The sequence below is a fragment of the Bidens hawaiensis genome, unplaced genomic scaffold (assembly GCF_021521415.1).
Source record: "Bidens hawaiensis isolate Kalapana, Puna unplaced genomic scaffold, B.hawaiensis_p1.1 tig00027697_1, whole genome shotgun sequence".
Lineage (NCBI taxonomy): Eukaryota > Viridiplantae > Streptophyta > Magnoliopsida > Asterales > Asteraceae > Bidens > Bidens hawaiensis.
In genome coordinates, this window is record NW_027494488.1 from 5,517 (window position 1) to 77,605 (window position 72,089).

At 38.1% G+C, this 72,089-nt stretch overlaps 5 protein-coding genes across 5 annotated transcripts; 2 read left to right on the forward strand and 3 right to left on the reverse strand.

Annotated features, from left to right (window-relative positions):
- Positions 1-763: 763 nt before the first annotated feature.
- LOC143575769 (uncharacterized protein At4g37920-like) lies at positions 764-3,146 on the forward strand. The gene is made up of 6 exons (XM_077060058.1): positions 764-907; positions 1,655-1,989; positions 2,070-2,238; positions 2,315-2,559; positions 2,664-2,851; positions 2,953-3,146. The coding sequence occupies exons 1-6, from the start codon at positions 778-780 to the stop codon at positions 3,110-3,112; spliced, it is 1,227 nt and encodes a 408-aa protein (XP_076916173.1). The 5' UTR covers positions 764-777; the 3' UTR covers positions 3,113-3,146.
- A 19,980-nt stretch (positions 3,147-23,126) lies between these two features.
- LOC143575770 (peroxidase 12-like) lies at positions 23,127-25,163 on the reverse strand. Its single transcript, XM_077060059.1, has 3 exons — positions 24,903-25,163; positions 24,535-24,732; positions 23,127-23,995 (listed from the first exon to the last, which is right to left on the reverse strand). Exons 1-3 carry the CDS (start codon positions 25,161-25,163, stop codon positions 23,381-23,383), a joined length of 1,074 nt encoding a protein of 357 aa, XP_076916174.1. The 3' UTR covers positions 23,127-23,380.
- Positions 25,164-30,453: 5,290 nt separating this feature from the next.
- LOC143575764 (uncharacterized) lies at positions 30,454-33,833 on the reverse strand. The gene is made up of 3 exons (XM_077060053.1): positions 32,715-33,833; positions 32,110-32,266; positions 30,454-31,289 (listed from the first exon to the last, which is right to left on the reverse strand). The coding sequence occupies exons 1-3, from the start codon at positions 33,831-33,833 to the stop codon at positions 30,454-30,456; spliced, it is 2,112 nt and encodes a 703-aa protein (XP_076916168.1).
- Positions 33,834-42,789: 8,956 nt separating this feature from the next.
- LOC143575765 (putative F-box protein At1g67623) lies at positions 42,790-43,937 on the forward strand. Its single transcript, XM_077060054.1, has 4 exons — positions 42,790-42,986; positions 43,099-43,192; positions 43,268-43,426; positions 43,524-43,937. Exons 1-4 carry the CDS (start codon positions 42,790-42,792, stop codon positions 43,935-43,937), a joined length of 864 nt encoding a protein of 287 aa, XP_076916169.1.
- A 1,573-nt stretch (positions 43,938-45,510) lies between these two features.
- On the reverse strand, positions 45,511-49,305 carry LOC143575762 (peroxidase 12-like). The gene is made up of 3 exons (XM_077060052.1): positions 49,017-49,305; positions 46,415-46,609; positions 45,511-46,306 (listed from the first exon to the last, which is right to left on the reverse strand). Exons 1-3 carry the CDS (start codon positions 49,266-49,268, stop codon positions 45,686-45,688), a joined length of 1,068 nt encoding a protein of 355 aa, XP_076916167.1. The 5' UTR covers positions 49,269-49,305; the 3' UTR covers positions 45,511-45,685.
- Between the last annotated feature and the right edge of the window lie 22,784 nt (positions 49,306-72,089).

Consider the following 72,089-nt stretch of genomic DNA (forward strand, 5'->3'; position numbering starts at 1 on the left):
AGTCCATATTAGATTACTTTAGGCTTTATTTTTTATCAGCTTTTAAATTCAGAGTCATTTAAGGGTATGAATCATGTTAGGTAAATAAATTAAACTACTCAACTTAAACACGATCCATATTTTAATCATGTCAAAAACATTAGGCGTAACTCACAAACACTTTAAAATCATATAACCTGAACATGACCCGTCTAACATGTTTATGTATACTTGTCAAAACTGGGCCACCGTCAGTGATAGAGAGGTCTTCCCTCTTTTGGTGGAACCCTAGGTTCGATAACCATGGGAGGTGATATTGGGTTGGGGCTAGAAAAAAGGTTTGCTGCTGAAAAGAAGAGTAACAATCAAGTTGTAAACGTGTCAATCAGGTTGATAACTGTAATAAAATATGTTACGCAGCTCATAAAACGAGATGGTGGGTCAACATATATAATCAAACGCAAATCCAAACATGATCCATCTAATTAAGCCTTTTCCTTTTGCTTTTAGAGGGGTAAAATGTCCAAAATACCCCTCCAAAAGCTCCAAATTAAAGTTTTTTTGCTTTTTGGAAGGACATTTTGAACATTTTACCCCTCCAAAAGCAAAAAAACAAAAAATAAAAGCTTAGCCAAACAATCCCATGTTAACACGAACATGACCCGTCTTCTAAATGGGTTATATTCCACTCTCCAAACCGATTGTTATCGGATCATGTAGGTGTTTCGGGTCGATTTTGAAAACCTAGAAAAATCTCATATTCATCCAAAGCTTCACGACTCTAATCAGACGTCATCAATGGAGCTGTTATCATCACCATCTCTCAGTTCATACTGCTCATTCACATATACACAATCTTCCAAACAATATTATTATTCTTCCTCTTTCATTAAAATCTCAACCCCAAAAACTACTCATTTCTCCGCCGGTAAGTTCACCTCGCCTTCAATTGTCAGTTATATTTCACTTAATAATACTTGTTGCTCACCTAATTAATATTAGGGTTTATTAGTTTACTACCCTGTAGTGTAGGCTAGGGGAGTGCACGGTTCGGTTTGGGTCGGTTTTGGGCTATAACCAAACCAAATACCAAAACTTTATTTTGAAAACTCTTCGGTTTTGCTATTTAAGCTTGAAAATTTTGGGGAAAATAAATTGGCCCAAAGTAATGATAATAGGCTTATATCGTTTTGTTGATTAATAACTAATTGATAATGGTATGTTTGTGCTAAAATATTTGAGTTACATATTTATTATATTTTTATAAATTACTTAAATAAAAATAAAAAAATGAAAACATAGAAATTCAGTTCGGTTTTTACAAAAACCTAAACCTAAACCGTTGGTTTTAGTTTTTTTGGTTTCGCGTCGTTTTTTTGGTTTCATGCATACCGGTGTAGGTCTAAATTAGGTTTCTTTTGTTGAATCAAGTTAAGTATACATATGTTGTATTTCGTGTTATTTTATGTTTGAATATGTGTACGCTACGTCTACTACAGTTTCCCAAAGATATAAAGAGAGTATCTTTATTAGTTTTATTATTATTATATTTTAATAATATTGTGACTCACTTCCTACATCTTTAGCTTATCTATTTCCTATATATGCATTCCTAAACACCTCCTTGATAATTAATTTTGCTTAAAAGTGATTATGCTTTTGAAAATATATACAGGTCTTAAGTTGAATTCAGAAAGATGTCAACCATCAAAATTTACAGTTAAAGCAGTTGTTGGTGACACAACAGCTGTTCCGAACGATTCTACTGCAAATTCTGAGAACAGTGATGATTTGGTTGATCCTAAAATGGATAAAATATGCGACAAATTGATTGATGTTTTCATGGTTGATAAACCGAATCCTATTGATTGGAGAAGATTAATAGCTTTTAGCAGAGAATGGGATACCCTTCGACCTCATTTCTTTAAACGATGCCAAAACCGAGCCGATAATGAAAATGACCCTGGAATGAAACACCAGCTACTAAGACTCGGAAGAAAGTTGAAAGAGGTAGTTAAAGTTAGTTAATTTTTATTGGTTGTCAATGGTTTTAAATCGATAATTACACTAGATAAACCTTTTTTGTGCAGGTAGATGAAGATGTTCAAAGACATAACGAACTTCTTCAAACTGTCAAAAATGCCCCTTCGGAAATTGGCGATATTGTTGCTAGACGGCGTAAAGATTTCACAAAAGAATTCTTTATGCATCTTCATGCGGTTGCAGAGTCTTATTATGATAATGAGGTTGAACAAAATGGTAAGACTCGATTTAAAATGATATTTAGTTAATCTAATTATGCTAATTCTTATATGTGTTTGTTTTATATGATTAGCGATTGCAAAAATTGGGAACGTGTGTTTAGCTGCTGTACAATCTTATGATACTGCAACCGAAAGCATTGAAGCGATTAACGCTGCAGAATTAAAATTTCAAGATATTATCAATTCTCCTTCGGTTGATGCTGCTTGCAAGAAAATTGATAACTTAGCTGAAAAGAATCAGTTAGATTCTGCTTTAGTTTTGATGATTACTAAAGCTTGGTCCGCAGCAAAGGAGACAAATATGATGAAAGACGAGGTAATATGATATTATGATGTTGACTGTTTGGTCAACACTTGAATGTTATGTTGATGAATTATAATGATGTTATTAATTGTTTGACTATATGTGGTTAATGATAGGTGAAAGATATATTATATCATTTGTACATGACAGCAAGAGGTAATCTTCAAAGGCTTATGCCGAAAGAGGTTCGGATTGTTAAGTATCTTCTAACTATAGAAGATCCTGAGCGGTTGTTATCTGCGTTAAATGACGCTTTTACCCCTGGTGACGAGCTTGAAGGAAAGGATTTCGATAATTTGTATACGTATGTGGTGCATCACATTTCTTTATCAAATATGACTATAAGTTTATATTGTTTAAATAGTATTAATACTTGTGATTTGAATATGTTATATGGTTTTGTAGGACACCGGAGAAGTTGCATACATGGATCAAAGCGGTGGTGAATGCTTACCATTTTAGCAGAGAAGGAACGCTGATAAAGGAAGCTCGGGATCTTATGAACCCTAAAATAATTCAAAAAATGGAAGAGATCGAGAAGCTGATCCAAGATAAGTTCATGTAAATGTTCATCGAAGTTGAAGTATCTTTTTTTTTTTATTATTTATTACCAAAAAGTATAATTGTAGAAGTATTCGTTGTTAGTAGTTTAAATCATGAGACGAGATGAAAGTCGGGGGTGTTATATAAGCGAGTGTGGTGTAACCACGATTGAATCATAAAGATTTGACTCTCAGTATGTCGAGTCTAGGATGGACCATAGTTGATCATGCTCAGCATGATGTAAAATGGCTTTCAAAAGTTAATTTTAGGTAATGTGTATCCCTAAGCTTTAAGTGTGATCTATGTTGTGATTGTATTTTCATCATACTTCATAATATAAAGGGTTTTGTGGAAACAAGTTAAGGGGTTCTACACCTCTACTTTTTTATATCACATCAGTTATCCCATCTTTTCAAATTACTTATACTGTTACGTATGTATACACATGTTATGTGTCCATAAACATTTGCATAACATGTGTTATACGGCCTATACAGACAGTTGTATGCATGTTGAATATGTGATGCGTCCGTATGCATGTGCTGTAAGGTCGTATAATACGGGTACAATTGGCAATATTCTTTTTGGTGCGATTTGTATAATGTGAAATTAACTATTTGATCAACTTTTGTAATGGTTAAGATTGAGGCATCCTTAAGAACCTTGATTGGTTATTTCAAGAACACACGCAAATGCGTGGTGTATGTTGAAAGTGAAAAACGAATAATGAAAAATTCATGTTTGAAATTATTTTTATGGCTTTAATTTGAATTGATGTTCATTCATAACACAAGCTGTTTTGACCAGAATTTGATATCACCTGATAATCAAACATTACATGACCTGCCCGTTTTACCAAGCTTATTCCCATTGTAAGTAGAGGTGTACAAAACAACCGGTTAATCGAAAACCGAACCGAACCGGTACGTTCTCAAACCGCTGGTTCGTATAGCGTTTTGAGTTTTTTTTCAATAAACCGGTTTAAAACCGGCCCGAACTGGTCTTGATCAGGTTGGGTAGTTCTATGCTTAAATCGGTTTCTAAACCGAACCAGTTTGACCCAAACCGGTTTGGAATATGCAAAAACCAAACTGGTTCACTTTGTTAAAAAAACTGGTTTTGACACTTCTAATTGTAAGTATAGACTCCAAGAAATTGCACTTTTGTTAAAATTTGCTTAAAGCTGTTACTTTATAAATAAATAATAGATCTCTAAAACATTATGTAGACCATATGTTAACAGATACTATCAATATACCTGAATAACTTTTGTGTTCTAGTTATCGTCTCCTGCAACCTTAGGAAAAGAAAAAAAAGCGACGATTCGATGGCTATAACAACATGCAACCATCCCATTTGGCAAAAAGACACTGAAACAAACACAATAACGATGATTGTGTTGTTGCAATAAAAATCCAAACCGACACACCGTAAGAGCTTTGTCGCCTTCAACATACAACCAACAAAACATCATTTTAGATATTAGTCTTTACCTCGTACATGCATCAATACAACAATTGTAGAAAACAAAATGCACATGCATCAGATAAATAACAAACATAAATGAGGCCCGCCCATACAGGTACATATGCGACACATTGACAAAATGGAAGTCCCAGGCAATTTAAAATTTAACCCAGAGTTTGATATCCACCTTAGCCTACTTTTAACAATTTAACGATTGAATATGCATTTCGCGTTTTGTAAATAATCACATTGTCATGTTGTGTTGCAAGCCGTTTTTTTAATTCTGCCGCATCGCCATGGGTAAGCCCCCTAGCATTCCTCAATGGATGACTTTTATCGTTTTTTTTGGGATATTGGTTTTTAATACTCTCAATTTTCCCTCATTGGTAGATAACACTCCTAACTTTCGATTTGTCACCCACCACTCCCAACTTTCACTCTATTTTCCTGTACCACTCTCTGTCTAAATGAACACTAATCTCGTTAATGTTTTGGACTAAAAATGTCATTCGAATTAGTTGAGGGGGTAAAACAGAAATTTTATTTTTAACACACAACCTCCATTTCCGGTGACCTCGTTTTTCCGGCGAATTTGAGTTTTCCGACTATCTCGTCTTTTAGAAAATGGAGATGGTTCAGTGGTGTAAAAAGGTGATGGAGATCATGAAGATTGTGCACCGGTGGAGATATGATGAAGATGGTGCTCGCCGGAAACCCGCAACTCGATTTTCCGGCACGCAGGTGATCCCGGAAGGTGGCTGGGTGAGACACTAGTGGTGGCGGGGGGCGGGGATTGCGGTTTTGGGGCGGTGAAATGATGGATATGGTGTTCACCGAAAACCTGCAATTCGCTGGAAAACTCAAATTCATATGTGAAGCTCGGTGAAATGATGGATATGGTGTTCTGAAAGACGAGATAACCGGAAAACTCAAATTCTCCGAAAAAAATGAGGTCGCCGGAAAAACGAGGTCACCGGAATGGAGGTTGTGTTAAAAATAAAATTTCTGTTTTACCTCCTCAACTAATTTGAATGACATTTTTAGTCTAAAACATTAACGAGGTTAGTGTTCATTTAGACAGGGAGTGGTACAGGAAAATATGGTGAAAGTTGGGAGTGGTGGGTGACAAATCAAAAGTTAGGAGCGTTATCTACCAATTAGGGAAAGTTGAGAGTATTAAAAACCAATATCCTTTTTTTTTGATATTATTATTACTTTTGAATTTTCTATATTATGGTGCAAATTAAAACCAGCTTCATTTAAGAATTTTTCTAACTCTATAAAGTTGTTAAAAAGAAAACCAAGCTATTAAAAATAATGATTAATAAAGTTTATGTGTTACTATTTAGTTTTCTTAATATATGTTTGAATATATACATTGGGTTTTCTATTCCAAGCAGTTTTTAGTTATCTAACTGTTGAGAAAACACTCATTATCTATACCATCCATCAATTATCTATGCTTTAGACAAGGTAAGATTGGGATCATGTAAGAACCATTTAAAAATTTGAGAACTATTTTGAACTTTAAAAACCCTAGAAAAAATAATAACTATAAAACCTAAACAAATGTGAAAATAAAAAAAAGTAATAAAACCAAAACGTTTATCTAGAATCACGGTTTCATAAAAAAATACTCGGTTTTGCTAAATTATACATATATGTATAATGCTTATAAACACGTATATACATATATATATATACTTGTTATTTTTATACACATATGTACAATTAAGATATATGATAATACTGTATACATGGGTATACTGGAGATTAATTGATAAAATACATATATGTATAATTCAGCAAAACCAAGTTTTTATATATATTTTATTTTTTTATGAAACCGGGATACTAAATAAACGTTTTGGTTTTTTTACTTTTAAAAATTTTTGTTTTATATTGATTTATAATTTTTTAATATTCTTTTTTGAAAGGTTTTTTATGATCCAAAATGGTTCTCAAAGTTCTTAATTTCAAAAAGTTCTCTTAGAATACTCACCCATACAAAATAAATATGGAACCGACTATATATATAATAAATAACAAACGTGTAGCACTATCCGCATATATAGCCAGTGGCGGATCAAGAATTTTTCCACTAGGCTCACTGTTTGGGTTAGTTTGACGGAATTGAGTCGTTCTGACGGTTTGAATCGTTCCGACGGTTCGGATCGTTTCGATGATTCGGGCCAGTTCACTGTACCAAGTTCGAGATTTTACTAAAGATCATCTTTTCTTCCTCAAAATAATGACCAAAACTTTGTTTTAGAAAGGCTACTCTATCTCTTTGTTATCTTATAACATGTAATACATAGTAATCACACAGTTTATATAATTGCATGCTAGCTAAGTTGCTACATATAGCAATTGTTCAAGTTGTGTTGATTTTAAAGTCACATAAATTTGTGCAAAGTAAACATGCTTTAGCTAATCAAGTGAATATCACGACTTTTGAACTTGGGCCAAAGCAGAACATAGCAAGTAACTAATAATTAAAAAAATAAAAAAGAAAAGGCTCACTCTCGTATATTTTTATATAAGCGTTTTATATAACATCCGAAACTTAGTATGTTCTCGTAAACCCGCATCAACACCGCTCAATATTTTACATTACTAACAAGATTTAGTATGATGTTACATTGGTACTTTGATACCTAGGAAAACATTATTGATTAGTTATACCGTCTCATTCTTAACCTTTCTAAGAATTCTAGTGTGAGAAAACTTGCAAGGAAAAAACATACAATGTGGATAATGCTTCTCTCAATCTCTCATCTCCACCTCAACCTGTCTCTTCTCCCTCCCGTTTGCGTGTTGTGGACGCTCTAACTAGGACGACACATTCGGTCATGTCACATATTATGTATTTAAGGATGAATCCATGTATGATCGTCATTATTATGCGATTTTGATCCGCCTACCCACCCGAAGTAAATATCACACGTATGAACTCATACATTGTGTTTAAACCAATATTAAGTAAAGTTTATATCTTTACTTAAAATTGATTTCGTATCGAACGACACTACAACAAAACTAGTTTGAGCTAGATAACTGAAATATTACAACAATGAGCAAAACTAAAGTTACAATAACTCTAAAAAATATTATCAAATACCAAGAAACTAAAATATCTAGCTTAGTGACAAAAGTTACAATCTCAAAGATCCTATCCACAAAACTTAGTTCCAACAAATTGTTCTAATTAACACCTATATTAACTAATACAAGAAAATTCCCATCAAAGTCCAATTAATTGGCCAAGTTTGTATCCATGAATTTGAATGATCAGTTGGATGGAACATGATAGTATCTGCCTCTGCAAGTACATCTATACACCACTGGACATGACTCAGTCATGGAACACTTGAAACTTATCATCACCCTCCTACAAGGAAAACATGGACCACACGCGTGAGAACAATCGGGTATGCTTGATCCTGTCGGATATAGTTCCATCCCAAGCTCTACACGTTCTCCTTCCTACAAAATCAAGATTTCAACTTATCTTTAATCAATGGAAATTAAAGCCTGAAAACCTGAAAGCTGTTTTTTTGTTATCATAGTTTTACTGGTTACGTTTGTTTTTTATACATAAAAACAATGTGAAACTAATTTTGGAGGGAAACAAACAAACCTTAGGATGTTTTTGACTTGGGGATCCACTATGACCACCTTGATAACTAGTAACTAAAATACAAGTAGAAAAGTGTATTAATGAGTAATGCAATTCAAGTAAAACAACATAACATAAGTATAATAATAATATTTTTAATTATATATTATGTTAGTATTTTGCTCTTACAATGATGGGGATGGAGACTTTCACCCAGGTTAAGTACCAAGAAAACAATAGTCACAAGAAGCAAGATATGGGAATATATGTTCTTCATGTTGTAAAGTTTGTGGCTCTCTTTTAGGGTTTTACAAAACAATATATGTGTGTAAATTTGTGTGAGAGGGATGTGAAGGGTAATGTGGGAAACAATTTATGGTGAAATTAACTAAGAGATTGAGGAGTTAAAGATTCAGAGGGGTTGGAGAATAAGCAGGCATGCACATCAATATATATGCACTCATGCTACAAGTGAAATAGTGTGCTTATAATTAATGCAAGGGTTACATTTGATGCACTTCACATGATTCTTGGTCACACCCTCTTAAATTTGTTTTCAGTTAATTTCAAGCTTTCAAAAGTTGCCAAAAATTTGAACCAAAAAACATGACCAAGATTTTGAATTCTAGGAACGTACAGTCTCATTCTGGTAGATATTAATGCTAGTTTGGATGTCGTTCAATAAAAATTAATGCTAGTTTGCTCTTACAACCTCATTGGGTGTGCTCTTCCTTTTCTTTTACTTTCTTTCCCGCCTTTTTTTAACAGTCATCAATTCATCATTAACAAGAAACGCATTCCTGAAATTTATAATAGCTTAAGTTCGTCTCGTTTCAAGTCCTGCAATTATAACTCTAGCTCCGTTTGGGAGTAATTTTACAAACTTGTCCCCTCATTCAGTTTTGTTTACATGTATATAGTCCTAACAATAGCGCCTCAGTGGTAAGAAGGTGAAAATCTATTATGGAGGTCTGGGGATCAAACCCCGTCACCACGCAATTTACTTTGGGACTTGTGATCTACGTACATGAGTGCATCATCTTGGCTGTGGGACCGGTCCGTGGGAATGACCATTGGTGGCGTACACCATAACATATTTATATATGCATAACGTATGTATTATTTAGTTTATCGTTAATTAGTATATATAAAATTATGATTATTTTGTATTTTTATATTATAACTTATAGATTTTATTATATATCATATATATTTAAGTAAATCACTCGTTTAGACCGGTTAGCCTAATCATAAAACTTGAGCTGATCAAGCTTATTTATTAGGCTATACGGTATAGAAGACATTTACCATGAAGCACTTGATGTCAAAAGGGGTATCGGGGAACACCCCTCACCCCTAGAGGGTCGCTAAAACTGGATTTGAGCGTGATATTCTCCATGCAAATCACACCATCCCTTTTCTATATGATTTTTTTAGATCGATCCAACCAATTTCAATATGAAACCAATTATTATTTTATTTAAAAATGAAGGAAAGCAAGAAGTTTAGTACTTACTTATGAAGTGAAGTGGAATAGATTGTGATATGACATTGACGTGTCACAATGTGAAGAGACGCAAAAAGACGAGTATATCTGATAGCTTTAGTTGAGACCCAACTTAGATTTAAACTTGACTCAAGCTCAATCAAACAAGTGGATTTAGAGTAGCTCACAAACGAATCAGCATGTTTACACTAGACATGTTAAATGAGTTTCTAATGGTGTACCGATCACTCTTCTACAAGCATTAATTAGTCATGCTATAAGTAACTTTTTATGTATAATTAATATGTAAGGTTTATGTAATGTCTTACAATATAATAGTTTTACAAGGTTAAACAAAAAGTATATCTTTATATTCTTTATCGGCGAAACGTTGCAATACTCAAATAACAACTCAAGTGTTGCAATCAACGACACTAGCCACGAGGAAGAAATGACATATGTCATTCTGTTGTAACATCAATTAATAAATAAATAAAAAACAGCCGACAATATGGGACATGAGTATACAAAAGGAAAATTCCCAAAATAAACGATTATGAAAATGTTTTTCAGGATTTAGGTGTCATTTGCAAAAAATTCTCAAAATAGGTATTATAAACTAGTCGCGACGAGTCGTTTATGATTACACACGAGTAGTTTGTAGAACCGGTTAAAACTTGACACGTGCTCTTAAACTAACCGGAACGAGCATGTTCACTAATCATTTACTCGTCACGACTAAATAAGTTTCATGCCTCGTAATCAACGCCCACGAGTAATTCATAAGTCATTTACTCGCAACAACTAGTTTACCTGGTTTACATTCCATACACGAGTAGTTTATTAGTAGTTAACTCGCTGCGACTAGTTTAACCTTACAATCTACTCGTCTCGACTAAAGAACTTATGAATTACTCGTGGACGTTGATTACGAGGCATAAAACTAGTGTAGTTGTGACGAGTAAATGGTTAGTAAATCTATTCGTTACGGTTAGTTTAAAGACACGTGTCAAATTTTTATTGGTTATACAAACTACTCGTCACGACTAGATTATAGTACCTATTTTGGGAATTTTTTGCAAATGGTACCTAAAACCTGAAAAACGTTTTCATAAACGCTTATTTTGGGAATTTTCCCGTATACAAAACAATAGCAAATAATGGCACATACTTTTACACTCTGTGTATCTTTTCTTACTTATTTGGTACAGATGTACAACCCAATTTGTATATGGGAAAATTCCCAAAATAGGTATTTATGATTATGTTTTTCAGGTTTTAGGTGTCATTTCCAATATATTTCCAAAATAGGTATTATAAACTAGTCGTGACGAATAGTTTATGATTATACACGAGTAGTTTGTATAACCTATTAAAACTTGTCACGTGTCTATAAACTAACCGTAACGACCAGTTTCAATAATAATCTACTCGTAAAGATTAAATAAGTTTAAACCCTCGTAATCAGCGTCACACGAGTAAATAAGATATTCTTTAGTCGCGACGAGCAGATTATAAAACCTTAAAAGTCGCGAGTATTTTATCAAACTAATCACGACGATGAGTTTGATTACCAAATGCATTTAACTGGTTTGTTTTACAAAACACTAACCGGAATGGTTAGTTTGTTTGGTCAACTAGTCATTACGAGTAGATACAGGTCAACGACTACTCTATATCCATTATACGAGTATTTTGTTGGTAACTAACTCGTCTCGATAAGTTTATCTGGTAAACATTACGCTTACGAGTAGTTCATTTGTAGTTAACTCGTCGTGACTAGTTTACCTTGTTTATATTCCCAATACGAGTATTTTATTGTTAATTAACTCGTTATGATAAGTTACCAGATTTTCATTAACCATACGAGTAAATTATTGGTAGTTAACTCGTCTTGTCTATATCTTGCTATAAACTAGTCGTGACTAGAGGTGCACAAATCGGGTTTTTTAAATACTCGGGTTCGGGTATGGAACCGGGTTCGGGTATTGAGAAAACCATAGTAATGAGTTTTTTCGGGTTTTTTTCCGAAGTTTTTTCGGGTATAAATTGGATTTTTTAAAAGTTTGCACTTTTTAGGGGTATTTTTAAGGTATTTTCGGGTATACATCGGACATTTGAAATACTCGGTTTCGGGTTTTGGAAAAACCCGGCTCCGAGTATGGAACCGGTTCGGGTAATACCCGAAAACCCGAACCGGTTCCATACTCGGAAGTACTCATTTTGGAAAAACCCGGCCCATGACCAGTTATATGTTGCACTGTCTAGAGTTAAAACAAGAGGACTCAAAGTACTCATTTTTTATAAAGATGGTCAAGTTTTAAAAAAGACTACGAACGTTGTATATAAAGAGATTTTTAGAGAGTTTTGTCATGTAATTCTATTTGTCTTCATTGTAATTTATCAGATGTTTTAAGTGCATCTTTAGATTCATTGACTTTTTTATAATATAATTTATCCAACCCGTGTATCTCACGGGTACCTAACCTAGTATAAGCATAAGCCAAAATTAAAAAGCTAGGCCAAACACCCCCTAAGAAGTGGGAATTTTAAATTTTCAGATAAAATTGAAAAAACATAATTTATAAATAACTAGCTTTTATCCGTCGTACTACGGGGTTGTTTTACATTATTCGTTTTTAATATTTATATACTTTTTAGTATTTTAATTTTATTTATTGATAGAAAATTAATAATATACTTAGGATTTGATGATTAAAGAATTTTACAAATAAATGACATGTTATAACCCGATTTAAAAGTCATATGGGTTTGGTGAAACCTATAACTGCTTATTTTTTTACTATAAAATTGTATTTTAATAATAAATAATATCTTTTAAAATAATCGGATATTAACTTTTAGTATATTTCCTATTTTATAATATTTTCATATCAAATATTTGATAAGATTGATTTTTAATATAATGAGATGTTATAACGCGTTTAAAGGCTATCTTGTGGGCGATTTTGACATTTGACGCCTAATCAGCAAATGGGGATTTTTGTTTTAGAGGTGTAGTAGTGTTGTATATATATATATATATATATATATATATATATATATATATATATTACACACACGCACATAATATAATAATAATAATAAACATAAAACACACCTAGGCGACAACCCACCGTCCCCCTCTCTTGTCGCCCAACATATCGCCCGGGGGTGGGGAGGAGGTGTTCTCGCCTATCGCCCAAATTTGTAGCCCACTACACAGTACCTTAGACAACCTATTATGACTTCTTACAACCTAATTTAATACTTAGTATACAGACTTACAATGGCGAACCCATAATTTTTTCTTACAGGGTCGGAAATATAGCAATATAAAAAAAATGATAAAATAAAGTTTTGATTGGCCAAAAGGTATAACGATACGTGTTTAATATTGATCAAAATTAATAAAAACGAATAAATTGTTCCAATGGTACATCTATAATTAGAGAAAACTAGTGTTCTTTCTGGCGCGTTGCGTCGGGTAGGTCAGTAATATCTGGACGATAGTAAAACCATTACGTTGATGAGGTAAGTCGAAGCGAATTCAGCCGGTTTCGGTTACGTGTGTTATTGTACTAGAACTAAGACAAAAAATAAACAAAAAGAATATAAAAACTGGGGTGGACCAATGGCGTGACATCGGTCAGTAAAAACTCTATCATTAGTAAAACCCAAACGTTATCGATCTCGGTGTAGGTTCCCAGCCGGATCTACACGGAATATCTCGTTCTACGTAGGTGCGGAATCCCTACGTAAGACGTTACGAGCGTAGAAGACGATACGAGTTAACACGATCAAACACACGTTACAATAAACAAAGACACGTTGTATTGCAACCGAAAACACATGATATCAATCACAAACACTGGACAACTCGTTACAACTCGATTAATGAATGAATACAAACCTAGCCGTAACCTAGCAGCTTATAAACACGACAACTTCGCCTAACATGTTTAGGCGAAGTTGTTCCTAACTTCGCTTGTTCCACAAGTTCGCCTATATCAGCGAACTTGTGAGAACTTCGCTTACATCCAAAACACAAATCCAACTAACTCGATTACAGACACTAGACACTGAACTACTGACATCATGTACCAACAGACTCCCCCTTGGCAGTAGCTTCATATCTCTAACTTCAAGCACGTGTCTGGTAATCTTCAACAATCTTGTATCTTTCATCTTCAAGCATGAACTCCTTCTCGTACACATACCGAAACAACTCTTTGATATTTCTTCGCTTCAGCTTGAGACAAGTTCACTAGATGCATTGGATCATACACTCTCAGCAGCTCTTGTTCATCCTCGTCCTCCATTACTGCCTCAGCTGTTTCACAATCAACATACCACCACTTCAGATCTTTGAGCACATCCTTGGGCATTTGTTTCATCGGCACTTCTTTTAAACACCGGATCGGCTTATACTTCATAATCATCCAAGGCTTGCCATCTGCTCTCAATCCTCTATCTTTGTTTTCAATAAGTTTTCCTTTCTGTGGTTTCAACAGCTCGAACTTCTTCTCTTTTATACTTTCCTTCCAAACAATCTTTCCAATGACTCTAGCCATGTTATCATCACTCCTGTTTATCAACCCCAATCTGGCTAAGTCCTTCACTTCACACTCAGGCAACGTGTTCAACGATCTCAACATCCTCTTGAAGTACTGAACACCATCATATCTTTTAATCACAAAGAGCCTCAACTGCTCATCATATAACCAGCAAATAATCCCCTTTCTCGATTCAGCATAACCTCTAATGTTGTAACTCTTCTTGAACATAGTAGGGACTGCCGGTTTCTTCGTTTTTACGAACCACTGAGCATAGCCTTCTTTCCATCTTGGCTGCTCTTCCCATTCCGTCTCATCACTTCCCATATCTTTACTCATATCTGCCTTATCAACATCCGGAATCTCATGCTCCACATTCTCCTCTACTATCTCTCCCTCTTCAATATCATTATCAATAACAATCTCTGCACCAATCTTCTCTATCTCTTCAACTGGTAATACATCATCATCACCTATAAACTCATCATCTATCTCCTCAACATCCACGACCACCACATCATCACCTGTACCGCCCGCTGCACTTGTTGACTCCCCCTGAGATGTGGAAGTCCCAAGAGCTTGTTCAGTTCTTGGCAACTCTCCACCTGCACCTTTCGATGCATTAGGATCATCGTCTCGATCATTTCGCTTCTTAGTCCTCAGCTCATCGCCTTTACAGCTCGTCTCCCCATGAGATGCCAAGAACTCCTTCAAAGCATCAATGATTTTGCCATGTTCTATCAGCAGGGACGATTGTATCTGATTCTCTGCAACGAGGCGCTGAATAGCATGGGTCTGGATAAAATTTACCCTTGATTGTTCTGCCACGACCCGTTCAAGCGCTGCTATTCGTTCTGAGTCGGATAAGGTTGCATCGAAATCAAACCTCATATATGATATATCTTGAGTGTACTGAGGAGGGATTTCCATTGTAACCGGGACTTTAGAAGTAGGCGTAAACGTAACCGCAGGTGGTATCGTAACTGACAACCCTGCAGTCGCTACAACCGTCGACTCAATAAATCTTGCCACGACCTCCGTTGGAGTAAGAGTTGGAGGCGGCAACGATACAATCTCAGGAGCCGAAAGTTGGAATGTAGTGGGTGGGAGGCCGAATGCAGATGAGGTAGCCACCACGGGAACATCCGTGGCGCTTGGCCTTGTAACTTGTAATGATGAAGGGACCATTGTCATACCGGACAGTGCGGGTGGAGTGAAACGTACCACCCTTGAGCTCTCACCAGCTCCCGAACCTGCACCTGCCCGTTCCCTTCTTGATCTACGAATTAGCTGATGTACTTCTTCCTCAAAATCTGACTCACTGTCATCATCAGCTCCTTTTCTTTTCCCATGAATTCGTTCTTGAGTTACCAAAATTCGTCTCGCTTCACCCACATCATCATCTGAATAATCTGAGTCAGCCACCAACGTAGCTGCCCTAGTAACATTCACTAGAATCCCTTTCAACCGAGACTTGCACATTTTCCTCTGGATCAACCCGCTCCATATCAAAAAATCCTTGACCACCAAACTCTGCATCAAGGTCCACATTTTCCTCTGGTGACACAACAGGAGCAGCATGTATTGCTTGAGGTGCTCTAGCCTGTTGTGGTTGAGGGTCCCGAAACTCGTCCCCACGAGCTGGAACATAACCAGGGTTGATCAAGTACCCGAATAAAGGAGTATGTCGAGGACGGAGCTCAGGTTTACTCCTCACACTCGATGATCTGCACTGGGCGAAGATCCTCTTGCTAACACTTTCTACATATCTGATCGGGCGGCGCTGAGGTAACGTTGGAGCAACGTTATTCAAGATCATCTGAATGAATCTTGGATACATAAGAAATCTCTCACGGGCCACCGCCCTTCTCTGACGATCTATCTCATAAAATACCATCTGACTAAAGCTGTATCGCTTATTGTAAGTCAGAGCAGTCATCGCCGACTGCATGGTCGCGCCCATGCCCTCTGTACCAGCCTTTCTCCCTGACATACACACGATCATCACATGCATGAGAAAGCGCCACTGGTCTAGCAAGAACCCCTTGCGTCTCTGAGTGTCCCCCAAGGGACCAGAGTATCCCATTCTCAGAAACGCACCATCTTGGAATGGAGCCATAAAATCTGTCGGATCGTCTCTCGTTTCTTCTCCAAACCGCAAAGCCGCCCGGATCTGTTCAGATGAGAACTGAACTATCTGATTATTGACCGTTGCACGCATAACCGGGGGCTCGACTCGACAGTCATATTCCACTGTCTGCCAGAAATTTTCAATGCTTGGCAAAGATATCGGCAGTGTTGTGGTAATCGCGTGGAATATACGCGAGCGGAGTAAGAACGTGATGATCTCGCGGAAATCATCAACACCGCTCGCATCCGGGTCTAATGTGATGTACATGTTATGCCCCGGGAAGAATTGTCGGTTGTTGTCTCCTCCTTCATCACCACCTGCGCCGCCTGCTCCAGCTACAACTGCCATTTCTGCAACAAACAGGCTAAGTTAGATAAACGTCAAGGCAAATCACAAGTTCGCCTGATACAACTTCGCCTCAACTTGAACTTCGCCGGATAACAGTTAAGTACAAAGGGCCAGGCGAAGTTAATGATAACTTCGCCTAACCACAACATCGCCTCATATACTGTTACATAATTAATTATCAGGCGAAGTTAAACCTCAGGCGAAGTTACGGATAACTTCGTCTAAACTGTAACTTCGCCGAATATGAATCGGCAACAGTTCAGTTTTTCAAATGATGTGATTTGGTCAATTTGGAGATCGCAGACTGTTAAACACATGTTTTTGAGACGATCTAGACTATTAATATGATTACGACCACGTGAAAAAGGTTTGAAAATCGGGTGGTTAGGTTTCGAAATACGAGGTCGCGAATCGGGTCGAAACGACCTTTGATTAACGTTAAGGACAATGATTAGATGATACTATCGACACTACACACCTATAACTCGGATTAGAAACTGAGAAAGAAAACACAGATTGATCGATGCTATATGTTCGCTTAGGGTTACGATAAGTTCGCCGGGTTACAGGAAGACAAGTTCGCTGAGTTTTTGAAATAATGAACAGTTTGACCTTAAAACTTCTTTATATAGGGTCAGAGTTATACCGGCGAAGTTATGGATAACTTCGCCTATTGCAGGCGAAGTTATGCACAAGTTCGCCGATATTAAACTTTACAAAACAAACCCCTATAATTAGAACAATTTGCAATTAAGTTATAAAACATCCTTTAAAGAATTAAATGATACGATCAAGACCAAGTAACCAGGTATAACATCAAACAACTACATAAGTAGAAAAATATTTTAACTATAAAGTACACGGGATCAAATTTCAGTCTCGACAGGGACTACCATGTTTTAGAAAAGATCCGAACAGGAATCATACTAATTAAGTGACTGTCACACGGATCCATGTTCAGCTGTATTATGACATAAAGAAACAGGTTGTATATGATGAGCAGTTGAGGCTCTTTGGATACAACAGCAATTGCGCGATTATGGTCTGAATTTCACTCATACTCCTATTTGCATTGATAACACTGCTGCTATTTCAGTAACTAACAATCCCGTAAAGCATAGCAAAACTAAACATATTGACATCCGTCATCATTTTATACGGGATTGTGCTGAGAAGAAACTGATTGTGCTCGAAAAGGTTGATACGTTAGATAATTTCGCTGACTTGTTTACTAAAGCGTTTGACAAAACTCGTTTTCAAAACCTTGTTGAGCTGAATGGGATGATAAATCCCGAGTAACCGTGTTTTTCGTTTTTGTTTAAAAAAAAACGTCACTATCGCTTAGAATTATGTCGGTTGCCTCAGTTTGAAGGACATATTTTCGGATATGTTTGGTCCTCATTTCTACTTGTAGAATATGAGGATAGCCATTAACCAGATAACTGAAAGTGACAGGGGCGGTTTATGATGTGTTTTTATTTTTTCGCTGAAAATTAGTCGATCATACTTAGTTAGAAGGACACATACTTGTATGTGGTCGGTCCAGCTGATCCATTGGATCTTCAGGATAGCCGTTTACCTGAAAACTTCAATTTGATCGGGGCGATTGAAGTTAAAATTTTTCGGGAGATGAAATTATTTTTCAAGTCTACTTCTTCGTAAGAAGTTCCTTTACCATGTTTAACAGAAAATTGATCCAACCTTGGAAAGTGATAGATATATTGATTCTGTGTGCTTAACTAGTGAAGTTATTAGGCCTAAAATACTTTAGAACAGTCATTGTATGTCATGGTAGCTTTTTATGGTGCGTAAAAGTAGAAGTGATACTAACTAAATCTACTCGATTTTACGTGGAAACTCCTTAAGAGTTGTGCAAGTCTCCATATATATCTTTCCGAATGATAGGCAGAAAAGCGATTACCCAGTCATACACGAGCCCGTGAGTGTTCTGATTCCCGTGAAGATAGCGTGTCAAGAAACTGCAGTGATCCAGATTCGGGACTTGCAGTTGTTTACTACTCTGAAGTTGTGTAAATACTTAAAAAAAAAATGTGTGAGTTATTGAGACATTCTAGAGTTCATAAATTAATACTTCTCAATCAAGGTGTAAGAAAGAGAAAGGGAAGAAGAGTCTACAGAGTTGTGTACTTACTAGTTAATCAGACACTACGGGTCGAGGTCAACTCGGGGTGACTTGGGGAAAGCCAAATACGCTTTGAGAATAGATAGGAGGCATCAAAATCTCTGAGTTGTTGCCCATTTAAGTTTTGAGCTTAATTGAACCTAACCCGTATCACAGAAGCGATGAAAACCATTCTAAGTTATTTACCTGCTTACAACCTGTTTCTTTATGTCATAATACAGCTGAACATGGATCCGTGTGACAGTCACTTAATTAGTATGATTCCTGTTCGGATCTTTTCTAAAACATGGTAGTCCCTGTCGATACTGAAATTTGATCCCGTGTACTTTATAGTTAAAATATTTTTCTACTTTATAGTTAAATCTCTTGATCGTATCATTTAATTCTTTAAAGGATGTTTTATAACTTAATTGCAAATTGTTCTAATTATAGGGGTTTGTTTTGTAAAGTTTAATATCGGCGAACTTGTGCATAACTTCGCCTGCAATAGGCGAAGTTATCCATAACTTCGCCGGTATAACTCTGACCCTATATAAAGAAGTTTTAAGGTCAAACTGTTCATTATTTCAAAAACCCCAGCGGGTCCCGTGCTTGGTTTTGGTGATTTGTAACTTGTGATATCAGTGTTACATACCACCTCAACCTTGCTGGTCGATGTATTAAAGTCTCGTCTGTTGGGAGTCCCAACAACATATCCGACTAAAATACCTTCGTCGGCTATTTCACCAAATTTAGAATTTGTCTTTAATATCGAACACGGGGACCCGAATGGTTCGAGACCACTCAAGTTGGGCTTTCTCCCATGCATAAGTTCATAACATGTTTTATTCAATCTTTTAACAGTTAAAACTCTATTAAGGATATAACAGGCTGTTGCAACAGCTTCAGCCCAGAACACCACAGGAAGTTTCGATACAATTGTAGGTTCCCAGCCGGATCTACACGGAATATCTCGTTCTACGTAGGTGCGGAATCCCTACGTAAGACGTTACGAGCGTAGAAGACGATACGAGTTAACACGATCAAACACACGTTACAATAAACAAAGACACGTTGTATTGCAACCGAAAACACGTGATATCAATCACAAACACTGGACAACTCGTTACAACTCGATTAATGAATGAATACAAACCTAGCCGTAACCTAGCAGCTTATAAACACGACAACTTCGCCTAACATGTTTAGGCGAAGTTGTTCCTAACTTCGCTTGTTCCACAAGTTCGCCTATATCAGCGAACTTGTGAGAACTTCGCTTACATCCAAAACACAAATCCAACTAACTCGATTACAGACACTAGACACTGAACTACTGACATCATGTACCAACACTCGGACATTGAGGCGTTGAATCTACGCAAATTCGATCGGTTTCTCTCATGTTTTTACGGTACTGGAACTAGAAAAAACAAAATCAGTATTCAGTCGGTTTTCGTTACGATACTGAAACTAAAACAAAACGCAGTGAATCCACGCGAATTAGGTTTGTTTCCGTCACGTTCGTCACAATATCGTAACTAAAACAAAATAATAAAGGAGATAAAAAACAAAATTGACATTTAGTTAGTTTTCGTTACGTTCATTTATTTTAAACGAATTATTATCATATATTCTTTTTTTAAACGAATTATTATCATATATTCTACCTTTTTCTTTTATCCAAATATATATCTCATTCAAACTTATAAAATTCCCTCCTTCAAGGTAATTGATTTTCCACAATTTTGGAACTTTTCCCTCCTTCTAAAACTCCCTCCATATTCCCGCTAAAACTATGTCACTTCTCCAAAACTCATGTAGGTCACCGGAGCCTCTATTCCTTAATAATTTTGGTTTTATTATTAATCCATTAACTTGAAATATTCGATTAGGTTACATTAAAATATTAGATAGTACATTTTGTTCACTTGTAATATATTATTGTAGCAATCATAAATCAAGTCATTATTGAATTCGTGTGTAAAGGCTTAACAAAATCAAGAAATTGCAATGATATCGTATCATGCTTCATCATCGAAATCGACTCAGGCCCGGGACAATTGGGCCTAACACTGGTAGTTCAGTACCATATTTTCTGTCACGACTCAACTTTAATATTGGATTAGTGTCAAGTTTCATATTAAGTTATGTTATAATAAAACTCTAGGGAATAAGCGTTCTATAAAACATATGTTTTATGACTACAATATCAAGTGCCCTATTATGGTGTATTATAATAATACCGTAATGATTAAGCATCCTATAAAGGTTAAAGTTATAAGACTCAAGTGTCAAGTGTCCTATTAAGTTATGTTATAATAAAACTCTAGCGAATTAGCATTCTATAAAATAGATGTTTTATGACTTAAATATCAAATGTCCTATTATGGTGTATTATAATAACACCACAATGATTAAGCGTCTTATAAATTTTAAAGTTATAAGACCATAGTGTAAAATTTCCTATTAAGTTATGTTCTTATATGATATCAACTAGAAAAGGGTCATATAACAACGAACATTTATGAATTAACTACAAAATGTCATATTAACTTATGTTATAATAAGACCTCCAGTGATCAAGTGTCATATTACATTACTACATAATGGGACACCAACAACTACATGTCTTATAGGTTACTTTATTAAGATTTAGTTTTTAAATGTCTTATTAAGTTATATGATAATAGGACCCCAAAGAATCATCCATCATATTAAATAACTTTTTAGGACACCGGTTTTGTAGCGTATATTATAAAAGGACCTTAAATGTTCATTTGTCCTAATAAATAGATTTTAGGACCCTATTTTACAAGCGTCCCACACAGAAGTTCCTAAAAAGCCCTTTTTGTTGTAGTGCCGATTATATACCTAGCATAACCTTTAGACTTTATGTTTGTGACATAAATGTGTTCGGAAAATTTTAATTGAGTTATTAGATTTTTTTAGAACGACTTTCTTGTGTGTTAGAGTTTATGTTTGTGACATCCATATCGAGGTTTGCCTTTATGAATAAATATGCAAATACCTTATTGTTATATTCTAATTTTCAAAATTATTTTGGACGGGTTTACCCAACAGGCTATTTTAGTCAAAACTCGATAGATAACCCGAAACCTAATGGGTATCCCCGAAATCCGACGAGTAGTTACCTGATGGGGATTAGGACGGGCTATGCTAATCGGGTATGAGTTTGAGAATACTTAAACCAAGTCCAAACCCGGCCCATTATCATCCCTAATTATAGGCATAATTTTATAATAAAATGTGAGTTTGAAGATTTATTCTTTTTGAATAAGTGAATTCGAACCAACTTGTTTGTTAGACTGGAGAGCTACAAAATTGGGGGATTTTAGATAGGTGGCGCCTCGTTAACATACGAGCAATTTTCATTTTAGGGGGTGTAATGGTCATGTTATTATTATATTATTATTTTCGTTCATCACTAGATGACAAGTTCATGCCCCCCCTCCCTATCGCCCCACTTATTTTGGGTTGGGGGGGGGGGGGTGTTACCACCGGGAATTGCCCAACATCGTCTCATTACGTATAGCTAGAGGTGTACAAAAAAAACTGGTTTGGGACCAGCTGTTGACCAACCCGGCATTGTACACCTCTACGGCTCTACATATATAAGTTATAATTCGAGTATCCTTTATGTGGGCTGGGCTGGCTGCCGTCTTAAGAATTCTCAAATTTTTGGTCCGGGCTGATCCAACCAAACCCAACAGCACACTTTAAACCCGAGAATACATGGCATGGCAAACCAATTTTTGAAAAACTTTTCCTAAAATTATTTGGGTTACTTATAACCCAATTAAACCTAAGTATATTTTGGATAGTTAGTTAAACCAAACAAACCTAATTGATTCATTTCGATTTTGATGTACGGTGCATCGTTTTGATATATACTATGTCTGTGATATTTAGACTCAATCCTCATGTCTAGAACGGTGGCTTGTCTGCTGTTGTTTAGCTTGCAAATTATGATGTATTGTAACTATTGTTGCAACAGTAAAATGCTTTGATAAGAGTAATGTCAGCCCGATCTGTATATTTTCCGCTAACACTAGCAAAGGAGTCGAAAAAGCGGGCACGTGAAAGTAACCATACTAAAAAACCTATAATTAATTGACACGAAACTGATATAACCAATAACCAGAACTAGCAGAAGACGCATCGCCTCCTCGAAAGGAGGCTAAGGAGTAATCACATTTCACAAAGCTCATGTGCCAGTTTAGACCCATTTACTTATGAACAGATGGATTAGAGCCGTGTGCTATTTCTAACGTCTCAAATGCCTTCTGCGTTTACACTTATATTTGCTGCAAGTACCATAAATATTAAATATAGTTACAAGATTATGATTCTAGCATCACTTCACCAAGAAATCATTCGTTTATTTTCATCAAGTGCCCATGCATCATAAGACATCGAACGATTGAACCCTTAACTACACGATTTTCATAAACCATTTTTAAAAACCTTATTATTAGATATTGTATTAGAGCGTAACTTAGAGAAAACCTAACGAGCTTAACCCTAATACAATATCTACTACCTAGAAACTACCAACATTGTTCATGTCACCAACAACACTTGATATAAACATGTCTTTTGTGTTCCGCTTAAAGCAATTGTTGTGTATCTCACCTTGCTTGCCAGTCAACACATTCATTTGGCCCATCGTCACCATCACATCAACAAACTTCTCGAAAAACAACGTTTGATTACCTGCAAAGCTAGTTACAATGGCTCGGGTGCGTTTGTTAGTGTACAAATCTTGGTCTGTTCCAAGAACTCCTTGTTTGTTCACGAGATTGACAAAGTACTTGTTATCAAACACTTTTGGAGACTTAACATCCAAGAACGTGGTGGCATTGGTGGTAGCGGTTGGACAAGCGTCTTTAAGGGTGCTGGCGAAAGGTTTGTCCATGGTTGTGTCTTGTGTAGGGTAAAGACGTTGTGTGAAGGATGTGCAATGGGTGTCACCGATGGTGTGGGCCCCAGACATGGCCACAACATCGGTGGTGTCAAAGTTTTTGGCGGCAAGGTTAGTTAGTAGGGTATTGACTGGGACAAATGGTGATGGAAGATCGGCAAGGGTTACATTTCTTGTGGCAAATGTGAGTCCATCTCTTCGACCTAGAGGAACATTATACTTTGGACCACCGGTCTAATACGTACCAAACAAAAGTATGTTAAATTAGGTAAATCACTAGTTTGAGACCCGTGTACTACACGGGTGGTTCTTGAAAATACAATATTTAATAAATAATCAGTATACAAGAAACAATAAACCCGTTAAACACTATTAATACAATTTTAAAGTAAGATTATAAATATCAATTTTTTTGAAAAATATAGGAAGTAAATATTAAATTAACAAATTTTGAAAGATAAATTTTAAGAATGATAACTATTATTTTATTATTATAAATTTATTAAAAAATGTGAGGTTTAATGTGAGAGTTACATGTGACAAAACTTGTAGCTTTTTATTAGAAAATATAGATTTGTTAAAATATATATGTATATTCTTGTGTGTCCACGTATTCACGGCATTTTATATTGTTGTTTATTGAGTAAATTACAAGGATGGTCCTTATGGTTTGTAACAAATTACGGATTTGGTCTTTAGTTACAAATTCTTTTAACGGTTCCTTAGATTCTACCCTTAACATGCCAATTTTAACAATGAATGAAAAGGTTTACCAAAACGATAGAGTCACGTGCAACAATGGTAGTGATATCTGAACACGAGACACTACCCGCACCACATTCTTTGTGAACCCTACGACGAAGATCCTCAATGACATCAAACCCCCTCAAACGTAGGTTTGGTGGCGCTGTTTTCTCACTATCAAGAGGTCCGCTTGCTGATCCATCCAATAGTACCGAGCCATCACAACCCTGATAGCATCATTATCATTATATATGTGGAAACGAACACTACAAATTCTATTTAAGGCATATATATATAACTCATTTAACTCGTTACTATTGCGCTTTTTATTGGAGTAACATTTAGATAATATATATGCTTTTATATATTGTTTAAAATTACTAACATATAAATATACCTGAACAAAGTAATCATGAAAATGAACTCTCAACAAAGAAGCAGCAAGACCAACATCCTTCTTGATCACCTTCTCCATTTGCTTTCTAATAATTGATTCCAACTTTGGACACTTACTTTCATAGAATTTCCAAGAAAGCCCCTTCACCAATGGATGTTTTTGTGCTTTTAAACCATGCAAATGCATTACCATCACGACCAGCACACCCACACCCAATGCAAATGTGTGAAAGGGCAATGATGTCATTTTAGAACCACCCATTGATGAATACTATGGTATTCTTGTTTTGGTGTTCAAACCTACAAAACACATGGACTACATATAGCTGAAAAAGTTTCCTAAAAGCCCCTGATGTTTGAACTATTAGCTTTTTAGTTCCTTAAAGTTTAGAGTGGTGCATTAAATGTTGAGTGATGTAGTCCATGTGGATTCTCCCATATTACATGCATGTGTTTAGGGTCTTGGCCGGTCATCTTTGACGTTTGTGTTTGACACACTACATAAAATATTATATGATGAATTTTTATGTCTTTTATTTATAAAATAACAAAAAATATATATAGTTAGTATAATATAATACCAATAGTCTATACTCTTCAGTGGGTGATCCAAAGTTAAACGTTTAAATCCCCTCTAGTATAGGTCTCGGTTTTGAGTCCAACTAGCTTCCAATAGTTTCCTACTATAATCCATTAAAGGCCATATAACAAGTATAAGTTATATTTTACCCGACATCGCGTATTAGCGCGATACTGATGGGGCCCTTTGAGTTTTCGGAGTAAAAAAATTATATTGAAAAAAAGTATTATATTCTTCTAAAAGAAAATTGAAAAAAAAGGAATTAATACTTTTAGCTAAGGAAGTGCTATATTTAGAACTTTTAAGAAAACAATGGTGAAAGTTGATATGTCGATGGTCGTTGAATTATTAAATTGTCGTTAACAATTTTAGTCCCTACAGTATTTGCTAGTCTCCATGTTTAGTTAATAAGTTTCTTTGTTGATATATAAGTTGTTTTCTTCATGTTTACATTTATATTTTTAAATATTTTGTTTACAATTTATCTACCTTTTACCTAGTTTGTGTAAAAAAACCTGATAATTTTTCATTTACGTATCAAATTTCGTCTTGCAAATGCGCTGTGTTCATTAATGTGCCCCTGGGCGGCAAATGGGTTGGGTTGGGTCGAAACGGGTCATGGGTCGGAACATGTTAGGGTCGAAATGGGTTAGGGTCGGAATGAGTCAATTAAAAAAAGGGTTGTTTTGGTTCGGATCGGAACGGGTTAGGGTCAACAGGTTCGGGTCAGAACAGGTCCAGTTCGGAATGGGTCAAGGTCGGAACGGGTCAAAACGGGTTTCGGATCGGTTTTATTTATTTATTTATTTTTTAATAAGGACAACAGAGGAATTAAATGTTTTAGTTTTTTTTACTTTTTCGTTTTTTAATTATATTTTGAGAAACGTTTTAGGGTCTCTCTAAAAATTCAAAAGAATTAATAAAAAATCATAACTCAAAATATAAATCAAAAACGAAAAAAGTTAAAAAACTAAAACGTTTCCTTCGTTGTCCTCGTTAAAAAAATAAATCGAGAAATGAATCGAAACCAAAAAGTCAATGAAAACGAAACTAGAAACCAAAACTGAACTAAATTGACCGAAACCGGAAAAATAGATCAAAATGAAACTAAAAAACTGAAACCGAATAGAAACGAAACTAATCAAACCGACTAAAACAAAACAAAAAATCGAAAACGAATCCGAAATCGACGAAAAAGAAACAAAGAAACTGAAACCCAACCTGTCCGGTGCGAAAACTCGTGTCGGCTCGAAACCTGATTCGAGCCAAAACCTAAACCGAATTTGTTCCAATCCAAAACCTAAACCGAAATCGTTCCAATCCAAAACCTAAACTGAACTCGTTTCAATCCAAAACCTAAACCGAATTCGTTCCAATCCAAAACTTAAACCGAACTCGTTCCGAAGCCCGTTTCAATCAGAGTTGCCGCTTTTCCTTAAGACACTAACACACATCGACCCATTTCTTTAAATTTATCGGCCCATTTTGACCTGAAAATAAGGTGAAATTTCAAGTGACCCATTTGACCCATCTTATTAAAATCTATGACCCAAACTAACCCATATGATTTTTAAAACAATCCAAATTGATCTATTAGAAGTGGTTTGGGTCACGATTGTCACCTCTATGTACGCTATTGTATGCATATTTGACGCATTTTAATTAGGGTTTAGGGTTTCAATTCACTGATATTACCATTGATAATGTGTTGTTTCATTTCCTGAATAAATTTCTATAAGATAATTATGGGCGATGAATATATATATCTTTTTTATTTCAAATTTTCTATGTTGAATATTAAGGTGAAAATAAAAATTAATATAAATTCAATTAAAAACTAATAAAAATAATATGACCAAATTGTTGAATAATATATCAAAGAATATGACCAAGATATCCTTAGAATATGTATGTCTTATCTTTATATTGGGGCCTAATAAATATTATTCAACGATGTTTAATATAAGAAACAAATTGTTATGAATCAACATTAAGATTCAAGTATTCACAAAAAATAGACCAGGGACTAAACTCACAAAATCAGAAATACTCCAGGGACTAATTTTAAAAATCATTCATTAAATGTAGCACCTGCGATCCAACCGGAAGATGAAGGATGAAATTTATTTTTAATTCGTTATTTTTCATAAAATTGTACATATTTTAATTCTTTACTTTATAAGTTTGCACATTGAATAGATTTTCGAGTTATTTGGATTTTTTGAACATGGACATATATTTTGAAAGTAAACGTGAACTTAATTCGAAAAACTAATCCTAAGCAATAAATCAACTAAAAATGCAATATTAATCATTATAATAATACACCAACAATCACCCACTCATCAATATACCTAAACATAGTTTAACTTGATGGGTATATAGCCGTATAGGTACTCGGTGAGTCGGTGATGATCATATACGTGCATAGTCTTTTCGGTTCCTTACATCATCTTTTCATTTATGATATATATGGAGAAATAATCCATTTTGATATTTCAACAAAAGTAAAATCATATGCATTTAAAATAGCTGGAATATAAAATTTACTTGTGGTTTCTTCTCGGGTGGTGCTCAAGTTCGAATCCCTACTTGGCTGCTTACGTACACGCTTTAGAATATGTGCAACTCCACTGTAATTAAGGGGATTCGAACTTAGGTAAGGTGAGTTGTATACGGGTGGTAAGTATTTCAAAATCCTCTAAAAACCGTTACACTTGGCCGTTCAAATAAAAAACAAAAAGAAAATAAAGACTAAAAATATTCAAGTATTTATGCTTCCGTATATGAACTAATTAAACCAGTAATCTCAGTTATTTGGTCATATTGCAATTTGCAAATGTAGTCATCAAATTGCAAAAATTAAAACGTTAGAACGCACTATTTGAAAAAAACGTAAGTTCGTTGGTCCCCCAAAATATTATAGGAATAATTTGTTTTGTTCCAGAAATATAAACATAATCAAAATACCTTAACTTTAATCAAAAATATAACGTGACCGGTTAACCAGTTAGTTAAATGTGTGAGTTAATTAAAAGAAGAATAACAAAAACAAAATAAATAAATTTTAAAAGTAATAAAAGACTTAAAAAACAAAAAGAATTAAAAAATAATATATAAGTAAGTTGTCTTTTTAGCTAATGACATTTAAATTTGTTTGTGATTTTGGACTTTTTGGCTGACCAGTAACTTCATCCATTATTCGTAAGATAATGGATGGAGTTAGTCTAAAAGACCAAAACCACGTTTAAAATTAAACATTAGGGGTTCATTCAAAACCACAGTTTACTCTATATTTTAATATATTAATAAACATGTGAGACATTGTGAGTATGTGATCTAATTTTTAAGCTTAAAGCCCAATACTATTAGCTTCACTTAAAACCCAACTTGAACAACCTAGGCCTAAGTGCCTAACCCTGTTGTGATTTAGCCTAGACGTTTTTGTATATTCATTTTAGGTGTTTATTGACATGTTTATTTTTTAAGATAGTTAACTAAATACATTAAATTAGTTGACGTCATACATTTAGTTCACTTACAAAAACACCCATGATATCAAGAGGCTTTTTTATTATTGATTTCTTAAAATTAAATTACAATGAGAATACAATCTGAATATATAGAGAATTGCAATTATCTAAACATATAAAATAATAATTGGAGGCTGTCAATTAAGAAGGAAATGGAAACTGGATATTTGGTCTTCTAATTTCACGGGATATGATGCAACCGTCCACCAATTTCGCTGATCCCGATATATTTTCAATATTTTCTTTTAACACTCCCCCTCAAGTTGAATAGTGGGATTTCCAAAATTCAACTTGCTCAGACATTCGTATAGGGTTCCTTTATTAACAGCCTTTGTTAAGATATCAGCAAGTTGATCTTCGGACCGAACGAACGGAAGTGAAATGATCCCCGCTTCCAACTTTTCTTTGATGAATTGTTCGATCATGTTGTACTGGATTTTCTGAAATTTGAATGGCTGCTTCATCATCACTCCAAATTTTGCTAGTTTCTTGTGGAGGATATCCTATCTCAGTTAAGAGTCTTCAAATTCAAAGCACTTCAGTTATCCTCCTCGCAATTCCTCGGAATTCAGCTTCTGCACTTGAAATAGCAACCACCTTCTGTTTCTTGCTTCTCCACGTAACAAGATTTCCACCAACCAAAGTAAAGTAGCCTGATGTAGATCTTCGGTCACCTTTATCCCCTGCCCAATCTGCGTCGGTATATAATTGAGTTTCAAGGTGTCCATTTGGTTTAAACAAAACTCCATGCCCTGCTGTTCCTTTGAGATACCTTATAATTCTTACGACTGTTTCCATGTGAGCCTTTTGGGGTTGATGCATAAATTGACTGACTACTCCCACAGCGTATGCTATATCTGGTCGAGTGTGTGATAAATAAATCAGTTTTCCTACTATTCGTTGGTATCTTTCTTTGTCGGCTAGATCTCCCTCTTTTTCCATGTATAACTTCTGACTTGCAATCATTGGAGTGTCTGCTGGTTTGCAATCAATCATGCCGGTTTCTGCTAATAGATCAAGGACATACTTCCTCTGGCACATGAAAATCCCATGTTTTGATCTCAGTATTTCAATCCCAAGGAAATATTTGAGTCTCCCTGGGTCTTTCATCTCAAATTCTGTGAACAAACTTTTCTTTAGTTTGGATATTTCTTTTTTGTCATCCCCTGTAATAATCATGTCATCAACATAAATTATTAAACATGTTGTAAGGTTGCCTCTTTTTTTGAGAAATAATGTATGATCTGAGTTACTCTGCATGAACCCATAGTTTTTCATGGCTACGGTGAATTTTCCAAACCATGCTCTAGGGGATTGTTTTAAACCATAGAGTGATTTCTTTAGAAGGCAAACTTCCCTTTCCCCAAACTCGTTCGTGAATCCATGTGGAGCTTCCATATAGACTTCTTCTTTTAATTCTCCATGTAAGAAAGCATTCTTTACATCAAATTGGTGTAATGGCCATCCTTTATTTGCTGCAACAGAACAAAGAACTCTGATTGTGTTAATTTTTGCAACCGGGGAAAAGTTTCAGAGTAATCAATTCCATATGTTTGTGTATAGCCTTTAGCTACAAGCCTCGCTTTGTATCTTTCAATTGTACCATCGGGCTTGTACTTGATTGTAAAAACCCACCGACACCCAACAGCTTTCTTTCCATGTGGCAAGACACGTTTTTCCCATGTGTTATTTTTTGTGAGAGCTTCCATTTCTTCCTCCATTGCCTTTTTCCATTTAATAGACTTTAAGGCTTGTTCAGTATTAGCAGGGATCTCATCAGAGTACATAGATGCAGCAAACGCCTTAGCTTCCTCGGATAGGTTTCCTTTGGCTATATTAGCCATTGGATATCTACTTCCTCTGGACTCCTTTTCCGGGGAATACCTCTTCGGTGGAACTCCCCGATTTGCTCTTGGTGGCAATACATATCTCTCAGATGTCTCTTCTTGTTCTTGCAAATGTTCATTATCTTCTCCTCGAGTATCTTCTTGAGTGTCAAAAAACTCTTGTTCCTGTATATTCTCACCTTGACTTGATGTGTCAGTTTCAATGGGATTGGTTGTAGGAGAAGAATGAGTATTACTTACCTCGGGTATCAGGTTGGGAGCAGTTTGGGAGACACTGATGTTTGGATCTTGAAGTTGTGTGGAGGGGTGAGACTCGTCTGGGGTACTGTGGCTCCTTCTTTCTTCATATGTAACATATGTCAACCAACTTAGTGTGTCAAGACATTCCCTCTCCCCCTGACTACTCTGTTGGGAGGCATAATAGTACTCTGTTTCAAGAGAGTCACAATTCATAGTTGTGAACATGTGACGGGTTTTTGGGTTGTAACATCGGTATCCTTTTTTATTCATTCCATATCCAAAAAGACACATTTTTCAGCACATGGATCAATTTTACTTCTGTGTGATTTTGGTATGTGAACAAAGGCGGTGCATCCAAAGACTCGTGGCTTGAGGGTAAGAACGGAAGGAGGGTTGGTGTATTCAGTAAGAACTTGCAATGGAGTTTTTGGTTTCATAGTTTGAGTGGGAAGTCGGTTAATGAGATACGCAGCTGTGGCGAGTGCTTCTGGCCAAAAAAACTTTGGAACGTGTGATTCTATTAAAAGGGCCCGAGTTATTTCTAATAAGATACGTTTTTTCCGTTCTGCGACACCATTTTGTTCTGGAGTATGGGGACAAGTGGTTTGATGAATTATCCCTTTGTTTTGAAAAAAACGTTTCATTTCAGAATTAACAAATTCTCCTCCATTTTCGGATCTAAAAACCTGAATGTTTTTCTGAAATTGGGTTTGGATCATGGTGTAGAAAAAAATAAATTTATCAAGAACTTCAGATTTACTTTTTAATAAATACACCCATGTCATTCGTGTGCAATCATCCACGAATATAACAAAAAAAAACGAAAATTCTGACCTCCAATAATTGGAGCAGGACCCCACACATCTGAGTGGATTAATGAAAAAGGAGAATCAACCCTTGTATTATTTGGTTTGAATGTCTTACGATGACTTTTGGCTAACACACAAGTTTCGCAATGTGACTTACAATTGGAAGGAAATAATTTAGGAAATAGAACATGTAAATAACCTGTAGATGGATGCCTTAGTCTTCTATGCCATAACCATGTTTCTCGTTCTACGGTTCCATGAGAAAGCATTACAATACCATTTTGAGTCACCTCATCCACATAATACAACCCTTGTCTTTTAGTGCCACGCCCAATTATTGCTCCCGTCCTGATATCCTGTAAAATACAAAAAGTGGGTTGCATAAGAACTGTGCAATTTAACTCTTTTGTTACATGGCTTATTGACAGGAGTTTGTGTGATAGGGCGAGTACATAAAGACAATTTGAAAGCTTAAGTGTCGGTGAAATTTCTATAGTCCCCTTTTTTTTACAAGCATCTTCTTTCCATTTGCCGTGTATATATAAGACTTTGTTGGTTTAGTTGGCGTAGCAAAATCTGATAGATCATAAGTCATGGTATCTGTTGCTCCGCAATCAAAATCCATGACACTTCCCGTCTCCTACTGTAATTTTGAGCCATATTTGCCACACTACCACTAATAGACTTATATTTACAATTTTTAAAACTCTTTTATAAAGGAAATAAAAGTTGTTGCTTTAATATTTTAGAATCTATAGGGTCCATTTTGGAAATATTGCACAAATAAGATGGGAGTTTCGAGACATGTGGTCTCTCACCCCCTGTACCTGTACTCATTTGAAAGGAGTCATCTCCTTCTTCATCATAAGAGGCCGCCGCCACCGCCCCAAATCCGGTGGGATTTTTCCGGTCAGTGCTAGTATCAACGTTCTCTTTTCTCGCGGTAACAGACGCTTTGCCTTTTTCCGGTCCAGATTTCTTGGTACCCTTTTTGTGGCCATCGTCCCACCAATCGGGGAAGCCGACAAGACAGAAACATTGCTCTTTGGTATGTCTTGATTTACCGCAGTGATCACATGTCAGGTGTGATTTATCTTCTTTGATTGACGGTCCATTCCTTTTTCCTTCAAACCGACGGTGAGCTTTTGTTGCGAGTCCTAATCCTTCTGCTTCAGTTACAACTAAACCCGTTGCTATGCCCTGCGAATCGTTAGTAGTTGCTCCTAGTATGTTCTGGTGAGCGGCTTCTTTACGAACAGCGGCGTAGGCCGCCTCCGCAGACGGAAGAGGATCTAGCCGGAGAATTTCCCTTTTAATGGGTTCGTATTTCCGGTCAAGGGCATTTAAAAACTGAAAAAGTTTTTGTTCTGACCTAATTCGTGAGTATGTCTTGATGTCTTCTGGACACCTCATGGGATTTGGATCAATTCGGTCAATCTCTCCCCATACCCCCTGTAATACGATCCAAAAATCTTCAAGAGGGGTATCATTCTGTTTGATGTCGTTAGCCTTGACATGAAGATTGAAGGTCTGTAATTTGTCTCTTCCGCTGCTGTAGATGACCACCAAGGCGTCCCACAACATTTTTGCAGTGGGATACTCGGTTAGGTTTCCTGCGAGTGCGGGTTCGATATTTTGAATAAGCCATGAAAACACAATTATATTTTCTTGTTCCCACTGCTCATAATCTTCACTTGTTTGATTTGGAGGATCTGAGGTAAGGTGGGATAACAGGGTTTTGGATTTTCCGCCTATGGCGACTCGGATCATCCGGGTCCATAATGCGTAGTTTTGGCTGTTGAGTTTGGGGTTAATTTGTAGATTATCAGATAGTTTTGGGTTATGAGACTGATTTAGGTGGTTTTTTAACAGATTTGCGAGTTGTAATGACAAATCGGAACCCGAGTTACCGTCTCCGGACATGGTATAGCTCGGATTGGGTTTATTGATTTGAGGAGGCATGAAAATCAAACGGTATATGATGAGCAATCCTGCTCTAATAACATGATATCAAGAGGCTTTTTTATTATTGATTTCTTAAAATTAAATTACAATGAGAATACAATATGAATATATAGAGAATTGCAATTATTTAAACATAGAAAATAATAATTGGAGGCTGTCAATTAAGAAGGAAATGAAAACTGGATATTTGGTCTTCTAATTTCACGGGATATGATGCAACCGTCCACCAATTTCACTGATCCCGGTATATTTTCAATATTTTCTTTTAACAACCCAAACCTTTAACGTGTCTACTAAATAATGGAAGAACAAAATGAACTATAATTTATAGAAAAACAACGATAACTAGATTGATTACTATAACTTATTTTTTCAAATAAAACACGTTTAATTTCATAAACATTATTTTCATTAATGCTAACACAGAAGTTTAAGTAAACATGAGTTACACACTAGCTAACAATCACGCAAATTAAATAATGAGATGTTCATTGCGTGTTTGTGTTTATTTCTCTGGTCATAGTCTCACTATTTGGAGTGAAGCTAGATGCACGTAATCCACTAGTTTCATACTTTGACCAAGCAAAGTCAAACCCTGCCTGTCAAAGGTTGATCTCATAATGTTTGCTATGGTTTGAAGAACCTTTTGTTGGTTAGATATAATTCCATGTACATATGTTTAAAATACATAAACTAGGAGGGCGCCTACGACTTCATACACCCTTAATTGCTTCCGGAAACAATCCTCCCCCAACACGAACACCACTGTCATCGCCGCTGCTACAACCCTCACTGACATCACTCACCACCATACCTTGCTCAACCTCAATATCTGCCATGGAAAACCAAAGGTTATATATTGGGAAATTTTGTGTAGGCTATGGATATGCTTTGTACTATATTTGTAAAAGAAATTGTGGTGTGATTTTTGTTCAATAATCACACTTTTCTTCAAATGTGAGGCACAACTTCACACTTATGTTTTAAGTGTTATGTATAAGGTACAATATGATACCTTTAAGTGTTCTTCTCTTTAATTTTATTGAGTTCAGCACGCGATTGATTCAATTGTTTTGGCATCCCATTGTGATGGTGTTCTTTTAGTACACACGCCACAACCATGTTAGGGGTTGTGTTTTTCACCTTTCGTTCAATACCCAGGTCCAATTACGATGCTCACGGAGGACACGTTGCACATCGTCCCTATTGACTCATTGTATCAGAATGAATTTATTGTGACATTGTACAAAGATTCATATATGATAATAATAATAATTTTACAAGTAGTGGTCTTGGATTGCTTTAAAACTTTTAAATTAATTACCATTAATAAAACTGAAAGTTTCCTTTTTATGATTTTATCAAACCATAGAAGTAATTAATATATGGTAAGGATATTTTCAATATACCGTCCTAAAGGAATGTGTAATTCTCATTGATTCTTCCCAACTCAATACAATGAATATATATACAAACTATATCCCATATTTTAGGGATAGATCTCCAACTAAATACAAGATTGAAGAGGTAGGTCCCAGCAGAGGTGGTTAGGACCCGCAAGACTCCCTTAAAGGAGACGTCTGCGCAGTTGAACACGCAAGGCTCCTTAAACGGACGTCTGCGCAGTTGAACCCGCAGACTTCACCATAGGGACGTCTGCGCCGCGACCTACCAGACCCGCAGGACCCACCACGCTCAGAGTTGTGACGACCTCACATGCGGTACGCAAGCTGGTCCCGCAGGAAATGCCTCCCTATGGTTTCCAAGTATCCACCTGTTCCCGCAGGTGCGGATACCCGCCATTAGGGACTGGCCACCCGCGCAGCATGGCTACACGCAGAAGGCTCCAACTCGTAATAATTCAGTAGTCACCTGAAGAAGGAATGAGCAAAGCCGGGAACATTCCCGCATAAAGGCGGGAGGGGGAAAACTCCCGCCTAAATGAGCCGGTCCGTATAATAATGGAGGATCTTTTGTGTGACACCTGACGAGGTATGGACAAAAGATCTGACCAACGATACGACAGCTCACTGTCAGCAGCATGGCAACACGCCACAGCACTGTGACCATTAGCCGCCGCCTGCTCACCAACTTCTGCCATACCACGTGCCTAGCCTGTAGTTGGTGGAAAAGGAAAAGTGAACAGCACGCCTGGTCACTGTCAGCCGCTACCTATCCACCAATTACCAGCAGAGCACGTGCGTAGGCCACAGTTGGCAGAGTAATAGGCCGGCTAAACCTCCTTGGAAACCCACATTCGGCTATAAAAGACATCAAATGGTAATATCATTTCATCATCTAATATCTTATATAATTTACCTGATAACTGCTCTAAGTATTAATAATATACTTTATATTCAAAGAGTAATATAGACTGATTCTCACGCCGGAGGGTGGTCACAAGGAGGAACCCCCCCCTTTCTTAGTGACGAGCTCACGGTGTCTGTTTTGCAGGTTATCGGAAGAACCATCTTGCCGGAATTAACCCCTCGTGGGAAACGTCTATCTAACCCTCAGGTTACTCGTAATCTGTCGGGGTTCGACTGGTGTTTCTTCATTGGCGCCATCCGTGCATAAAGCTAGAACTTTATTTTTCTCCAGTTTTTTCAAAAACTTCTGGAAAGATGGTTAAGGATACTCCGGTCCCGAAACCGAGTAACCAAGAGACTCCGGTAACTACAACCCCAGCTATAAGGGGGAATACCGAGTACACAAACTTTACGAACACTACCCCAGCTACCCAAGCCGGGGCAAGTGAAGTAAATAATCAGACACTGGGATTCACCGATACCCAGTTAGAAAATCAACAGACGAGGCTCCCCTGCCAAACACTCGATGAGGTTAAAGAGTGGGCCGAAGCACGTCAAAAAGAGTTCCAAGCTGAGTTGGATGAACGTTTACGTTCACTCCAACAAGTGGAAGAACTCGAGTATGACGATGCTTCGGAGGAATCCGAGGAAGACGCGAACCCTCGTCATAGGGCGAAAGGGAAGCGTAAAGAAACGGATTCCCAACCGAGAAGGCGTTTTGGAGAAGCATTCAGTCCAATAAACGTGGGCAACAGCCCACGGGACTTCTCCAAAACATTCACGCCAACTGCGGCAAGGGCGGGAACGTCCAAATTCGCAAGGGACATTGCGGAAGCAATCGCCCCGAGAAGTGCCAAGCAAATGTCCAACATAGGCACGTACGATGGTATTTCTGACCCTGACGATCACTTGAACAGATTCATCGCGGGGGCGACCGTCAGTAACTGGACGGAACCCACGTGGTGTTATATGTTCCAAATGACGCTGGTCGGGGCAGCTAGAGCGTGGTTCGACCGTCTGCCGGTCCACCACATCTACGATTGGGCAGACTTCCAACAGAAGTTCAGCCAACACTTTAGTCAGCAAAGAAAGTACACTGAGGAGCAGTGGACAATCCTCAAGTGCGTCCGAGAGGAGGAGGAATCTTTGCCTGACTTCATCACTCGCTTCAACTCGAAGAAGCTAAGCCTGGGCAACGTTAGCGAAGATCTCGTTCGCGCCGCTTTCATCCAGGGCGCAAACGACCCGGAACTCATCCGCACCCTAACGGGCAAAGATGGCATGCCATCCACATGGGATGCCATCATGACCGCAGCTAAACGCTTTGCGGAAACCGAGAGACAACTGGGCAGAGATCTTCCGCAGAGCACGAACCTCTACACCCAGAAGACGAGGGAAAACAACGTCCTTACCGCCCGATTGAACAAAAAACGGAAGCTGGGCATTTGGCAGTCAAGGGTAAACTTTGACACCCCGTCCGGCTTCCAACATCGGTTGGGGGGAAGAGATAACGTGAAACCGGAGAAGAACTCCAGGTGGACGCCACTCACAAAGAGTGTGACTGAGATATTCGCCACGGAGGAGCTCCCGTGGCCGAAGGCTCCATACATCCGACAACGCCACAATGCTGACCGGAGAAAGTATTGTGATTTTCACAAAACCAAAGGTCACAACACTGAAGAATGCTTAGACGTAAAGAACTTGGTCGAAGCATTTGTCAAGGATGGGACACTCGCGCACCTTGTGGCGAAGTGAGCGTCGAGCAGGCTGATGCGTGAACCCCAGCTGGGGAAACGCACGAATAAAATCGCAGCTTCAACGGAGACTACATACTGCGTAAACAACGAGATCCCGAACAAGATACATGTCGGCTCGATGGTGCTCCCATACAAGCCACGTCTAATGGGAGCTCAATTACACAGTTTGTATGTAGATCAATTCCAAATTTGTAAAGAAAAGGCTTAGAGCCACTTCTAATGGAAACGATTCTCCTTCAAATTGAAGCTGATGATTTTACATTTATATTTTATGAACTTTGCACATGGAGATGCCGCTAGCCGCCGCATCAAGTGAAGAATCGTTGCGCAGGGAAGGCGGCTAAACCCGCACAAACCCAAAAGCGTTAAACCTTCACGCAGGTCAGTTAAAGGGGAAAGGTTCAGCCATCCCACTATGTGAAAGTGCCGGTATATCCGCATGAATCCTGGTAGAGAAAGCTGAACACTAACCTATTAACAACCACGCGTTGAACGGTCGATTCGAACACTAATGCCGGTAGTCATCGCATCAAGAAGAGTCACTGCGGCAAAACCCGCATAAACCCAAAAAACGACAGAACCTTCACGCAGGTCAGTTAAAGGGGAAAGGTTCAGCCATCCCACTATGTGAAAGTGCCGGTATATCCGCATGAATCCTGGTAGAGGAAGCTGAACACTAACCTATTAACAACCACGCGTTGAACGGTTGATTCGAACACTAATGCCGGTATTCACCGCATCAAGTGAAGAATCGTTGCGTGGGGAAGGCGGCAAAACCCGCATAAAACCAGAAAATGACAAGACCTTCATGCAGAACAGTTAAAGGGGAAGAGTTCAGCCATCCCACTATGTGAAAGTGCCGGTATACCCGCATGAATCCTGGTAGCGGAAGCTGAACACTAACTCGTTAACAACCGCGCGTCGAACGGTTAAAAGTCATTCTGAAAGGATAAGGAAAAACCTACGCGCAGGTCAGACATAGGTAAAGTTTAGCCATCCTACTAAGTGCAAGTGCCGGTCCTATCCGCACACTCACAAAGGGGGAAGCAAAACTTCAACTTACTGTCAACCACATTCAAGGTTAACTTATTCTAAACACTTGAGAAATCGCTAATTTAAACTAAGTATGCAAGTCATGTAAGTTTTATAAAGCAATGAACCCAAAGGAAATAACAGTCTTATTCAAAAAAAAAAAGATTTGTATTTCACAAAAGATATATTACAAGAATGGCCGGGTAACTACCCGCCTACAAAACAAAATCTAGTCTATCCTAACAGCGGGAAGGGATCTTCAGAATCAAGCTTCAGGACCACTTCCACTTGGACCCGCCCCATCAGTGGAGCGTGGCGGTTCAAGGAAAGCCTTGAGGATAGCAAGTCCATCATCAGCAGCAGCAACTTCGTTCACCTTCTCCACCACCGGATGCGGGAAGGCGGCATATTGGTTCACCGCTTGGTCATATGCAGCTTCGGTGTCCACATCCAACAAAGGGAAGTTGGAAGGCGGGAAGCCTTTCTCAACGAACCCTAGACCAAGCAGGAAGCCGGCCTTTTCCCCATCCTCATGAGAAGCGTTGAGGGCTGCGCTCATGGCATCATCGTAAGTAGTCTCTGAGAAGACCCGATGCACAACCTACAAAGAAAATACAAGTGTCAAACACCTTTTCTATGTACAAAGGAAAGCGTGAAGACGTAAAGATAAACATACCTGAGACAACGCTTCTCGAAGAAGCCATTCCTTGGCAACCAGAGCTTCTTTGAGGGCGGCTTGAGCTTGGGTGCAGGCGCGTTCGGCTTCGCTTTTGTTAAGGTTGGCAAGTAGCACTTTCTTTTGCGGCAGCCTCTTCGACGCCCTTAAGCTTCCGCTCGGTATGGTCAAGCACGCCCCTCTGGTTCAAGATCTCCTGGAGCTTCTTGGCATCTTCCATCGCCAAGGCATCATGAGCACGTTGGAGAGCCTCTAATTTGGCCTTGAGCTCCTCATTCTCCACGCGTAAAGGCTCAGCAACGGCTTCAGCCTTGGTGGCCCTCTCGGTTGCGTTCCTCGCAGTCTCCTTAGCCAGCCGAAGCTGTTCGCTAACAGCTTGGGCAGCCTTGGAGCGGGCCTCGAGTCGCGCTTGAACCTCAACCTCGAGGGCCTTGAAGGCCTTCTCCGCAGCAGCTGCGGACAGTTGTTGGTTCTCCTCCCGAAGAGCCCGCGCTTGAGATACGTCCTTGGCGCGAGCTGCTTTTAACTTGTCGTTTTCACGACAAAGCATCTCGACGCGCGGCTGCATCCGGGCCTGGAGAACCCGAAGCTCATTGGTTAGCCTACCCTCCTGGTAGCTAGCCATGGCTTCCCCCAACGCACCATGGGGAGCAGCGTGGCGAGCCCATTCCACGCACTCCACAGGGGTACGAAGGGTTGTTCCTCGGCGTATGTTCCATCGTGGAACATACACTTCATTGGAATCCGACACTGCAAAAGAAACAAAGCAGTTAGGAAAAAGATGAAGAAAAAATATAAAGGCCAAAATAACCCTACGCACCTGTAGGGTCGATCACAGGCCGATAGCCACCAAACCCATCGCCTGAACCTAAGGGAAATCCATCCAAAAGGTCGGGCAGATGGGAAGGTGACAAAGATTGGCGAGAAGCCCTGCGCGTACCTGATGGGCCGGCCGTCGTGGCCGGTAGCGGAGGCATAGTAGCGGCCGCCGTGGTCGCTGCCGTGGTCGCCGCCGCGGTTGCCGCCGCAGAATCCACAGCAATCGTAACCGCCGGCTCGGTGAAAGATGCTGTAAAAATCGCACTTACCACCGGCGGTGACGTCATCTCGGCTGGAACAGTCGGCTCAAAAGAGTGAGCAACTGATCCAGCGGAAGCAGGCACAGGCGCCTGGGTCGTCGCCTCAGGTAGGCTGACCGAGCCTACCGTCATCGGCGGAGAGGTACTCCTCTGCGCTCCACCCTGGAATGCGTCAACATCCACGCCTACACAAGAAGATAAGTGTTTCAATAAATTTAGAAAGTGAAATCTACAAAGATAAGAAGGATGTTTGTACTTACGGGTTCTCTTGAGCTTGAACGTACGGACGGGCGGGGACGAACCCGATGGAGCCGGTCTCTTGATGCCGGTCACCGTCGTCGTCAGTGGTTCTCCGGAGGTAACAGTTGTAGCCTCCGGAGCAGTGGTCTTCTCACCACCGGGGTTCCCCGCCACCTCTTCATTATCTGACTCAGTGTCAGATAAGACCACTGGATCGGCTGTGGAGGCCACCTTCTCCTTCCCTTTCCCACCGGCAGCCTTCCTCTTCCGCACCAACGGAGGACCATCTGCGGATTCCTCAGAAGAAGATGGGATGTCAGGAATTCCAGCAGCAGGTACAGCATTGAGGGGTGGAGGATAGAATAACGCCTTACCTGGCCGCCGGTGGCTCAGGATCTCGTGGCCCAGCGGATAGACCTCCACAAACCGATCCGCTGTTTGTTCCAGGATGGGCAACTCGTTCTCGTCTAGAGCACGAGTACCCACCCTCACGGGACCGTCAGCTTCACGCGGGTACAGGAGCGACTCCAAATCGTTCCCCTCTGAAAGAAAAGAAACAGTTAGAAGACAAACTCATATCAGCAAAAAAGACAAGACATACCATAAGGAATAGAATTCAAACCGTATTCGAGAAGGATGGGAAACCGAGACGCTTCCTTCCATACCCGGCTCATCCCCAGCATTACCATCCCGGACTCCGGAAACCGGTAAACCGGAGATTGGACAAGAGATATCTTCGCGAACCATTCCGCCTCCTGGTAGCTGGAAGCGTGAAGGCTCGGAAGCGCTTGCCCCTTCTTAAACTTCATGGCAATGGGGATGGCGCGGGCAGAAATGTAGAAGAACTCCCGCTTCCACGATCGGAGACTGCGCTCGGTCGCGCAAATCTTCAAACCCTTAATACGGGTTGTCAGGGTGTACCACCCCTGGATGCACCTCCAAGTATAGAAGGTCATCAGGCGGTCCACATAGGGCTCAATACCCAGAATCCGGCACACCCACTCGAAGTGCCGGATCTTGGCAATCGCCATCGGATGCACCTCGGTCAGGTGCACACCATGCCTCTCCAGGACACGGTACACAAACTTTGTCAATGGGAACCTAAGGTTCCCATAAACAAAGAATGCAGCATATACCCCGATCTTGCCACTGGGGGCATCGTACACAGTCTGCTGAGGTTCAGGAAACTCAGGCTCAAGAGACTCAAGCATGAATTTCCTGACAACATACTGGTACAGATCGATAGGTAGAGCACACTGGCACTCGCCAGCAGTACTCCTATCGTCGGCTACAGCTTCAGCATCATGAGAAGACATATTGCAGAGGAAGAAGAAACGATTTCGGAGGAATGCTCAATTAAATAAGAGAGTATTCACCAGAAATCGCCTTAGAGATGAAGAGAAGAAGTGAAGATGTGAATTACAAAGGACACTCTCCCCCTTTATATAGGGATCGCAATTAATGCGATGAATTTAATGCGAAGGAGAGAGAAATTGAAGGTGCAATGAAACCGTGACATGTGGCACCGGGCAAGCTGACAACAGCTGTTGACAGGACGAGTGCCATTAATTCTGCGACAACAGCTGACAACATAAATTTATAATTCAAATAATATTCAAATAATTCGTTATCTATTACGTCCTATTTCTATTAGGATTTAAATTCAAATCCTTAAACTTTCTCACCAAGTAATTTTTTATATATAAAAGCACGTACAAGGGTCATCATATGTACATGCAAGACTTCGTATTCTAATTGTTTCGTTCGAATCAGTTAAATTGCTCTCTTTAAGCAATCAATTAACTTGCTATTCGAATAACAATGGGTATTCCAAAGAAAACAAGAAAGATGATCGATCATATGGGTTTGAGTGTTCGTAAACATGGAGAAAAACAAGTCAGTCACATCATTAACCAACCAACAAGCACAGTTAGAGCGCTTCCAAGAGATCTTTTAGTTGATGTTCTTGCCCGGGTAGCATCGTCTTCATTCACCGATCTTTTTAATGCAAAACTCAGGTTAGTTTTATAATTTCATGATCTAATTTTCTTTAGATATATGTAACATGACTTTGAGACATTGCTATCTTTATGAAAAAAAACTTATGTTTGCTTATTTATAAATACAAAGTTATCTGACTATTTTGTTCAATTCATGCATGATGTTGAATTTACCTATTTTCAAGCTGATATTTGCGAGAGAGAAAATAAATACTGCAGATTTTGTAATAAACAATTTACATTTTTGTATGAATTTTCTAATATTTTAATCAATTTGTATTTTATTATACATTTGTAAGGAATTTCTGGATTCAACATCAGACGACTATGTCTCTCAATCCATCTCCATTGACAAGTTTCCAATAATTCATTGGTTTCCACCGAGTAAAAGCGCTCTTTCTTTCTTAACTCATTGCTTCAAGAAAGGAAACCCCGAGTCATTGTTCCGCCAAGGAATGGTAAGAATAACTTACATATACTTCTAATATATGACACTTAAATCTTTTTTTTATCATTAAAAATTTTAACTAACTACACCAATGATTTTTTTTACAGATTGATTATTTCTGTATGGTTAATGTCAACTGTGGACTTGAATTTTTAAAAAGGGCGTCTGACAAGGGACATTCGGAAGCGACATACGTGTATGGCATGATTCTTCTTTCAAGTGGCGATCAATCAAGTCAAGACGGGTTAAATCATTTGAATTGCATGAATAACTCGAAATCAAGGCATTGGAATGTGCAAGAGTGTAGGAATAAAATTGCTTCAATGTTAAGTCAAATGTGGATTAACAACCCGGTTACTCTAGACAAGGTCAACACACAATGTCACAAACAAGATCATGCCATCCGATTTGAAAGAAGGGGTTGGAGTTTAGATGAAGATAAAGAAGTTGCAAGTTGTGAGAAGTGTTTGTGGTATCGGGAACTCGTTTATTTTTGTAAAGCCATGAATTTCGTTGTTTGAAGAATTAGAAAGCAAGGATATAATTGATAAACTCTAAACTTATAATGCATTAATAGATATTGTTTTGTTATCAATGGGTCAGGTTATTTATCTTAGAAAGTATATTTAATTTGTTTTTTTTCTGTCTATAATAACTCTGTAGAGTGTGTGAACAAATTTATAATCTTTTGTTTTTGTTTTGAATTTCCAATTGTTGACAAACTGATTTAAAACAAATTCCCATTTTTTTAAATAATTAAGATTAATAAACAAATGGTGTATTTTAAAATTAGTTCTGTAACTTTGGTTTTTATAAACTTAAATCCGAATCACATTTATAGTCACATTTTTGTTATCTAGACCGTGCAATCCGCATCCTGCATATACAAGTTATAACGATTTAGAAGCACATCATTAGTTGTTCAAAAAAACATTATAAATTATTCGAATTTATTGTCACATGTTATTTTATCAGTATATACCATTGTTTAGTAACAAACATGTGATAAGAAATTAAATTTTTACGAATAAATATAATTAATTAGTTAAAGTTTTTATTGTGTATATGTCTTTAGATGGTTAAAAAAAAATTTTAACCTCACAATTTTCTAGTAGTCGGATATTTAGTTGTCGTTTCTCGTTTGATAGCATTGATAGTACTGTTTTTAAATTTATGTAAATATCGGATTTCATTTAAAGGTACTTAAACCTTTAAATAATTTACTTTATTAAAATAATGTTTTATATTTATTGTAACAATATATAATTTTTGGTGCAGTTTAGTAGTGTGCACTGTACTCTACGGTGTGGCACGAGCCAAGCTGAACTAAGCAAGGGCTTGTTCGTTGCTTGGCTCGTTTCAAATCGAACCGAGCCAAAATCGAACCGAGTATTTCTCGAGCGGTATCGAGCGAGTTCGGAACATTACTTTTTTCCTTTTTTTTCCTTTTAAATTTCTTTTATAAGAAACAAGTTTGAAGTTAAATATGACGTGCATAAAAATAAATTAGTAATTTTTAGAAAAACTAATAATAGCTTGTAATTTTTGATAAAATTGAAGTTTGAAGTTGGATATAATTTTATAAAACAATTAATAACTAAAAAAATAATTATTTATAGAAATGTATATGCACAAATATATACCTTATTTTTATAATTATCTTTAATATTGAAATATTGAAAACTAAATATAATTAATTACTTTTTATATTTAAAGCATTTGAAAATATTCAATAATTAAAATATTATATTTAATATTCAGTTTGTCAGTATTCAAGATAATTATTAAAACAAAATATAAATTTATGAGTATACGGATATATAAAAAGTGAATTAAAAATGTTCAAGTCGAACCGAATCGAGCGGTCTTTTGCTTGTTGTTTGGCTCACTTACAAACCAAACCGAGTAGAGCGGCTCGTTTACAATTGAGCGAAAAAATAAGTAAGCATTTTTCGAGCAAATTTCGAACAATAGGCGAACGAGTTTAAGCGACGAGCGGTTTGGACAGCCCAATATGAGTATTACTGTCATTCAAGCTTGGCCCAAAACATGAACTTTTAAATGGACCAGTAACGTGTCTAATGAGCCCAAAACTGACCATATAAAAGACCTCGTACCCTTTATTTAAGGCCACAAGACACTCAATATTCACATATAGCAACAGTACATATGCAAACACAAGTTCACAAGCACTCAGAAACGTACATAGTTTCACGAGATCTAACATATTATTTCGACAAAGTGATTCATAAACACAATAACACGTAGCCTAATACGATGCCACCTTCTCGTCTTGATCGTTTTCCATGTCGGGAAACATAAACAAGTCGTTCGAATTTATACGCGAGCAATTTGAGCGTATCTCCCCTTGTGTGCCCGTCAACACACTCAATTGTCCCATCTTTATCATTGCATTAATAAAGTTATCAAAAAAGAGTGTTTGGTTAACCGCAAAGTTTGTGACTATGCTTCGAGTCCTGCTGTCTGTGTACAAGTCTTGGTCTGAGGTGAAAAGCGTTTGCCGGTTCATGAGGTCAACATAATATTTATTGTCGAACACATTAGGGGATCGAATGTCCATGAAAGTGGTGTTTGTGGAGTTTGCGGTTGGGCATGTTGTTCTTAGATTGTTGAAGAAGGTTTGGTCCATGGTTGGATCTCGGGATGGGTAGAGCCGAGGGGTGAAAGAGGTACAATGGGATATCCCGATGGTGTGGCCTCCAGAGAGCGCTACTACGTCGGTGGGAGTGAACCCCTTTTGGCCAAGGGAGTTCAATAAGAAAGTCGTGTTTGCTGAGGGTGGAGGAAGGTTGGCTAGAGTGGCGTTTCTTGTAGCGAATGTGAGTCCGTCACGCCTTCCTAATGGTATGCTATAGTTAGGACCACCCGACTACATCATGAAGATATTTGTAAAACGTTAGATTTATTTTTATAGCAATTAAGTATGTTATACTCGTATATTATGTATAGTATATAAAAAGTGACACTAATATCTTACCAAGAATACCGCGTCACGAGCAGCCAGAGCAGTAATATCAGAACATGAGACGGTTCGGTTACATGCATTGTGAACAAGCCTACGAAGATTTTCAATGATGGCAAAGGCTTGTGCTCTTAAGGTCAAGTTTGGTGGTGCATCTTTTTCACTTGGTCCGCTAGCTGAACCATCCAGCAACACCGAACCATCACAACCCTAACATAGTTAACCATATGCTAAGTCAAGTAACATGTTTTCTTGTTATGGACTATGGTAATCAATAAAAAATCTTTTTTTAACAGTTAAATATATCTTTTCGTAAGAAGAATTTTGTAGGGGGGAAAAATTTAAATTCACCAATGTTTCTCTTCAATCAAACACTGAACCTTAGTTATTATCCATATTTATTATGGGGTCAAGGTGTGACTTTTCAAGTTGATCTAAGGTAGCATGTACTTCCACGTGTCATCATCTCATCCTCCAATCTCTTATAAAAATCTATATTTATAAATTGCTTGCAAGTGTTTTCTACGTCAAAATCTTGCACACACTAGTATATTAATGTACGTAGTAGTAGTACTAACAAGTAGTATTCTAAGTTATAACTTATAACAACACCGGACCAATTATAAGTGTCTTAGGTTAATTGTAAACATCAAACTACTTATTATAGTATTAGTGTATACACATTTGTTGAAATAACAAGTTATTAAAATTATTAGATAAATTAATATTAATGATATGATATGTACTAAACTCACACTTGACATGAATTCATCTAATTGCCCATATCCATGAACAAGTATTCATTAAAAGTCTTTTACTCTGCTAAATCATTTTCCTATAAGTTTATCTCTATTGTCCCATTTAGATTCCTTTATTATTGAGATGTATCTAGTTGCATAATATTGGACATTATAATATAAATATAATATAAAATATAGTGCTATAATCCATTTGGCACAAAAAACATACAAAATCAACATAACCTATTTAGTCAAATAAATAGCTGATATTAGAACAATGAACCAATTAACTAAAAGTATATTCTTATGCCTAAAGCTCAAGTATTCTAACATAAGTATATAGATGGCATGAATAAAGCCAAAGAAAAATATGAGAACATGAAAACAGATATATAAAAATCATAAAATAAATGGTGCATATACACATTAAGACAAATTGTAAATTGTGCATATATCATTACTCGTGAAAACTGAAAATAGTATTATTTTAAAAGCGATTTGTCTATCTTTATAGACTAAAGAGATATGTTAACATAAGTTACTATTTATAAATATTATTTGATATATACTAATAGCTTCCCAAAAAAAAATAGATAGCTTCCTATTTTCTCGTATCGATCATGTTTACAATTTACTGTTGTTATAATTTGAAATAATTTTTCTTTAACAACTAATATTAATTATAAAATAAACTAGTTTTTATCCCCCCGTATTATAGTGGTTGTTTTATATTGTTTATTCTAATATTTATTTTTTTTTTGAATTTATATTTTTTTTATTGTATGAAAGTTAATAATATACTTATGGTTTGATTATAAATTGTTTCAAAAATATATGAGATGTTATAACCTGGTTTAAAAGCTATATGGTTTTGATGAGACCCAATACCCGTTTATTTTTTTTACTATAAAATTAGTTTTTTAATTATAAATAATATTTATGAAAGTTAATAATATACTTATAGTTTGATGAGACTCAAGACCCGTTTATTTTTTTTACTATCAAATTGGTTTTTTAATGTAAATAATATATATACATATATATCTCTTTTAAAAGAAATAAGATATTAGTTTTTATTATATCCTATTTTATAGGATTTTTACATCAATAATTTGGTGAGAATAATTTTTAATTTAATGAGATGTTATAACCCGTTTAAGAAATATCTGGGTTTGGTAAGACTCATACCCATGAATTCGGGTCAAATGCATGAGAAACCTCCATTTAAAAATCAAGCAAATCTGGTGACTCCAAAAAGGGGGGGAGCGACCACATCGCGACACATAGGATTTTTATGTCTTAGTTTGTATATATTATAGATTATAACATGGATTAATTAGTAATTCTTATTCTTTGCACATAATTTAAATAATTGTTTTTACTTAATATGAATACAAAATTACAAAAGAGTGAGAGAAAGAAGTACTATAATAGTATAATTAGAAAAAAAAAAATCTAACAAATGGTCAAACAGAGGCTAGTTGGAATCGGACCACAAATACCAATTGGAAGGTATTTGTAATAATAGTTTGAAAATAATTTGCAATAATATTATGAAAAGGGCTAATTAGTTTTTTTTTTTTTTTTTTTTTTTATGTAGATCTCAACTTCTCAACCTAAAAATCATGCTTGTAAAAATTTTTACTAAGCAGTAAGCACCAATTAAGCATTTATTAATTCCGATTGCAGTTAATTCCTATTAAACGCTAGTTTTCATCCACCGCTCGACTCAGGACTAGCGATGTTTACAACCCTACTTATAAAATGAGTATTTAATTTTGTAATATACTTTAGAATTCGGAACACTAATAAGAATTATATATTATGTTCCAAAAATGCCATAATTAAATTATTAATAAAAACAAAAACAAACGTACTTGTACGAAGCAATCATGGAAGTGAAGTCTAAGCAAGCCAGCAGCCTGGCCAATATCAGAAGCAAAAACCGTTTGAAGGTTTTGTCGTATAATGGTTTCGAGCCGAGGGCAAGTAGTCCGGTAGAATGTATACGACAGCCCCGGTGCAGGCGCAGGCCTTTGAGCATCTGATATTATGATAAGGTTGCATGATAATAATATAAAGATGAGTGTTGGTATGCTTGAAGCTTTGAAGAGAAAAGCCATGGCCATGGATACTATCTAGTATCTACTTGGCTCTTATCTCTCTATGGGTTGGGTGCTTTATGGTTCATGGCTTTGTATTTATAGCCATTTAGTTTTAACCACGTAAAAAAATATATATGAAACTTTTAAGCATATTCCATGTTTTATATATTTTTGTTTATGTTTTGTACTGCAATAATATGGTCTTGCCATGTTTTTTTTAAATGTATATTATATTGTGCACACTTGTGAGTTGTGAGTGTAAAATTGTTACTTACTATTTGAAAATATTACAACGTTTTTTCTTGCTATCCTTTTTATTACGAGAAATAGTTCCTGGAGTGAATATTAAACATTGCTTTAAGAAACCGTGTTAAACATGAGACCTTAACGAAACTCTAATGTTTTGCTCACTAATTCGATTCATGTGGTTGGAGATATTGTTGAGGATATTGTTGAAGAAACTGATTTGAAGTTTTTTTTACATCGATTTAGCATGAATTTTCATGTTGGTGATTAATGTCATAAAATAATTGAAGAAACGTGGATCGGCTCACTGGTAGACGATCAACTTTCCTCGGGTATGAGTATGCTATTTCACCGATGGTTCTCCGGAGTATGAGTTCTTCCACCTACAAAACGAGCAGCACCGTGAACTTATCCCTCAGAAAGGGACAGAGGGGTCCTCTTTGGGGTAACCCTCCGGTGTGAGAATAAGAGATTGTAGGAGAAGATAATAATAATCTGAGAGTGAGTAATGAATTGGAATGTATTTTCTTGCTTACCTCCCCTTGTGGAGGTGGTGTGGTATTTATAGTGCTAGGGTTTCCAATGATTGGGCTCAGATCCCATTAGGGCCTTTTTGGCCTTCTCCTATTGCTTTGCGCCACGTGTCCTCAGGACACCTGGTGCTTTTTCATTGATTATTCTCTGACCCAGGCATTTTACCTGACCCATGTGCAATCACGTGGTAGCACATGGGTTTTGCTGAGTTGTCCACCTTTCATTGGCAGCTGTCAATATCAGCATATTCTTATTCCTTAAAGGATACCTTCTGGAAGGTTTGCTGACGAGCACAATCAAGGTTGTCCTTATCCTGATTTGGATAAGGACGAGGTTGATTATGTGCACGTGTGATATGCGCCTATCCTGAGGATGCGCGAAGTCTTCTCTTTATTCTCACGCGCAGATGTTTCATGCGCAGATGTGATATGCGCAAGCATATGTAATATGCGCCACGCGCAGATGTGATATGCGTGAGCATATATGATGCGTGAGCATGCGATATGCGCCACGCGCAGATGTGATATGCGTGAGCATATATGGTGCGCGAGCATGTGATACGCGTGAGCATATGTGATGCGTGAGCATATATGATATGCTTGAGCATATGTGATGCGTGAGCATATGTGATATGCGCTGTGCGCATAGGTTTTGGCTTTGTGCCTTCATGATATCTTGATTTCAAGCCTCTTGTCTATATCTTGTGGGTTGACACGCCCCGCTCGATGTTAAGGCGGGTACATACCTCTTCAAGCCCCCCCAGTCTAATGTGTGTCTTGTCTCGCGCGAGCGAGGTAAGATAGATATTAGACTTAATAGTTCTCTTTTAATAGGGTTTTGTCTTTTCCTTTTTTATTTCTCATCGTTGCGCGAAATTCTATCCTTTTGGTTAAAATGAATCGTCAATGTACGTGGTTGGTTGGTGCTGACATGCGTCAGAGATGGAGACGTGTCAGACTTTTCGTGTGCTCGAGGTGCTACAGTTGCCTTTCATGTCCCCTCAGACAGTGTCAGGAACACGTGTCGCGCTCGCGTTGGCCTGCACCTGCGAGTGGGGCGCGTGAACTCTGATCAGTACCTGTTTCGTTCCCTTTATGTCCCCTCACACAGTGTCAGGAACACGTGTCGCGCTCGCGTTGGCCTGCACCTGCGAGTGGGGGCGCGTGAACTCTGATCAGTACCTGTTTCTCTCTCTCCTGGGCCTATAAAAGCAAGCCTTTGGGTTGTTATTCTTCATCTTCATTGTTATTTCAGAGCTTTCCTTTCCTTCCATTTTTATTCCGATTTCCGTTCTTGAAGTAACCTCTGTTTGATTTCGCAGTTGTATGTCTGATAACCCAGACACCACAATCTCCCCAAGCAGACGCCGTGTAAAATCATTAGTCATGTCCACTTTGAAGAAGACCGGCAAGGGAAAACGGGCTGCTGAGGCCTCGTCGGAGGAGGTGGGGAAGGGCAAGACAGTAAAGAGGTGGGATGAGATTCCCTGTAAATTGAGACAGTCTGATTTTGACAGTCTCATCGCCTCTCAGGGTTTTCTCCCTGAGTATGGCTGTATGCTTCCGGCGGCCGGGCAAACGGCGGCAGATCCGCCCACCGGCTATATCTCCTTATACTGCCATTTTTTCACCCACTGCAACCTTCGTCTCCCAATGACAAGGTTTATGGGTGCGCTGCTTAAATTTTATGGGATTCACATATCCCAAGTCCATCCTTTTGGACTTGTGCGCATGACTCATTTTGAGTTCATGTGCAAAGCTCAGCGCGAGAAGCCAACCCCTCGGCGCTTTCAATTTTTTTATAAGCCAAAAATCCAAGATTCTTGGTTCTCATTCGTTCCTCGCAATCAGAAGGTCAAATGCTGCACTGTTTCCTTCAAGAGCCTTCATGACTGGTCTGAGAAATTTTTCTACATTAAGGCTGGTGTGATTCCCATCCGCATGACCATGCGCGCGATCACTTCTGCGCCCGCGGATGTGAATGTTTTTAAGAACCCAACTGGCGCATGGGTTAATAAGTTGACTGCTGAACCATCACACACCAAGAATATTTGCGAGGAGGTGCTGGTGGGGGTTGGCATGAGCAGAAGGTGGGCCGACAGCGCGACTGAGCCTGTTATCCAAGTTGACGGATTATGTGAGTTATTAGCTCATTGCATGATTTCTGCGCGAATATAATTCGTTTTGCTGATATCATTTGTCTTTGTTTTATGCAGTAAGCAAGGAGTACGTCCACGCCGCCTATGATGAGCATATGGAGGGTGGCTCTGTAACGCTAGGCGCTGGGGAAGTTGGCTTCCCCGATCGCTTCGCAGATATGTTCATCCCTGTTGATTTGGGATTTTGCTTTGACAGCGATGCGCCTGGTAGGCCTTTGTACTTATGCTTATGCCTTTAGAATACCAAATTTGGTTAACATTTCTGTTGCACGTATTGTAGATGCGCTTGAGAACTATGAGCTGGAGCTCGCGGAAGAAGAGGATGAGGAGGAAGCTGAGGTGCCACAGCTCAAGCGTAAAGCTAAAGGGAAAATTGGCGCAGGGGCCAGTAAAAAACAGAAGAAAAATGATGCCCCTGTTGCTCAGGATCCTCCTACTCAGGCGAAGGGACTTAAGAAAACCAAGGGGTTTACCTCCAAAGTTTCCTTGTCTTCTTTGCCTCAAGGTGTGGGCAGTCCTCCTGTCCACACGAGGTATGGTGCCGCCACCTCCTCTCTTCGCGCGGCGGAAAAGGGAAACGGCGCTGCGCCTGCTGTTTCCTCTTCAACAGGTATACTTTGTTTATACTTTATGGTTTTATGAGCGTGATTCCGATAGAGTTATTAATGAATCTTTGCTCACTCAAATGTTTGTAGAGCCGGCGACCTTGGTGGATCAACCGCAGGCGCAACAAGGTACCGAAGCTGCGCCGAAGGTTGCTTTGAAGTCCCATGTTTTGCCCTCAAAAAGGGGGAAAATGGACTTCATGGCGATGTTTAACTCGCGGACGGCGGTGCGCCAAGGTATATATTGCGCTTTTACTTTCTGACTTTTTTCTTTTTAGATAAAGTCTTGAATCATTTCTCTTTGTTGGTTTTTTCATAGGCATTATAGCTGGCACACAAGCTGCTGGCGGCACTGCTGGCGCCGGCGCCAGCGCCGTTGGTTCTGCTTCTGCTCCTGCAAGCACTGAATCTCCCCTCATTGGGATTACTAAGGAGCAGGAGGCTGTTTTACGCGCGGATCTCGCGGCGTCGAGACCTCCCTCACCTCTTCCTGCGCGCAGCCCTCCTCGCGAGACTGGTTTTGATTTTTCCAGGTCGCAGGAGAAAAGGCCTGTTACAGAGGAAGATGAGGTGGCGCATTTTGAAGACTCCGATGGCGGCCGCGCAAGCCCTGTAGCGCCACGAGATTTCGTGGCGCAGTCTTCTCATGGGGCTGGTGCTGACTTTTCTGCTTGCTCCCCGCAGGTATAAGTTCGTTTTGCTCCGCTGCGCGGACTTCCATATTAGTGTTTAGATGACTAGAACGTTGCTTTATGTTTGCAGGAAGCCGATCACATCTACCGCCCGAGATGGAATATTACTGAGGATAGCTCATTTCAGTCCATGGGGGTGTGTGAAGACTTCTGGGCTCACTCCGTGCCTCCAGCTGAAAGGAGGTTTCAAGAGGAGCGCGCCCGCGTGGACTTGCTCAACGACCATCTTTTCGCTGGGTCAGCGTTCTTTGCTGCCTCCCAAGAGCTTCGCTATGATTATGTAAAGGTGCGTGATGCTCTTGCGGAGGCCAAGCAAGAGGCTAAGGTATCTGCTTGGAATCTTTCTGACGCTCGAGAGAGAGCTGAGAAACTCCAAGCAGAACTCAGCGAGAACCGAGCAAGTGCCAACGCTGCCTTCGTGAAGCGCGGGCATGAGCTGCAGGCTGCGCGGGAGAAGCTGCAGGCAGCAGAGGCGGACGCGGCCAAGTATGCGTGGCGAGTGCGTGACTTGGAGCTGGATGCGGAGGCGCGTGACCAAGCACTTGTGCAGTCTATCACTGACAAATCTTCATTAGAGAGTGAGGTTGCGCGCCTGAAGAAGGAGCTTGAGGCCGCGCGGGCAGAGAAGGATGAGGCCCTGGCGACGGCAGCGTCTAGCCAAGAAGCGCTCGATGCTGCGTGAGCGGAAAGGGAAGAGGCCTTGGCGGCAGCAGTGTCCGACAGAGAGGAGCTGAAACAAACCAAGGAAACTGTTAAGTTGTTAAACTCTCAGATTCCTGCTCTTGAGACGTCCGTTTCTTCCCTCGCGCAGGATCGCCAATGGCTAGTCTCACAGGGTATGACTCGTTGCGCTTATGCGATGAAATACTCAGACGAGTTTCAGACCCTTGTGATGGATTGCAACGCTGCCTCGCGCTTGGTGGGTCGAGCTGAAGGGTTTAAGGATGGCTGTGAATATAGCATGCTGAAGAAGAACCCATCCGACTACCCTTATCAGCTCGACGTTGTCTGCGCGGACATGGCCGAGGTGGGGGAGAAGTATTTGAATACTCCCATTCCCATCCTTGAGCAGGTATTTTAACCTTAATGAGTTTACCTTGACTTATTTTCCTAGTCTTTTTGTACTCACACTTTTCCTTATGCTTTGCAGATAGCCTTGCTTGCTGATCAGCCCGATCTCGGCGCTCTAAAGAAATTACTTGACGAGTGTGAAGGGGCTAGTGGCGGCGATGATGGCGCGGGCAATGCTGCCTCTGCTAGCGGCTCTGGCGTGGCCAAAGGACCCGCTCCTGACACTATTGTGATAGAAGACGACTCCATTCAAGACGAACAGCTTGACTATGGCAAGTTTGGAGATGACGAGGAGCGGGCTGCGCCAGATGCTGAGGGTGGTAATGATGAGGGCGATGAAGAGGCTGACATCGACATAGAGACTTGAGAAGCCCTTCATGTTTTTTTTTATTTGCAGTTTGTATCTCATCATTTTGTAAATTTGTAACCTTCTATGTTTTGGAATGAAATTTTGTTTTTCCCTTATTCGCATCTTGCGCATTCCCCATTCATCTCTTTATATTGCATGTTTGCTTGTTGAATATAAGATATGCTTGCACGTTGAAATAAGAACAAGGTTGTAAAGAAATTATTTTACTTAATCCTTGTCATATTTTAAGTGATTTTGCAATATCCTGACTATGTTGACACGTGCCTTGGCGTTTCATTATTCCTCTTTTGCGCGACGTTATCGCGCATTTATTATAGGGAATTATGAGTGTTTTAGCCTTTACGTGTATGTGTTACTCTGATATCCATTACAATTCCATGCGCGACCTCGACCTGAGACCTTAACAATTATGTTTTGGCATGTGCTTTGCCTTAGTTGTGCTTAGGTATTTTTATGGTCTAGCTGCGCAGCATGTAGGATGGATCTTATGAGTGATTTGAGCTAAGGCTCGTATTATTGGGCTAAGGCCCTGAGCTAAGGCTCATATTATTGGGCTAAGGCCCTGACGTTTTAGAGTTAAAACTCGTTAACGCGTTTGAGCTTGAAGCTCGCGCATGTATGTTTTACTTCGTTTTATTTTTGTTTTGATGTCAATACAATGTTGTCATATTGCTCAAAATTAATAAAGGGAAGTGTGAAACATGTATGCAAAAGGTAATAGAACAACATTAAGAGAAGATAGCGCGTATCATTATTCATAATGGCTTAAAAAGCCTTGATTACAAACTTGACAATTTTTACATGAAACATTTTCTAAGCTGTGTTGCGTTCCATGCGCGCGGGATCTTCTTTCCATTCAAATCTTTTAAAGCGTATGCGTCTTTTCCCAATTCTTCCGAAACTTGATAAGGTCCCTCCCAATTGGGTGACATCTTTCCCGGGGGTATCGCGCGGCTAGCTTCATTGTTTCGAAGGACAAAATCATTCTTCTTGAAGTGGCATTCTTTCACGCGCTGATTGTAATACTTTTCTAGTTTTTTCTTGTATTTGGCTTCACTGATGATAGCCGCTTCTCTGCGCCCTTCAAGTAAGTTGAGATCCAACCTTCTTTCGCGCTCGTTATCAATCTTACTCATCATGAGCACTCTATGGGATGGGCATCCAATTTCTGCTGGAATCATAGCCTCCGTTTCATAAGTTAGGCTGAACGGGGATTCGCCATTGCTGGTTTTGCTTAATGTCCTGTGCGCCCACAGGACATTAGGTAGCTCCTCAACCCATGAATGGGATTCTCCCTCCAACTTTTTCTTCAGCCCATTTAGCAAGCTTTGGTTCACGCGCTCCACTTGGCCATTCCCCTGAGGGTGGTATACTGAAGTGAAGATTTGATTGATGCGCAATTCCTTGAGCCAGCTGGATATCTTCCTGTCAGTGAATTGTTTGCCATTGTCGCTCACAATTTCCATGGGCAGGCCAAAACGGCATATGATGTGGCCCCAAATAAATTGCTTCATCGCCTCGGCTGTGATTTTTGCTAGTGGCTTGGCTTCAACCCATTTTGTGAAGTAGTCTACTGCCACTACCAAAAATTTTACTCGCCCTTGCGCTTGCGGTAGGGGACCCACAATATCGATTGCCCATTTGTGGAAAGGCCATGCGGAGGTCACCGGAATCAAGTTGTTCTTTGGCCGCATGGTGTTTGGCGCATAGCTCTGACATGCTTTGCATTTTTGGATCTCTTTTAACGCGTCCAAGTACATGCCTGGCCAATAGTAACCTGCGCTCATTGCCTTGGCAACCACCATGCGCGGGCCAGCATGTATTCCACAGATTCCTTCGTGTATCTCTCTGATCACATAACTTGCTTCCTCAGCATCTAGGCATTTCATGAGCGGTCCAAGATAAGAGCGTCGATATAATGTACCATCAAGCAGTTCATAGTTCTGCGACTTGTATCTTATCTTCCTCGCCTGTGCGCGATCGTCCGGTACCTTTCCCTCCTTCAAGAATTCCATTATTGGAGTTATCCATGATGAAGGGGTTGTATGAATTACAAGGACAGACTTCGCTCCCACCGACGGGTTGCTCATTACTTCTACCCTGACATCTTTGCCAAAGTGATCGAAGCTGGTTGATGCCATCTTACTCAGCGCGTCAGCAGACTTGTTTTCACTGCGCGGAATATGTATGATTCTGAAGAAGTCAAATTGCTCGATGAGCTTTTTCGCCTGCTCTAGATACAGAGGCATGGTGTTCTCCTTGGCATCATAAAGGCCATTGACCTGTGCTGCTACCAAGTATGAATCAACATGGGCCTCTAGCTTTTTAACTCCGAACTTGTGCGCGATGCGCAGACCAGCCAGCAGGGCTTCATACTCAGCCTCATTGTTGGTGCTCTTGAAATCCAACCTGATTGCGTAAGTATACTCATGACTTTTTGGATCCACCAGCTTGAGGCCTGCGCCGGACCCTTCATTGTTTGAAGCTCCATCAGTGAATAATCTCCAAACATTTTCTTCATTATTGGCTCGCGGAGGGTCTACCTCGCGCTGAGCCTCTTCAATTTTTCCTTCAGGGATTTCTGCGATGAAATCAGCTAAGACTTGTCCCTTTATTGCTGGACGGGGCTTATAGGCGATCGTGTGCTCTCCTAATTCCAGCGCCCATTTTGTCAGCCTTCCTGAGAGCGCGGGACGCCGCAAGACTTGCTGGATGTTGTAACCAGTCAGAACTTCAATAGGATGACCATTGAAATATCTATGAAGCTTGCGCGACGCGTGTGTTAGTGACAAAACTAACTTTTCCATGATGGAGTAGCGCGTCTCAGGATCTGTCAGCACCCGACTCACATAATAAATTGGTGTCTGGATTCCCTTGCGATCCACCAACAACACTGCGCCGATGGCGCGCTCTCCTGCTGACAGGTACAATGTTAAAGTTTCGCCAGGAAGTGGAGCTGTGAGCGCGGGCAGATTTATCAGACATTCTTTTATCTCACTGAAAGCTTGCTCGGCCTCAGGCGTCCACTTGAATTGGCTTTTCTTTAGGCAATTTCTCAATGTGTTAACGAATGGGGTAGATTTGCTTGAATGGTTCGCTAGGAACCTGTTGATTGATACCAATCTACCATTCAACTTTTGAACTTCTTTCATGGTGGATGGTGAGGGCATGTCAAGGATAGCCTCCACCTTCTCTGGGTTCACCTTGAAACCATCCTTGGTGACCATTACACCGAGAAATTTCCCTTCTTCTACGCCAAATGTGCATTTGCTCGGGTTGAGCTTCATGTTTACTTCCTTTAGGCGCCAAAGGGTTTCTTCGATGTCTTTGAGCATTTGTTTTTCCTCCCTGCTTTTGATCACCAAATCATCCACGTAGACTTCTAGGTTTCTTCCAATTTGCTCGTTGAAAACCGTGTCCATGAGTCTTTGGTAGGTGGCTCCCGCATTCTTCAAACCAAAGGGCATTTTTGTGCAACAAAAAACACCCTTGTCTGTTCTAAAGGCAGTCTTGTCCTCGTCTTGTGGTGCCATTTGAATTTGGTGATAGCCCTTATAGGCATCCAGAAAACATTTGAGCTTAAATGGCGCCACGGAGTCCACCTTCGCGTCAATGTTTGGGAGGGGGTAACAATCTTTTGGACATGCTTTGTTGAGGTCTTTGAAGTCAATGCACATCCTCCATGACCCGTTGCTCTTCTTTACCATCACAGGATTGGCTACCCATGTCTGGTATCGTATTGGGCGGATGATGTTTGCGCGCAGTAGATCCTCTACTTGCTCATTCATGGCCTTTGCCTTCTCATCCCCCATGATTCTCTTCTTTTGAGCAATTGGCTCTACGGACTTGAACGTGTTGAGAGAATGTTGCGCCAGGTCTCGCGGAACCCCGGTCATATCGGAATGTTGCCACGCGAAGACCGATATATACGTTGTGAGCAATCTTTTCATTCTCAACCTTGTGTCGTCTGATATCGTAGCTCCAATTGTGATTGTTTGCTCTGGGAATTTTGGGTTGAGAATCCATTCCTCTGGCGCGTTGTTTGCCATTGGAAGTTTCATTCTCCCTTCCCGCGGAATACTTGTCACTGCGCACAAATGATCTCGGTATACAAATGCTACACCTGTTGGTGTTGGGAACCCCAACGCGCCGTGCGCTGGCGACGGTATGGCGTTGAATTGGGCAATCGTTCCTCTACCCAAGATCATATTGTGGCATGAAGTGGTGGGCAAGACCAAGAAGTTGACAATTTCAGCTCGCTTGTGTTTCTCATCCCCCATAGTTAGTTCAAATTGTATCTGACCTAAGGGGTGAATGATTTCATTTGAAACACCCGAGATTGGTGCATTCACAATTTCGAGCCTTGCTTGGTCTGCTGGATCCAACTTCCTGAAACATTGCTCATACATGATGTCTGATTCACTGCCAGTGTCCACAAGGACTTTTGACACTTCATAATGAGCAATGTGTGTAGTGATGACTAGAGGACTGCTGATAGAAGGGCCTCCCCTGATTCTTGGGAAGATTACTTGTTGCTCGCGCCAATCTCCTTGGACTTGCGCGCTTCTCTTTCTCGATTTTTGCCCTTGCCTTCCTCCCTCGGCTACACAGATTCTTTTGAACTTTTTGCTGGCTGAGGCTCCATCTGATTGTTCATTCTCTAGTCTTGGGTTTTTCACCAGGTGAGCCAACTTGCCTGATTTCACGTCTCTTTCAATCGCATCCTTCAAATGGTGGCATGCATCGGTGTTGTGCCCTGTGGACTTGTGAAACTCACAATACTTGCCACTGTTTGGTGGTCCCTTATAGTGTAGTGGCTTGGGGCTTTTAAACTGGACATTCTCTGTGCTTAACACTTGTGAAGGTGTTTTAGTGAGGGGAGTCCATATTCTTGGTAGAGGTCTGTTAGGCTCTCTGCCGCCCTCCCTCTTGTCACCCTCTCCGCGATTACGACTGTCTTTTTGGGGCTGGGGTGAGCTTGGTTGCGCCTGCTTTTCTGCGGGAGAAAAGCTGGTTTGTTGCAACCTGGACCATACAGAGTTTTGTTTGCCCCTCATTTCGTTGTTGCGCGGTGCTTCTGCTTGGTGCCCTCTTTCTCTTGCTCTATCTTGGGCAATTTGTTTTTCATTTCGCGCGAAGACTCGCGATGCTTCCATTAGCTTGGCCCAAGTGGTTGGCATGCCATCTCTGCTCACGAGAGCTCTGCGGAGTTGATCACTGCGCGCACCTTGTATAAAGGCCACGCGCAAGAGTTGCTCAGTGATACCTCCAATTGCAATAGTTTCCTGATTGAAATGAGTTATGTAGTCTTCAATCGTTTCATCATTCCTGCGCACGCAGTGCATGATGTCATCAGGGTCGCGCGTGTGTCTGTGCTGCTGTACGAAGTGAGCTTGGAACTTCTCCAATAGCTCTTCGAACCCATCGATTTGCCCAGTCGGCAAGCTTTCGAACCAGACACGCGCCGCGCCCGTGAGGCAGCGAGCAAACATGTGACACCATGTTGGCATCGTCCAGCTTTCTAGGTTTCCAGTGTTATAAAAACCTTGTAAGAAATCGTCTGGATCTGTTGTGCCATCGTACTTGCCCAACCCACTTGGCATCTTGGTTTTGTGTTGAATGGGAGCCTTCGCGATGCGCTCAGTGAATTTTGAATGCTTCACCAAGATGGCTGGCCTGTACGGTGTGGTTACGTCCACTTGACCTCTCGCTGGTGGGCTGTACGGTGTGTACAGATCCAGATCGGCTTTGGCTCCAGGCGCCATGTTCATGTGCGCGTGGAGCTGTGAGCCTCCTGCATGAGTATCTCGTGTCTTCCTCATGCTGTGCACTTCTTCATCACTAAAATCAGCGTGTTCAGTGTGAACAGAGTGACCATCTTCCGGCGCGCGCGCCCTTTTTGTTGTTCCTTGAACGGTTTGCTTATCAAACGCGAGCCTTTGTGTTAGGTCGGCTAACTTTTTGTGTTTGACCAGCTCATTGTACTTGTCCATTAAACGCCGTTGTTCGTTTATGAGCCATTCTTTAGGGTCATTTGTTTCATCTTCTGGACCCATTGGTCCTTTTTGTTTCGCGCCGGTCAAATTTTGGAACGTGAGATCGTCTGGAGGAGTTTCAGTCTGGCTATGAGGAGTTGTGATGAAGGGATGGTTACTGGTGGTGCGCGCAGAATCACGCGGCACCCTCAGAAACTGCTGTCCCTCATTAACATCCTCACGCTCAATATCCTCCAGAACTTGATCGCTGTTTCGAACACCAGAAACCATGGTGAAGTTTTTCAGAGAGAACTGATGAGATTTTGTTGCCGTTGTAACAGGTGATGGCGCCAATGAAGAAACGTGGATCGGCTCACTGGTAGACGATCAACTTTCCTCGGGTATGAGTATGCTATTTCACCGATGGTTCTCCGGAGTATGAGTTCTTCCACCTACAAAACGAGCAGCACCGTGAACTTACCCCTCAGAAAGGGACAGAGGGGTCCTCTTTGGGGTAACCCTCCGGTGTGAGAATAAGAGATTGTAGGAGAAGATAATAATAATCTGAGAGTGAGTAATGAATTGGAATGTATTTTCTTGCTTACCTCCCCTTGTGGAGGTGGTGTGGTATTTATAGTGCTAGGGTTTCCAATGATTGGACTCAGATCCCATTAGGGCCTTTTTGGCCTCCTCCTATTGCTTTGCGCCACGTGTCCTCAGGACACCTGGTGCTTTTTCATTGATTATTCTCTGACCCAGGCATTTTACCTGACCCATGTGCAATCACGTGGTAGCACATGGGTTTTGCTGAGTTGTCCACCTTTCATTGGCAGCTGTCAATATCAGCATATTCTTATTCCTTAAAGGATACCTTCTGGAAGGTTTGCTGACGAGCACAATCAAGGTTGTCCTTATCCTGATTTGGATAAGGACGAGGTTGATTATGTGCACGTGTGATATGCGCCTATCCTGAGGATGCGCGAAGTCTTCTCTTTATTCTCACGCGCAGATGTTTCATGCGCAGATGTGATATGCGCAAGCATATGTAATATGCGCCACGCGCAGATGTGATATGCGTGAGCATATATGATGCGTGAGCACGCGCAGATGCGCCACGCGCAGATGTGATATGCGTGAGCATATATGGTGCGCGAGCATGCGATACGCGTGAGCATATGTGATGCGTGAGCATATATGATATGCTTGAGCATATGTGATGCGTGAGCATATGTGATATGCGCTGTGCGCATATGTTTTGGCTTTGTGCCTTCATGATATCTTGATTTCAAGCCTCTTGTCTATATCTTGTGGGTTGACCCGCCCCGCTCGATGTTAAGGCGGGTACATACCTCTTCAATAATTTTTTAGTTAGGTGGAATTAACTTAGGAATAAAGATAAAAATAAATATCGTCGGCAGGTGAGAAGTACAACGCTTTTACAATGATTGTTATCTAAAGTGAGCTACAATTAGGCCTGTAAACAAACCGAACGTTCGGTGAATTGTTCGTAAATTGTTTGGCGGGAAGTTCGTTTATGTTCGTTTATTTAATAAACGAATGAACATGAACAAAAAGTTTGCGTTCGTTTAACTAAACGAACGAAAATGAGCACATGTTTCGTTCGTTCATTTATGTTCATGAACGTTCGTTTATGTTCGTTTATTTACGTTCGTTCATGTCTGTTTATTTATGTATTAATAAAAATAATTAAATAATGTTTGGATGAGTAATCTACTAAAAGTTTTATATTTGTTAATCTTTCTTCATTTAAGTGTTTTCATTTATGATTTTTATGTTTGTTTGTGTTCATATATGTTCGTTTATCTTTGTTCAATTATATTCGTTTAGATTTTAAACAAACGAACACAAATGTCAATTTTTAAATAAATGAACAGGAACATAAATATTTGTTCGATTAAGTGTTCGTGTTCGTTTAAAGTTAAATGAACAAACACGAGCATGCCCTTGTTTGTGTTCCTTCAATTGGTTTACATGTTTTCATTATTTAAATTGATGAATACATCGGTTTTAATCTCTAGGATATGCCGAATTTATTTGTGTTCGTTTATGTTCGTGAATCGTTCATGAACACATTAATTTCCTAAATGAACGAACACGAGCATAAAATCTCGTTCGGTAAGTGTTCGTGAACCGTTCGTGAACACATTATTTCCTTAACGAACGAACACGAACATAAAATCTCGTTCGGTAAGTGTTCGTGAACACATTATTTCCTTAACGAACGAACACGAACAATGCCTTGTTCGTGTTCGTTCGGTTCGTTTACAGCCCTAGCTATAATCTATTCGGAAAAGTGCATAATCATGGCTAACTAATATAATGATAATATTAATAAACACATCATTAGTTGGATATGTTATTTACCAGTGAATTTTCTATTACTATATATCAAACTCAAATAATATTTTTTTCGTGTCAAATTCAACAACTTTTAATACAAATCAAAATCTTGTCGAACATGACACAAACACTCTTTTAACTCATTTTACTTTCTTCTCTTAACACATGAGTTTCTTGAATCATTTATTTAAAACAAAAAATCAAAGTATAAAAAAAATACTGCATGTTTATTTCAAAACAAATTTACATTCTTTCACAACTAAGAAACTACACGCAATAAGTAGGTGGAACTTTCATATGACATTGAACTTAACTTCCCACCTTAGTTTTAAATTCAAGTCTAAAAAAAGAAAAGCTAATATCTTTTCTTTTCTCTTCGAATTTGGTATTTAATAAAGTTTTGTAGATGCTCATTCTAGATGTTTAGTAGCTTCAACAAAAATAAACTTACTCTTTTGACCAATATATATGATTTAGATCTTGGTTACCTTATTCATTTTGACCTTTAATTATTCGGTTCATGTACTACTTTTATAATAGGGAAAAAAGAACAGTCATAAATGTGTTATCAATATTAAAAGAACATGTGATATTTATTCATCTAAGTTTAAAATTCAATCATACGTACATACATACGCACACATGCATACATTGTATCAACTTAGGAACTTTTATAAAAAAGTGAGAGCATCACATTATTCTCTTTTTGATTTACATGTTATGATCTATTACTAACCTATAACCTATTTTTAATTAATTGCAAGTTTATTATATTTCATTTTCTTCTCTCCTAATGTATAGATAGATACGTCCTAATTGGACCAAAGCCCAAAATGTTTGGCCCATTAGATTTAACTACTCTTCTATAAATAAATAAATAAAAAAAGGATATTTCTTGAAATAAGTGGTATATTGATAGTATCATATGATCATAAAACCTTCAAACCAAATCTTAATCGAAGGAAGTTCACCTTCAATAGAACTCAGATTGAACCCCTCTTCATAGCTAATTTGATCATGTGTTTCTTCACCCATCAATATTATAATTATAAATAGTTGTCTAAAACATAATTCCTATAAATGTGAACTGTTTATTCATGTGCATACTAAATGAAATATTCTAATACATTTCAATCGGAATCTAAAGTTCGTCTACTTTATTCATACTCAATCAAAAACATTTAGAATCAATGCTCCACTTTTTTTTCACTCTTTTTTGTTGAATTCATCTCGAATTTGATTCGTCTTCTCAATAATCTAACGCTCCAAAATTACCAAGGTCGGTTTCACTAGATCCCAAATTCCTACGACTACATATATAATTACACATCCAGACAACACACACATACGCACTAAACAAAAATACACACATAAAGAGAGATGGGTTGGTTCATTCGAGACCGAAGATCAGGACTAAGTTGGGCTGACCAGACCCTTGGTTCGATATCCGCACCACCCATGCGACTGCTAGCCTTTTTGGGTCTGGTCATTCTCTTGATGTCCATGTCTACTTACACCGAGTTCAAGGTTCATATCGAAAGGGAGAAGATGGCCCTTAAGGTTTTCTTTTACTTGTTGTCACTTGCTTTGTTTCTTGTAACTTATGTCATGATGAGGCACCGTTTGCCATATGTGGTTCAAGCCACGAGTCTGTCAATGGACTCTGGAAAGCAAGATGGATGTTCTCTATGGGGCGTGGCGTTCCTAGTCATTTTGGTTTTGGTTTTGGTCAAGTTTCATTCATCGGTTCAAGCAGGTTGGTTTTGAAATAGATCCTACATAGGACCAATGGACCATCATTGGTGTTTTTGGCATCATGGCATGTGTTGTGTATTTGTAATCGTTGGAAATATTTATAAACTAGATATATGAGATGAGTTTTATTGATTCTTCACACACTTTTTTTTGTTTGTTTTACATGTTTTGTAAATGGGACGTAGCCTAAATGCGACGTTTAATGAAACCTCGTCTTATCAATATATAAATCGACCCCTTCGGTAGCATTTGATTCATACATGTATAGATTATGCATATAAATATCGTTAAATTAATTTATCTATAAGTTTTTAGTTTGATATCATTTACCTACCGCCTACAGATATACGAAAAATAATAAATGAAAATTTAAAATAACTTGTTAAAATATTTTTCTTATAATTTTCATGAGAGATGGATGGGTAAGATAAATAATAAACATTACTTTAGACTAAAAGTTTATTTTTGAAGTTTTAAGATTGAAAGAACAAAATAACAAATTAATCATTCTTTTGTTTTCAAGTACTAGTTATTGAAATAAAATGTTTATTTATCTGTGTAGTTATCTCATTTGAAATTCAATATATATATATATATATATATATGTATTAATAAATTTTGTTTATTTAACAAATCTACACATGTTTAAGTTATATGTATAACTAGTAGGGGAAAGTTAACGTACAAATAAAATTAGCGTACTAATTGTGAGAATCAAATAGAGTAATTATATATACAAGTAGAGTAATTATGTAATTGCTCTTACATAATTACTCTACTTGACAATTAACACGTTAATTTCATTTATATTTGATCCAGACTCATAAACTAGTAACTACTATCTACACATAACTCATACACGTGCGTAGGTAAATATTTAAATTGTTATATAAAACATGAACAAATTCATTTAATGGTTTATTGTACATAACATATAAATATATATGTAAGAAGTAATAAATTTTAAAAATATGAACCATTGATTAGAAAAAAAAAAAGAAGAAAGAAAGAAAGAAAGAATTAGGTTTGTTGTTTTCGTTTCTGGTGATAATTTAGTGTTCTATAGTCTATACCAAACCTTTTATAATATTTATGCGTGCTTTGAAACATATATCATATTCTCATAATTAACAGATATATACTTCTTGATTCTTATCATAAAATTGTAAACCATATCCATTGAATTGTTATTTTGTCAAACAAATCGGATATTACGGCACGGGAAGATACACCATATGATGTCTTCAACAACACATTTCAGTATTAGGTGTCCTATTTTATGACTTTTTACCAATCATCACCATCAATTTTCAATACGTGTTGTTGTTATAGTTGACAAGTTTTCTACAAATATATGTATAATTAAATTGGACCTCTTTTAATTAAATTAAGAATTTCAATCCACTACTCAAATTGTTCATATGAACACCTACATGTAGATTACAACACTAGATGCAACACCACCACCACACACAAAAGAGGTGTCTGTGCAATGCAGAGGACACAACACGCTAACACATACACTAGTGAAGTATTATGTAAATTTGAAGGGTCACATAAAAGTTTATTAAATAAAGTAAATATGAAATCATATAAAGCAAATAAATTTTGAGATTAGATTTTGAGATTTAAGTCAAGTAAAAGAAATTGATTGTTTACGTATAAAACTAGATGAATTGCAGTAAGTAGAAAATTGAAGTTGTACTATCTAATTTGTGATATTTTTAATCAGTATTATGTGTGTAATAGATAATTAAGACAGACAATTTCATAAAAGACAATTTTGCATCCTCATACTCTTATAAAAAAATAATGTAAAAAGACAATCTCATCAAATGTAAAGTGTTAGAAAGTTGAAAGTGTTGTAATTAGAGGTGGACATATAAACAGGTTAACCAAATCGACTCGAAAAGCGAACAGAAACCAAACTGGTTTGAAACTTATTAAGTAATTATGTAGAAACCGGTTTGGAACTAGTTTGTAGTTTTCTCTACCAAAATCGGTAAACCGAACCAAGACCGGTCAAAAACTGATCGAAACCCGAACCGAAACAGATCGTAACCTAATCAAGAAATCGGTTTCAACCCGAACCGAAACCTGTCATTAATCGGTTTTGACTTTTGTTAACCAAACCAAACTGATTTTGAGTTTTAAAGCACGTCTGGTTATAACTTGTAAGTTGTAAGTTAACCGCTTATTCTGGATGTTTTTTTTGGTCATACTGGGCCATTTCAGCCCAGCAAACAAGTAAATCAACATAAAATACCGAATCACATGTTCATATCTATAATCTGTTATCCTTATAAATTATAGATGTTTGTTTAAATAAATAAAATAACTAATAGAGTAAATTTTCACTTTTGTCCCGTAGTTTAATCAGGTCAATTTCATCTTTATGCTATTTTTGCATTGAAATGAGAGTTGTCAGATCTGATAAACTTGCAAGCTGGTGTTCGAGAAAGTCAGATAGCGGCCGGGTAGCAACTATTGTTAGCGGTTAGTTTGTAACAGCTCATTGGTACTTTAATTCTCTATTGCTAGCTTGAATTTCATGACATGATTATGTGGGTTGGGTAACAAGTCAATACAAGTCTGAGTTAAAAAACGGTTTACTTTTGGTTTTCTTATATACAAAACCATGGATAACCATAAAGCAAATAGTGCAGGAGATAACGAGTAATATTGCAAGACTAACCACTTTTTTTGGGTAGCCAAAGGTAATTTTGATTATTGAACTCTTGCAAACACGATCATAACCGAATACTAATAGCAGGTCACCTTACGGAATCGATGAAATTCTTTAATTATGTGGGAGCAACTACCGGTTAGCAAAGTGCCAAACTCCCCCATAAACGGCTGCAAATTTTTTCATGAAAAAACTTTTGCCAACGACAACGGTCGATAGCCCATAGCCGTACAAAGTAACAGCCAAAAGACACATTTTGCAACAACTACTCACCCACATTCGTTTATCTAATACAACTGTTGGGAAGATACTATTGTAAAACCAAAACATGTTACTCCAATGCTAGCTTGTCTTAACTTATATGTAAAACTTAGAGTAATATATGTAACTTTTTGTGTGTTCACTCCAGTTCCTAGCTTTTTCCCCGCTCGGCACAAAGTGCCGGGAATATCAGTAGTTATTAATATATGCCATAATCTATTTTGTTTCTTCGATGTCCCCCCCCCCCCTCACACACACACACAAAAAAAATACTATAATAATAATAATATAATATTAATAATAAAAAATTTTTAATATCACAATGTTCTATCGATTTTGTCTTTTAGTTTTAGTGCAGTATGCAAATAGTGTTTTCGCAGAATGAAAACTGAAGGTGATTCTTCAGTTTATGTAACTAACATTGCAGTTATATACGACATATTAAATGACAAATGGTAGAATGAAAGTTAACACTTTATATTATATGGCTATTTTTATTATTTGAATTAGATATGAGACTTCTGGCTCATTTGTGGCTGATTTTAGAATACCGTGTTGGAGGTGATCTAAGGACTTTATTGGAGCTGGTATGCAAGTCTTTATGATGTAATATGTACATGTATATTGTTAAACTTTAGACAAGTGAATCAAGAACACCAAACACGATTTTGCATAAAACGTTTATGCGACTTTTTTCATTAATAAGAAACAAGAACAAATACTTTCGACTCTCTTCTACTCTTCTCTACTCTCTAACAAAAGAAAACTAATGATGGGTTTATCTAACACCCACAATTCTAATCATACTCAAACTAGGAATCACAATTAAACTAGACCTCTAATTTGTTTAATAATAAGTAAAAGATAATTATGACACCAAGTTATTCAACTTGGTCCCTGAACTTTGGATCTCCACCAAACCGCCCCTTGAGATCTTCCGTACCACCCTTGTACTTTTCGCATTAACCATTCGGGTCCTTCAAGTTGGTGTTTCTCCAAGTTTTACATATATGTGTATGTGTATGTATGTATGTATGTATGATAAGAGAACATTATGATTTATGATATAGTGGTTATGATGAAGCTTGATACACAATGTCCTCTACATGTACACCTGATTGGGATCAACCATTAGAGCTCAACTCATAAACATAATAATGATATTATAAAACACTACATTACATCTATTTAAGCATCTTAGCATAAATCCTCATCTTATGTTTTGTTATCTTACTATTGGATGCAGAAGTTTTTAACCTAGCTTTTGTGTTTTATCATGTTTACCAAACAACAAAGGTATGTATGAGTCAATTTTTATAATGTTTACATATTTATTTTTTTCCTACATTAAATGCAAGCTTTACTATTTATTATTTGATTTTAGTAGCATCTGACAGTTCTATGTGTTAAATTGTATCCCTAACTTATGATACAAATCATTATTCTAAGTTTTTTATTATTCGTCCGTAAGTTTGCAGTCTCGGATCAGTTCTTTTGTGGCTTCTTTTTAATTTCTACTCAAGTAAATATTGATTTTATTTCCACTCTAAGAAACTTTAGGTTAGTATGAGGTGCTTGGATCTTTTTGATCTATGGTTGCACGTCTTGAATGTTTGTTAAACTTTACTCCAAAAAGTAAAAAAACAGAAAATAGAAAGATTTTCATATTGATTTTGTTTATGTGTTGTTTTTAAAAGCATATTATTCGGGCTTTTGAGTGTTTAGTTGAGCATAGTGTTTACTATTTTCTGGTTATTATGCTGAAATTTGTTGTATTGCACTTGCTTTGCATATTGACTATTCTTGGCCGATATAAAATTACATTTTGTTCTTATGTTGTTTACAATCAATTTCGTGATGTGATATAAACCTACAGTCTCCTTCTTTATGTGAAATACTTTTTAGTTTTTTGTTGTTTTCATTTCAGGATCCCGAGGAACTATGAAAATTGGTTTGGTAGTGGTTCAAGTTCACCATCTTTATTTGTCTCCAAACATGCTTTCTGCATTATAGTTTTTGTCATCGCTGGTTCGCCGGTATTTGGAGAGATTCGATCACCGAATTGTGTGGTTCATCATGTTGTGGTCACAGGTACATGAAACCTTCATTATATTTGAAGACTTAAGTCTAATATTACAATAACATAGTTTTGTAACATATTTGACCAACAAAAGTGTGTCTGGTCTACCCAAACCAACTGACCTTTTCAATTTATAAATACAAGGCCTGTAAACGAACGATATGTTCGTATTCGTTGTTTTAACTTTAAACGAATGCGGACACTTAACTAGAAAAATATTTGGGTTCATGTTCATTCGTTTAAAAAATGAACATATTCGGGTTCGTTCATTTAAAATATAAAACAGTTCACGGACATAAATGAACAAACATTATTGAACAAAGATAAACAACCATAAATTAACATATATGAACAAAATTTAACACACTTAAATGAACACAAACAAACAAATATAAAAACATTAAGTATATGATTCATTTAAAGTTTCATCCAAAATTGAGCATAAACGAACACAAATGAACAACCGAAACATGTGTTCATGTTCGTTTATTAAATAAACGAACATAAATGAACTTCTTACCAAACGGCACTGAACATTTGGTTGATGAATTATTGTTACTATTACATGATGTCACCCAACAGGATTCATGTTATGTGTGCATTAGTTTATGAGAAAACTCTTGCAAGTCGTATCCACAAAGGAATACATTTAACCTGAATGAAGGTATTCTATTTCCAAACAAATTTAGAAACTTCAAATTTTATTTAAACTCTTAAGTATGTTGACTAAAATTGATGGCTTATTACATAATGTTGAGCCTTTGACCCAAAGTCAAGATTGCAGCTCGGCGTCCATTTTTGTTAGAACATGTAACTTCACAACTTCATACTTTCAGCTGGCCCTAAAGCTTCGGTTATCAGGATTAATCTCGGTGGCTTCATTTGAGAAAGATTAGCTGTCAACAAATCTGGAACTAAACTCGGGTTATCTATTTTGTTCTTCGGTTGTGGAAACCATAAAATGGTAATTTCAAACTATAAACATTTTGTTCTTCGGTTTGCTTGAATCGTAACTTCTATAATATTGATTAAGACAAATGGTTTATGTTTGATGTCGGTTATGGATGAATATAAGTACTAAACCTAACATACCTTTGCAACTTAGCAAACCCATTGTTATAATGGAAGTAAATAAGATTACATGTTATTTATTACTTGCAAATACTATTAGCTGTATAGGTCCGGGTTTGGAATGGGGCATGATCAGGGAACAGACATGTTCGATGGTGGAGCTGCATCGGGTAGCAGGTACGGAGATAATGAGCAACCCGTAAGCTAATAATGTTGTAAGCTAAAACTCATACTAGTGTGACTAGAATATATTAAATGTTAATCATTATATTAGTAACTTCTCTTAAGTAATTATGGTTGGTTTGGTTTAACTTGTGAGAACATTTGCATTTGTTTCTTGGGGTATGTAGGTTAGACCTTCTATGACTTAATGCTGTTATTATGTACCATCTATGTTTTGGCTAACTAAATATTATGATTATGTATGAGTTGTTAATGTTTGTTTGTTATTTTCATATCTACAAGTTGTTATTAATTATTTATCTTATTTGGTGTTGTCGATTGCTTTATGTTTTGTTAACACTATAATAAAAGTGAATGATAATCGTTATGTGATCATTTTCTATGTTTGTCACCACTATAAACAAAAGTCAAAAGATAATTCTCATGTAGAATGCTTTGAGCCAAAGAGAATAGTAATGGGGATATGGATCATTTGGGCTTATAAAGATAAAAGAATTACTCATATTTAGACTTTATACTAATTTGGTTTTTCAAAATTAGCTGAATATATGAATTATATTATAAATATGAGATTAAGTATGTGATCAGCCAAAATAATTGGAAATCATTTTCGGATGCTAAAATACTTTGTAATAACTTTTTAAATATTTGTTTCATTTTTTATTTCATATTTAAGTTTCTTGATTACATATTTATTTGATTTCTATAATTTCATAAATTATATTTACTAATATGTGTTAAAAAGAATTTTTTCGACTTGTGTGTCACACGGGCATATAAACAAACTAGTTGAAAAA

Coding starts and splice junctions, on each gene's coding strand:
- LOC143575769 (XM_077060058.1), top strand. CDS start 778: ATGGAGCTGTTATCATCACCATCTCTCAGTTCATACTGCTCATTCACA. Junction 2,560..2,663: donor CAAATATGATGAAAGACGAG/GTAATATGATAT, acceptor GGTTAATGATAG/GTGAAAGATATATTATATCA. Junction 2,852..2,952: donor GATTTCGATAATTTGTATAC/GTATGTGGTGCA, acceptor ATGGTTTTGTAG/GACACCGGAGAAGTTGCATA.
- LOC143575770 (XM_077060059.1), bottom strand. CDS start 25,163: ATGGGTGGTTCTAAAATGACATCATTGCCCTTTCACACATTTGCATTG. Junction 24,733..24,902: donor TTCATGATTACTTTGTTCAG/GTATATTTATAT, acceptor TGATGCTATCAG/GGTTGTGATGGCTCGGTACT. Junction 23,996..24,534: donor CACGTGACTCTATCGTTTTG/GTAAACCTTTTC, acceptor GGTACGTATTAG/ACCGGTGGTCCAAAGTATAA.
- LOC143575764 (XM_077060053.1), bottom strand. CDS start 33,833: ATGTCCGGAGACGGTAACTCGGGTTCCGATTTGTCATTACAACTCGCA. Junction 32,267..32,714: donor CAGGGGGTGAGAGACCACAT/GTCTCGAAACTC, acceptor TGTATTTTACAG/GATATCAGGACGGGAGCAAT. Junction 31,290..32,109: donor ACTAAGGCATCCATCTACAG/GTTATTTACATG, acceptor CTCTTGAAACAG/AGTACTATTATGCCTCCCAA.
- LOC143575765 (XM_077060054.1), top strand. CDS start 42,790: ATGGGTATTCCAAAGAAAACAAGAAAGATGATCGATCATATGGGTTTG. Junction 42,987..43,098: donor CTTTTTAATGCAAAACTCAG/GTTAGTTTTATA, acceptor ATAAATACAAAG/TTATCTGACTATTTTGTTCA. Junction 43,193..43,267: donor AAATAAATACTGCAGATTTT/GTAATAAACAAT, acceptor TACATTTGTAAG/GAATTTCTGGATTCAACATC.
- LOC143575762 (XM_077060052.1), bottom strand. CDS start 49,268: ATGGCCATGGCTTTTCTCTTCAAAGCTTCAAGCATACCAACACTCATC. Junction 46,610..49,016: donor TCCATGATTGCTTCGTACAA/GTACGTTTGTTT, acceptor TAACTATGTTAG/GGTTGTGATGGTTCGGTGTT. Junction 46,307..46,414: donor CTCGTGACGCGGTATTCTTG/GTAAGATATTAG, acceptor TTCATGATGTAG/TCGGGTGGTCCTAACTATAG.